At 38.2% G+C, this 64,564-nt stretch overlaps 3 protein-coding genes across 5 annotated transcripts; 1 reads left to right on the plus strand and 2 right to left on the minus strand.

The window, feature by feature from the left end:
• Positions 1 to 17,896: 17,896 nt before the first annotated feature.
• Positions 17,897 to 28,456, minus strand: hdgfl3 (HDGF like 3). 2 transcript variants are annotated; one of them, XM_023332937.1, is made up of 6 exons: positions 28,131 to 28,456; positions 26,907 to 26,983; positions 23,530 to 23,668; positions 23,199 to 23,360; positions 19,771 to 19,908; positions 17,897 to 18,198 (listed from the first exon to the last, which is right to left on the minus strand). In XM_023332937.1, the coding sequence occupies exons 1-6, from the start codon at positions 28,212 to 28,214 to the stop codon at positions 18,172 to 18,174; spliced, it is 627 nt and encodes a 208-aa protein (XP_023188705.1). In that variant the 5' UTR covers positions 28,215 to 28,456; the 3' UTR covers positions 17,897 to 18,171. The 2 variants fall into 2 exon arrangements, with proteins under 2 accessions (XP_023188705.1, XP_005813036.1); XM_005812979.2 differs by having other exon boundaries at positions 19,771 to 19,905; positions 28,131 to 28,454.
• Positions 28,457 to 32,797: 4,341 nt separating this feature from the next.
• Positions 32,798 to 41,751, plus strand: LOC102224277 (histone-binding protein RBBP7). 2 transcript variants are annotated; one of them, XM_023332052.1, is made up of 12 exons: positions 32,798 to 32,925; positions 37,052 to 37,196; positions 38,061 to 38,206; positions 38,829 to 39,005; positions 39,127 to 39,242; positions 39,487 to 39,647; positions 39,760 to 39,886; positions 39,978 to 40,055; positions 40,515 to 40,591; positions 40,708 to 40,765; positions 40,914 to 41,024; positions 41,163 to 41,751. In XM_023332052.1, exons 1-12 carry the CDS (start codon positions 32,910 to 32,912, stop codon positions 41,229 to 41,231), a joined length of 1,281 nt encoding a protein of 426 aa, XP_023187820.1. In that variant the 5' UTR covers positions 32,798 to 32,909; the 3' UTR covers positions 41,232 to 41,751. The 2 variants fall into 2 exon arrangements, with proteins under 2 accessions (XP_023187820.1, XP_005813037.1); XM_005812980.3 differs by having other exon boundaries at positions 38,832 to 39,005.
• Positions 41,752 to 43,492: 1,741 nt separating this feature from the next.
• On the minus strand, positions 43,493 to 60,621 carry LOC102225312 (gamma-taxilin-like). Its single transcript, XM_005812984.2, has 11 exons — positions 60,560 to 60,621; positions 59,106 to 59,214; positions 57,807 to 57,954; positions 55,256 to 55,347; positions 51,058 to 51,228; positions 50,369 to 50,563; positions 48,121 to 48,240; positions 46,663 to 46,737; positions 46,420 to 46,512; positions 44,305 to 44,400; positions 43,493 to 43,941 (listed from the first exon to the last, which is right to left on the minus strand). Exons 2-11 carry the CDS (start codon positions 59,196 to 59,198, stop codon positions 43,621 to 43,623), a joined length of 1,404 nt encoding a protein of 467 aa, XP_005813041.1. The 5' UTR covers positions 59,199 to 59,214; positions 60,560 to 60,621; the 3' UTR covers positions 43,493 to 43,620.
• Between the last annotated feature and the right edge of the window lie 3,943 nt (positions 60,622 to 64,564).

Here is a 64,564-nt window from a genome sequence, read left to right on the forward strand (position 1 = left end):
TATTCTTGTCTTTCTCCCTATTTTAAGGAAATCAGTCAAGTCGATGGCCTACTTTGAATGAGTTGATGAAGCCAGGGAGGAATGAGCAGAGTGAGGTTAGCTGTTGCTGGGTGTCAGACTCCAGTCCTCAAGGGCCAGTGTCCTGCAGTTTTTAGATGTGCCACAGCTACAAAACACTGGAATGAAATGACTTAATTGCCTCCTCCTTGTGCAGATCAGTTCTCCAGAGCCTTAATGACCTAACTATTCTGTTCAGGTGTGGTGCAGCAGAGGCACATCTAAAAGTTGCAGGGCAGTGGCCCTCCAGGACTGGAGTTTGACACCTGTGCTGTAGATGGAAGTGTGGATGGAGGTTGAACAGGTTGGGTTGGTGGTTGGAATTGTTGATGACAATGATAATCAGGATGAAAATGATAGAAAGAGCCTGGTGTTGGAGGGTTGCAGATGGTTGGTCCAGTAACCATAGGCATAAATCCCGGGGGGGTCAGGAGAGGCCGTACCCCCCAAATCTTGGAAAAATCTAGAATTGTCTCCCACCCCCCAAAAAATAATAATTGAAGAAACATTTGCATTTAAATAATATCAATATGAAAATGCAAAATAAAATAAGATAAATCCTCCATTTATCTCAAAAAAAAAAAAGAATTAATTTTTAGTTCCCCTCCTACCATTATGAGAACAATATTCAGTCCAAAGTGCAGGAGGAGGAGGAGCAACAGCAGCACTGCAAAAAGCACAGGCTGGTCAGAGCCGCTGAAGTGAGGAGCCAGTTGTTGCTGTGGCTCTGCAGCACAACTAAAAACCGCTCCAGTAAGTAAATACTTAAAGCAAAAAACATTTTATTTACTTTCACTGCTCAGTGGGAAGAAACACATTAACAATAAAGATCAGACTACAGTTTCTTATTTCATTACTTTGACTGAATCATGATAAGCTGCCTTATTAGCAAATCTGCTACACTGCTTTCATAGACTTAAGCTTTTTTGTTAAAGGTAGCAAACATCTCATTCATATTTAACTCTTTAACTTTTAGTTAAAAAAATTAGACAAGTTTAAAACGGGAGAGAGGGAGCTGAGCAAGTGGACCCAGCTCTGTGTGTGGGAGCCGAGAATAGATAGAAATTGACAAAAAGTTATACCTTTATTTCTCACTGTCTTCAATGTATAGCCTTTAAGAGCACAAAATAAAATCTGAATATTTTTCTATATAAACTCTTGTGCTTTAAGTGCTACCTTTAAATTATGATATTCCCCAGATATTCATTTCTATCTAATTATTTGTTCTCAGTCACCCAGGACATGCCAAAACTGAAAAAGGCTTAAAAAATAAAGCTACTTAACAAGTTATAATTTAAATGGGCCTCAGCTTGTATTGGGAGTCATTTCAATAAATCAATGTTTATTAGGAATTTTATTAAGAGCAGTTACTCGTTAAAGCTTTTGTATTTAGAGCCTTCAATTTTTGTAAATATGTAGCAGAGATTAGATCAGTCAGACTGAACAAAACTCGTATCGAAGCAAAATTTGAATTTTAGTTTTATTTCTCTGCAGGCTGTTTACTGAGAATAAAACATGTTTGATGTGCTTTGCTAGTCATTTTTGGTCCTGCAGCATATGGTTTAAAAGCTTTTTAAACCATATGTTACACTTCAATGGTACCTCACCGACACCCCCAAAATTGCTCTTAAGAAATGTTCCTGTTTATGGTTCCCCTCCGCCCCCCAATAATGAGATTGGGGGGGATTTACACCCTTGCCAGTAACTACTGCAAGGAAATTGTGAACATGAAACTCTGGAGGTAACCTTTGATGAAGAAATTAGTGAAACGCTTAAGCATAAGACACAAAAACACAAGGAGAACAAGAGGTACCGCAGAGGCTAACACCCAGGCAATGAAGGCGCAGCACGGTTAATGAGGGTTGATGATCTGCAGGTGTGTCAGAGCCCCTTAGTGGGAACTGCAGCTCAAGGCTCAGCTCCGCCCTCTGGTGGAAGCTTGCGGCTCAGCAACGGTCACTTGAACGCCACATTTCACCGACTGATTAAAGATGAAATGTATCAGATCGTATAAATACTGCATCAAGTCTACTTGGAGCAAAACTGCTTAAATATTTTTTTCATCCCACACCTAATAAAGTTTAACATGAGAACATGTATCTGGAGGTGTTTAATGACAACTGCAGCATAAATATGGATCCCAATGTGTTTATTAAGCAAAAAAAATGTCTCCCACACACAGCAAAATCAATTTACATTAAATTACAAATTTTCATAATGCATGTATGTTCCAAACACAAGCATAGAAATATAAAAAAAACATACAGGAGGTGAATTACCTTATTATTTAAAAATAAATAGTCTAAAAGCTGCAGGATTTAGTCAAGAACTTATGGGTTTAGAGATTTCAGTATAAATGATGTCATTGCATGTTCGTAATGTTTTAGAGAAAAAGCATCTTTAAAGTCTGGACTGTGATCGAGGTTAGTAACAGCTTTAGATACTGTAGGAAATCTTCATTTCCCTCTTTGAGAGCAGCAGACTAAAAATGAATAGATGTTTAGTACAACAGCATGCCACTACAGAATGCTTTGAAATATCATGTGACCTATTTTGTAGACACTGGGCAACACATACAGTATTACTTTTTCCTTAAAAAGATGTAGTATAGCTTTTCAAATAAAATGCTAGGCCTATATTCTACATCAAAGGTAAAATATACAGACACTGTTAATAAAGGCTTACAATATGTAGCCCAGTTGTGAACTCCATATTGTTTATCTATTTTTCTCGTTCATCTTTTTCTGATTATATAGCAAGAAGTTTGACTTATGATGTCAGATGGTTACAGAATACAATCACACATAAGGATTCTTACCAACAATTCTGTCAAGCTCAATACATCAACACAAACACTATTCTGCCAAAAATACTGGGTCACTACTCCAAATCATTGAATTCAAGTGTTCCCATTACTTTTGTTGCAACAGATGTATAGAATCCATGACACAGGCCTAGTGACTACTTCACCAAACGTTTTTGCCCTCAGGAGCTCAGTTAACCAGGCCCTTGTTAGGGGGTGTCACTTTGTCCAGAGGGTCTGGACCTTCTGCTGTTGAGAAACGATTTCTATTGAAGGTGCGGACTCTATTTGGACTCTTAACACTAGAAATGTGTTCTCTGTAGTGATAAGTCATACCTTTATCTGGCAATCTAGTTAGCAAGTCTGTTGTTAGGAGAAAGGTATTTGCCTGTCTGGACTGAGTGAAGAGTAATAGAGGGGATCGTTGCTTGGCAGACCTGACCTTAAAACCTTTGGGATGAATTAAAGAGACACTTTGACACAGTTCTTCTCGCTCAGCGTCGGTTTCTGACCTAACAAACGTCCCTCTGGAAGAATAGTCAAAAACTCCCATAACACGTTGAAGAGACATTTGGAACAACATCATAGCAAATTCTGTGAATTAAGACTGGAATGTCCCTCAAGCTGACATGTATGTGGGGGACAGGAGCAAGTACTTTTGGCAATATGGTGTGTCATTGGACTTTAGAATATATATGTGTGTATATATATATATATGTGTGTGTGTTTTTGTATGCGTGTGGGTGCGTGTGTGTGTGCGTGTGTGTGTGTGTGTGCGTGGGTGTGTGTGTGTGTGTGTGTGTGTGTGTGTGTGTGTGTGTGTGTGTGTGTGTGTGTGTGTGTGTGTGTGGGTGTGGGTGTGTGCGTGTGTGTGTGTGTGTTCTTGTTTTTATCACCTCATGGGGACTTCAGTCTGTTTACACAGTCACGTCATGGGGACCTACTCCCTCATGGGGACCTAAAACCAGGTCCCCATAAGGATTATGGTTCTAAATGACTGTATAAGCCATTTTGAAGGTGCTGGTGAAGTTTTAGCAATGTCCCATAACACATGTTTTTCCGTCACGTTTGTGTGTGTGTGTGTGACCCAATACTGCCCCATAAGGTTTCAGAGTGGTACTGCACCTAATTGGAATTCACACACTTTTCCAAATATGGTCGGGTACCACCTTCTTCCTGGTCCCCATAAAGAAGGTTATTGCAAGAACTTGAAATTATTTGGTTTAAAAGACAATACCAACTTAAAAGATAAAATTAACAACTCTAAATGAAAATGGAAATTTTTCTACAAAGATTGTCTCCACTGATTCAGTGTTTAGACTTTTGATTCTGTGGAAATACCCACCACCAAGAATTGTTCAAATGTATATATATTGTCTGTCTACTGATCTTTAATAAAGTTATAAAAAGACAACAATTGGGTTAACTGTTCGAATTTATTAATAACAGATTATGAAACAAAATGCATGAAAGACTCTGAAGGTGTAAACATTTGTGCACATATTTAGTAAATATTCAACACTATAGTTTTGGAACAGTTTTAAGAAAGCTCTCTATATTTGTTTATGCAACTTTTTCAACTACAGTTATTTTTTAGTGAAGAACAGGCAAGTGTTTAAGTCTCTGGATCTGCATTGATGTTGAAGCCATAAGGTAAAATGCCAACAGTAAAAGAATTTTACAGCTTATTGACCCAAGTGGACTGTACACAAATGGAGAACCTTTCAGTTTTATTGATAATTAAATTATAAAAATATTCAATATATTTCTTCAACTACAGAATTAAAATTCCTTTGTGTTTACTTTCAAATAAATTGCCCATACATTTAAGCTTGGGGTCATGAAACAAAAAAAAAGTTAAAAGGTTCAAGGGGTTTAAAATGCTCTATTTATGAAAGTGACTTTGTAGCAGTCACCTGTCCTGGATTAATATGTAGTAAATGTCATAATCAAGCACACTGTGTGCTTATGGCCAGTATGTATATTTTCCTGCCATTTATGACATCAATGGGACACAGGTTTTATGTATTTACCCCCAGAGACATTTACTGCCATTGTGGGTTATGTCCGTTTGGGCCTGTCCTTTGTGTTTATCCATATTTCTGCTGGTGAAATGCTTTTTCTGCACCTGTTGATTACATAGTGTAATCAACCGGTGAACACATAACGCTTTGACGTATTTGACTCCTTTGTTGAAACTGCACATGCGGCAAACTGCTTTGGTTACATCCTGTGTTTTATCTCTTTTATCCCATTTAAAGCCAGGGTAATCCCAATTAGACAACTTGTAGTGTAACCACTCAATAACCAAAATAAAAGTTTTATTACCGATGCTCTTCTCTATATACAACAGTAATTTAATCTTCCATATATTTGCTCACGGGTTCGAACTTATTAGTATACACACCAACCGGTATGTGCACGCTTCTTCTTGCCATACCTAAGCAGAAGTAAATGTATTTGTAATAGATCCCTGCTGTTCCATCGCCAATACAACTGACCAATAAAGGCAACAACAAGGTTATAGGAAGCCACAAATTGTTAACTTAAGAAACCATATGGGCGTTTAATCCATTGTTACCTCCCCATTGGTTTTCTTCTGGATTTTCTGTAAAAACTCACATGCAGCCGCTGCTGTTTTGAAAGAATGAGTTCGGTCTTGATAAGTCACCAGCAGCTTGGCTGGGTGAGCCACCCCGTGGCGCAATCCCAGTTTGCGTAGCTCCGTGAGTATTGGGTCAAACTGCTTCTGAAGCTGGAAAAGACCCGCCGCAGTATCTGGGTAGAACCAGATTTGATGATTCTGGTAGCAAATTTCAGTATTAGCTCTTGATGCTAGAGCAATAAGCTGCTTATCCTTGTAGCTGAGAAATCTCATTATTAAAGTGCGAGGCGCTGCGGTGCCGTCTCTCCGGGGTCCAATTTGATGCGCTCTTTCGACAGCCACCGCTCCAACACCAAGGGTCTCTGGCAACCACTTCTCTAGGAACTCACATGGATTCTGCCCTTCAGCTCCCTCCAGGAGTCCGATAAGCCTTAGGTTGTTTTGTCTCTACCTAGCCTCCAGATCCGTAACTTTATCTTCCAAGTCTTTCTTCTTAGACTCTAGCATATCCACCTTAGTTCATAGCATTTCTATCTCACTCTCTGCATCAGAAATACATGTTTCGGATTCTGTGATTTGTTGGGTACAGTCATTTATCTTTTCTTACACTGTCGATGGAGCCCAGAACTTTGCCAAATCTAGAGGAGAAATTCTTCTGGATCGAATTAACAACAGAAAGTATTTCGTCCACCTTTCTGCTTTGAGACTTTGGGTTCTCTTCTCTGTCTACGGCAGCCATCGGAGCTGAGCATGAGCTAGCATTAGCTTTCTGCATTTCACCTCGAAGATGGTATTCTGTTAGCTTATGCTGTTTCGCCTTTTCACTTACTTCTAGGGATGTTTTTGCTGCTTTAGGCATTATTCCGTACTCACACGCTCATTTGTCATTTAGTTCGTTTTCAAAGGAAGGAGTTTTAGGTAAATTCTTTGACTGGAACAGCAGAGCGGTGAAGACACGTCCTCTCACATGGCCGCCATAACCGGAAGTCTGCAATGGCATTTTTACTGGATTATCAAAAAAAGCAATAAGACAGCTCCAGCTTCTCCAAAATGCTGCTGCAAGAGTCCTGACTAAAGCAAAAAGGGATCAGCATTTCAGTCCAGTTCTGAGATCCTTGCACTGGCTGCCAGTTGCTCAACGAATAGAATTTAAAATCTCCTTAATGGTTTTTAAAGCTCTACATAATAAAAATCCAGACTACATTTTTGATCTTCAACCCTATGAACCACTCAGACCTTTAAGATCAACCGATTCAAACCTATTAATTATTCCAAGATTCAGAACTAAACATGGTGAAGCAGCTTTTAGTTTTTTATGCTCAAGCTCTCTGGAATAAGCTTCCTGCTCATTGTAAGTCTAACCCTGCCTTGAGTTAATTTAAAACTGTTGACAGTATGAATGTTTTTGTGCTCTCATTTGTTGTTGTTTTTATCATTATTGGATTATTGTGGGTCACATCACGTGACCTGTCTAATTTAAGACACTTGTGTACAATAAAGGGTGTGTCCTTCATGCAAAGAGGGTTCAACATGAAAGCCACAACCCGTGTGAGTCTCATGCTGTCATGTTGAACGCTGTGCCGAAGAGTGACTCTGCTAACAAAAACAATGTTAAAAACCTTTTTATTTGAAGTTGCCTATTCTTAAATTCTTGTTTTTTTCCATTCATTCACTATATTTAAAATTCTAATGTTTACTGAATCTAATATTAATTTGCTTGATTTTTTTCTTCTTGTATGGTGCTTTTAACCTTTACTTTTTTGTACAAGCACTTTGAATTGTCTCTGACTGAAAGGTGTTATATAAATAAAGTTGCCTTGTCTTGCCTTGCCTATCATCCAGTTCATTATGCACTGGATAATGCAGTGTATGATCCAGTGGATAATGCACTGGACAATGCACTGGGTATTATGCAGTGCATGATCCAGTGAACTGTCCAGTGCATTATGTACTGGGCGATGCACTGCAAATTTCCAGTGGATAGTCCACTGCATAATCCAGTGGAAATCCAGTGCACTTTCCATCCAGTGGAAAGTGCAGTGGATAATCCACTGCACTTATGTAGTGCAGTGCACTGCATAATCCAGTGGTGAATGCACTGCATAACTGCAGTGCACTGCATAATCCACTGCACTTATGCAGTGCACTGTCCACTGCATGTGCATGACGCACTGCAAATTTCCAGTGGATAGTCCACTGCATAATCCAGTGGAAATCCAGTGCACTTTCCACCGAATGGAAAGTGCACTGGATTATGCAGTGGACTATCAACTGGAAATTTGCAGTGCATCATGCACTGGATGATGCACTGCAAATATCCAGTGGACAGTGCACTGGATAGTGCAGCATGCATTACCCAGTGCACTAAGTGACTCCGAAACACTTATTTAATAATATATGTAGGATCAGCATATTTTTAGCTATATATATTAATAGGGATAAGCTACAGTAATTGAAATTTCATTTTTGCATTTATCTTGAAGAATAGATGTCAACTGGCATAATTTGAGCGGTCTACAAAACCTAGGGTTGAGTTCAATTGAATGATGAATTCTTTTAGTTGACCCAATGCTCATCAGCCATCCCCAATTTTACAGCCTTTTGGCTACCAGTTGGCCCACAGTAGCCTCAGGAACCTTTGGGTGACCGTTTGATCCTGAAATTTCATTGCCTTGAGCAATGCAACAGAAAGGTTCTATTTATTTTCTGAATTCCTTTAAATTTAAATTACCAACGGGGGCGTGCCGTGGTGGCGTAGTGGTTAGCACGACCCATATTTGGAAGCCTTCAGTGCTCGAGGCGGCCGTCGCGGGTTCGACTCCCGGACCCGACGACATTTGCCGCATGTCTTCCCCCCTCTCCTTCCCCATTTCCTGTCAGCCTACTGTCATATAAGGGACACTAGAGCCCACAAAAGACCCACTGGAGTGGTAAAAAAAAAATAAATTAATTACCAACTGTTAAATCAGATTTTCTGTAAAACTGCAATATTCGACGTTAACCATTGCAAAAAGCAATGGAATGTCTTGAATGTAATTAAAAACACTTCAGTGTTCAGTCAAAGTTTTATTTCCTTTTAGAGGCTTTTATTTTTGAAACAGCAGGAAGTAGCAACAAAGTGGTAGTAGCTTGATTTCTCACGTGTTCGGAGCGCAGACGACAAAATTACACCCAGGACTTAACTGAGAAAACTGTGACTATCCAAGAAATGCTCAGTAAGTATTAATGTTTTGCAATGTAATGTATTGTATTAACTACATATCATTGTTGTCTGCCATTTGTGATTTGTTTGAGAACATGTGCAGTTTAGCTAGACAATCTCTAGCTAGGAATATAAGTCTCGTCATTTCAGATTTCATATCCGTTTTTGGTTTTAAATTGAAAGTGTCCAGTTTAGGTTTTAGATGCCGTTGAGTTGGACCTAAAGACTGTCATAACAGTACTAATTTAATCAAATGTAACAGTGAGGGTCTGATGTGCGTGTACAATGTGTTGTGTTGACATGCGGTATGGCTGACTGACATTTGATGGCAACAAGTCCTTAAAACTAATACAGCAAACAGTTAAATGTTCTGTATGTCAAAATACAGTTGCAGTGCTACATCTGAGTAAGACTTAATCAAGTGATGTAGTTTCCAAATTTGCTAGCCATTGCTCTCTTTTTGACTTTTACGGAGTCCCCACAACACACATTAACCGGTCTTGCCTAGTGTGTTTAATGCTGGAGCAAAGTTGGTCGCCAGAAGGACATTTAACGGACTGTGTGTTGGGTCCCCATAACTCATGTCTCAGGTGTGTTGGGTCCCCATAACTCATGTCTGAGGTGCTTGTAAAACACTAAATCCAGTAGCAATGCCTGACAATGTCAAAGATTTGGATTATTTGTTTGTCATTGTTTAATATAAGTTAGGGGTTTAGTTCACCACTTCTTTTCATCATTCTTTGAGTTCATTTGAAAAAGGGTGTTTGTTCAAGACATTAGTTTCAATTGAAGCGGTTGGTTGTCCATGTTTGTATACCAACAACTCATTGTTAAATGTTCCAGACATTGACCACTGAAAGCATGGAACCAACAGGAATGGACTATGGACTTCCATCCCTTGGTTCAGGCTCTCAGAGCATTGAGGTTGACAGAGATCCTAAACAGGTAGGTGTCTCAAATTTAGCTTCTTGCTTACCACTGTTTGGCTTGTTATTCTGTTTAATTGATTGCAATGTTGATTTTCAGTGACAGATTTGGTTGATAGGTGAATATTACTAAAGAGTCAGCATTTGGACACCTATCACACTCCTGTTTTAGGTTTTAGATGCCGTTGAGTTGGACCTAAAGACTGTCATAACAGTACTAATTGAATCAAATGTAACAGTGAGGGTCTGATGTGCGTGTACAATGTGTTGTGTTGACATGCGGTATAGCTGACTGACATTTGATGGCAACAAGTCCTTAAAACTAATACAGCAAACAGTTAAATGTTCTGTATGTCAAAATACAGTTGCAGTGCTACATCTGAGTAAGACTTAATCAAGTGATGTAGTTTCCAAATTTGCTAGCCATTGCTCTCTTTTTGACATTTACGGAGTCCCCACAACACACATTAACCGGTCTTGCCTAGTGTGTTTGATGCTGGAGCAAAGTTGGTCCCCAGAAGGACATTTAACTGACTGTGTGTTGGGTCCCCATAACTCATGTCTCAGGTGTGTTGGGTCCCCATAACTCATGTCTGAGGTGCTTGTAAAACACTAAATCCAGTAGCAATACCTGACAATGTCAAAGATTTGGATTATTTGTTTGTCATTGTGTTTAATATAAGTTAGGGGTTTAGTTCACCACTTCTTTTCATCATTCTTTGAGTTCATTTGAAAAAGGGTGTTTGTTCAAGACATTAGTTTCAATTGAAGCGGTTGGTTGTCCATGTTTGTATACCAACAACTCATTGTTAAATGTTCCAGACATTGACCACTGAAAGCATGGAACCAACAGGAATGGACTATGGACTTCCATCCCTTGGTTCAGGCTCTCAGAGCATTGAGGTTGACAGAGATCCTAAACAGGTAGGTGTCTCAAATTTAGCTTCTTGCTTAACACTGTTTGGCTTGTTATTCTGTTTAATTGATTGCAATGTTGATTTTCAGTGACAGATTTGGTTGATAGGTGAATATTACTAAAGAGTCAGCAATTGGACACCTATCACACTCCTGTTTTAGGTTTTAGATGCCGTTGAGTTGGACCTAAAGACTGTCATAACAGTACTAATTGAATCAAATGTAACAGTGAGGGTCTGATGTGCGTGTACAATGTGTTGTGTTGACATGCGGTATAGCTGACTGACATTTGATGGCAACAAGTCATTAAAACTAATACAGCAAACAGTTAAATGTTCTGTATGTCAAAATACAGTTGCAGTGCTACATCTGAGTAAGACTTAATCCAGTGATGTAGTTTCCAAATTTGCTAGCCATTGCTCTCTTTTTGACATTTACGGAGTCCCCACAACACACATTTACCGGTCTTGCCTAGTGTGTTTGATACTGGAGCAAAGTTGGTCCCCAGAAGGACATTTAACGGACTGTGTGTTGGGTCCCCATAACTCATGTCTCAGGTGTGTTGGGTCCCCATAACTCATGTCTGAGGTGCTTGTAAAACACTAAATCCAGTAGCAATGCCTGACAATGTCAAAGATTTGGATTATTTGTTTGTCATTGTGTTTAATATAAGTTAGGGGTTTAGTTCACCACTTCTTTTCATCATTCTTTGAGTTCATTTGAAAAAGGGTGTTTGTTCAAGACATTAGTTTCAATTGAAGCGGTTGGTTGTCCATGTTTGTATACCAACAACTCATTGTTAAATGTTCCAGACATTGACCACTGAAAGCATGGAACCAACAGGAATGGACTATGGACTTCCATCCCTTGGTTCAGGCTCTCAGAGCATTGAGGTTGACAGAGATCCTAAACAGGTAGGTGTCTCAAATTTAGCTTCTTGCTTAACACTGTTTGGCTTGTTATTCTGTTTAATTGATTGCAATGTTGATTTTCAGTGACAGATTTGGTTGATAGGTGAATATTACTAAAGAGTCAGCAATTGGACACCTATCACACTCCTGTTTTAGGTTTTAGATGCCGTTGAGTTGGACCTAAAGACTGTCATAACAGTACTAATTGAATCAAATGTAACAGTGAGGGTCTGATGTGCGTGTACAATGTGTTGTGTTGACATGCGGTATAGCTGACTGACATTTGATGGCAACAAGTCATTAAAACTAATACAGCAAACAGTTAAATGTTCTGTATGTCAAAATACAGTTGCAGTGCTACATCTGAGTAAGACTTAATCCAGTGATGTAGTTTCCAAATTTGCTAGCCATTGCTCTCTTTTTGACATTTACGGAGTCCCCACAACACACATTTACCGGTCTTGCCTAGTGTGTTTGATACTGGAGCAAAGTTGGTCCCCAGAAGGACATTTAACTGACTGTGTGTTGGGTCCCCATAACTCATGTCTCAGGTGTGTTGGGTCCCCATAACTCATGTCTGAGGTGCTTGTAAAACACTAAATCCAGTAGCAATGCCTGACAATGTCAAAGATTTGGATTATTTGTTTGTCATTGTGTTTAATATAAGTTAGGGGTTTAGTTCACCACTTCTTTTCATCATTCTTTGAGTTCATTTGAAAAAGGGTGTTTGTTCAAGACATTAGTTTCAATTGAAGCGGTTGGTTGTCCATGTTTGTATACCAACAACTCATTGTTAAATGTTCCAGACATTGACCACTGAAAGCATGGAACCAACAGGAATGGACTATGGACTTCCATCCCTTGGTTCAGGCTCTCAGAGCATTGAGGTTGACAGAGATCCTAAACAGGTAGGTGTCTCAAATTTAGCTTCTTGCATAACACTGTTTGGCTTGTTATTCTGTTTAATTGATTGCAATGTTGATTTTCAGTGACAGATTTGGTTGATAGGTGAATATTACTAAAGAGTCAGCATTTGGACACCTATCACACTCCTGTTTTAGGTTTTAGATGCCGTTGAGTTTTACCTAAAGACTGTCATAACAGTACTAATTGAATCAAATGTAACAGTGAGGGTCTGATGTCCGTGTACAATGTGTTGTGTTGACATGCGGTATGGCTGACTGACATTTCATGGCAACAAGTCCTTAAAACTAATACAGCAAACAGTTAAATGTTCTGTATGTCAAAATACAGTTGCAGTGCTACATCTGAGTAAGACTTAATCCAGTGATGTAGTTTCCAAATTTGCTAGCCATTGCTCTCTTTTTGACATTTACGGAGTTCCCACAACACACATTAACCGGTCTTGCCTAGTGTGTTTGATGCTGGAGCAAATTTGGTCCCCAGAAGGACATTTAACGGACTGTGTGTTGGGTCCCCATAACTCATGTCTCAGGTGTGTTGGGTCCCCATAACTCATGTCTGAGGTGCTTGTAAAACACTAAATCCAGTTGCAATGCCTGAAAATGTCGAAGATTTGGATTATTTGTTTGTCATTGTGTTTAATATAAGTTAGGGGTTTAGTTCACCACTTCTTTTCATCATTCTTTGAGTTCATTTGAAAAAGGGTGTTTGTTCAAGACATTAGTTTCAATTGAAGCGGTTGGTTGTCCATGTTTGTATACCAACAACTCATTGTTAAATGTTCCAGACATTGACCACTGAAAGCATGGAACCAACAGGAATGGACTATGGACTTCCATCCCTTGGTTCAGTACAAGTCTACATAGTATACATAGTATTGGGATAATGCTGGTCAGTAAAATAACTAAAATGGCTGTCACATTTGAAACATTTTCTGGAAACTATGTTGTTTCATGAGGTGAAGGTATGCTATTGACTATTTTGATTCATTGCCCATCTATATTTTTATAAAAAGTATTTCAATGGTATGGATTAAAAAGTAATTCTAAGTTAAAAATGTATTACTATCAATTAATATAGTATGCCTTGTGCTGTGCTGTTCAAAATTTATTGTCATTGAACAGTATTTAAAAATAAATGTATTTATTGTTAAATGAGCTCTGAGGTTTCTCAGTTTGCTTATCTGTTCTTTTTAAGGCAAAAGACCTGTAAAGAAAACACCGTGGACTGAAGACGAAGTTCAAGCCGTGGAGAAACACCTGGGTGCTTTCATAAAATCTTTCACAGTGCCAGGAAAAAATCACTGTGAAAAATGCTTAAAGGCAGAACCAGTGGCTTTAAAAAATCGAACATGACAAAATGTGAAATTTTTCATTCATAACCGCATTATATCTAACAGGAAGAAGCTTCAGCGTTATTAAATAGGCATGCTTTATATATTTAGTTTTCCTTTTTCAATTTAAGTTCCAAATACTTGTTCAATGTATTTTTTACATACTGCTTCAGTGTTAATTTAGAAGAAGCACAATTTTTCTTTTCATTGTTTTAAATGTTTATTTGAAAAACCTGAAGTGGAGGTTTATCTTTAATACTTTTAAGATAAGATTGTTTCTTTTTTTTCTTTTACAGCCACTGGGCATATTTGTGCCTATAGTTAATTAAAAAGGTGTTTTGCAATGATTTGTTTTTATGTATTAATTTTGTGATGTTAGTGATAAGTTATTGATCATTCTGTTAAAATCTAATAAGGCAGATGGACTATTTTAGGAAATTGAACAAAGGTCCCCACTAGGTAAGTTAGTGTGTGTAACTTATGCAAATAATATGTAAATCTGGTCCCCATCTGACATGTTTTTTCGGAAGTTAATGAGTCCCCATGTAGCATGGCCCAAACAAGTTGATGACCCTACTTTTGAAATTGAGTTATTTCAAGCTGTGTATAGGTTAATACAGCTATAAATAGTGTAAAATATTTTTTTGGAATTTTTAGAACCACTAGAAATTGTGGTCCCCACAAGTGATGATAAAAGTAGTAGTCCCCACAAACCATGGAAACCAGTCTGTGTGTGTGTGTGTGTGTGTGTGTGTGTGTGTGTGTGTGTGCGTGTGTGCGTGTGTGCGTGCAGGCGTGGGTGTGTGTGAGAAACTGTGAGATGTGGGACAAGTTGGCAATCCTGAAAAACAATTTCAGACAGCAGATATAATGAATATAATACAAGTTCGTACGCACACCAGTATAAATAGTTTGATGGCTATATACATAATGTGTGGTTATGAATTATAAGGAAAAAAATATCCACAACTTCATCTGGCTGTTTTGCTTGGTTGAAGTATGAGACATCATTTTATGGTTTCCTCATGTTATTGCAACAATAATGTACTTTTGTTACAAACATTTCACAAACTACCTTCTAATAAGCCACTTTTTAAACATAATTTTCAATCCACAGTCTAGCAATTTTGGTACAAAGTTTCTATGGAAACTAATTTTTCACATTCATAATTTGAAACAGATATACGTATGATACAAGAACACATTGGGGAGTGTGGCAAGATTATGGTTCATTAAAACTTTGGAAGCATATGATGGATGTACATAAACAAAGAATGTATGAAGCTTCAGCATTACAAATGTGTGTTTTTTGAACTGGCTGAAACATCACAGTAACACAAGGTGAAAACCTAACCTGCTGTCTGTACGACATGCAGTCCTTTCACTCATTCTTATTCCAACAATATTTTCTACAAACTAAAACTGAAAGAGAAATTATATTATTCAAACAGAATCATTGATACTTTTGTGGTAGGGTTATTTGACATTAAATAAGTTAAATAAAATACTGACCAACATCAAAAGATTTATTTAAATGCCAACATTTGGACATTTTTTTAGCAGACTTACAACCTCTTAAAAATGTCCAAATGTTGGCTTTTAAATAAATCTTTTCAATCAAGTTCTTTCAGTTTTTATTCTCTGTATCTACAACAGTCAAATGTGGGAGGATGTAAAGGTTTACCACTACTGCTGGTAGTGGTAAGTTTCAAGGAAAGCAAATGTTGAAGGTCGAGGTCAAATGTCTAACTCGCCCATATTTGACTTCAATAGCACTCTGCAGTCTGAGTGTACAGAGTTAAACATTTAATTCATGGTGAAGTCATAGGAATTTGCGAATCTATCAACATTTCCCTACACCCTCAGTAGAATACTGCAGTTAGAGTGGGAGAGGTAAACATTAAGTCTGGGAACGATTTACTTTAGTTTATCTTAAAAATGGGACTAATAGCATGTACGTATGGGAGATTATAGCCAGATGACTAGTTTACATCTTTACTCCAACTGGCTAGTTGGTATGAAAGAGATAAGAGCAACAGCAAGAAAAACAACAAGCAAACAAAGTACAACTTGTAAAATGTATAAAGACAATGAAAACATATGAACTTAAACATGATCATGTTGACATTTCTGGCTTTTCAGGAGCCATATTAGGATGTTTTCCAAAAGAGGTTGGGAGTTGAAGCTCTGGACTTTTTCAGAAATATATTTGAGGTATGAGATAGACAATATGCTTCAAAAGTTGGAATGCTGAGGTTCAGCATCATAATAAGTATTTTAGAAACCAATACAGAATCATTATATTTCATAATGTTGTCCTAAATAGTCACATATATTTTTAAATTATCTGACAATGATGGTATTAATTTGTTTTGAGGTTTTTTTTAAGTAAAATTAATTTAAAATTTGTTTATAAATTGTTTTAGTTAGTTTTAGTGTTTCTGTCAACACACCTTCATCATAAAATTAGGTCTTTAGCAGAACTCTGTAGAAGCTGAGTGTGAGACAAGGTAGTTCAGTCCTTTAAATCCAAAAGGTTAAAGAGTCAAAGCCTCAATCATTGAGCCAAAACAGTCCTCAAACTTCGGCTCCTATGTAAAAGTGGGTACCGCCCAGTGTAGGGGAGAAAAGCATTGACTTGGGTGTAGAGATAAATAATTGTCTATGACCACAATTGCCTCTTTCTTTAACTGCATGCTAGAGTTGGGATGAGAACAGACAAACAGTAAGCCAGGGGATGTGTCTACCTTTGGGCCCAGAACATCTATAGGTTCAACTGAATCTGCCTGGCAAAATTATAAGGCAGAGTCAAACGCCTGGCATGGAGTCCATCTTTATACTGAGCACCCAACTGACCCCACTCTGGACTGAACAGTCTGGAGAACCTAGCTACAAGAAAATAAGCTGCTAATTTCATCAAACATTCATGTACTAGTACATTTTAAGCTTCACACCTGTTCACACTAGAACCAGGGTGCTTCACGTGTTTTAATTTGCTTAACGTGTTTAATTTGAAAGCCTGGCCTAAAGAAGACATAGCGGAATAATCCCAGATTTAAAAACATTTTATCCAGAATGGATAATGAAGAAAGAGAAAATTGGCTGTTCAGAAGCTGGCTAAGTGATTCATTCTCAAACTGAAACCTCCTATTTCTCGTAGTGCTGTCCATTCTCAAATACTATATTTATACATTCTGTTGCTAAATTGAATTTGTTGTGTAGATAAGCAAAGAACAGTCATAACAATCCATCTGCTCATTAAAATCAGCAACACTACACTAGGACTGAATCTAGAAAAGCATTTATGGGCTGCAAAGAGAGGAGTAGAATACATTATTGGGCGGCTCCATTTGGCAAACGTAATGTGTTTATATAATCGCAGTCAATCAGAGACGACAATCAAATGTAAACTGGAAGGTTCCTAAATTGAGACAGAAGTTACGGTGTGTTCACACCAAATGTGTCTGATGCTTCAAGTTCGACATGTGTGCACTTTGAATGGAGACACTTGAAATTTTGGTCTACATCTAGCGTTTTTGCATCTGGTTCAAAGTCCATGTGGAAGCGCATCGAAATTTCTCTACCTGTTGTTTTCCATTGACGGCCTATTTGTCCAACGCACTCGACACTCTTGGCATGTCAAACACTCAAAACACTCCAAACAGTTCAAATAGCGGCACGCTAGACCCGTCAAACGCGCTGCGACGGGCCCTCAATGCACCTCCATTTGCGTTTGATGTGAACGCACCATTACATTTGTACAGTAAGCTATCTGGCTGTTTCCTCACATTGTTTACTGTTTCAGATTGTTTTCATAAAACTGCAAAATCATCCTGGACTCCATTCAACTGCAAGTTAAGCAAAATAATATGAAAATTCAGAATCTTTTAGTCTGGAAGCTTTGGAATGAGGAGGCAGCTGAGCATTGAGGTATCTGATCGTATAACACTTCCCAAAAGACCAAACCCACCCAAAAAAGAATATGACAAAATGTGTCCCAGATGGAACTCTTTAGTGAGTAATGTAAAATCATACTTTGTTCTTAAGATAGTACACTTTATTGATATCTTTTGATTTGTTTTTAATCAGTGGCAGTTCTTCTCTATTCTGTTTTTTTTTTTTTATTTGAAGAAAGGCTTAGTAAACACAAAGACTAGATTAGATGTAATGGTGTAAATATATAAATCAACCATAATAATATAAACAATTGTATTCCAAGATATGTTGAAAAAAATAAAAGCCTTTATTTGAATTCTGACAGTTCTGCCATTAGTGCTGACAAATGGAAAGCTCAGTTTTGCCCTCATTTTCTCCTCAGGTTGGATTCTGGAAGCTTTTATGATGCAACTTTCTCACATACAAAAAATGAGAGTCCAGCACAGAGATGGAGGTGATGATTGCAGTCAGTGATGGCTGAACATGACAAACCAGGTACTTGATTCAATTCTCCAACATCATCGCTACAAAGAGGGATCCTCCTGGCATGTTCTCTCCTTCAGTGCTCTTCCATGAGCAGCTGGTTCTGCATTGACAAAATTAAATATTTAAAATCAATAAAATGACAAAGTTCACTTTAATTCAATTCCATTGACTTGTAATGTTGTTGTTGTCATTGGGAAATTGTGTGTGCCTTAGTGAGTGAAACGGAGAATCTTTGTATGACACTGAGTCCGAAATATTTGGGTCAGTGTCATCAACTTTTAGATGTGTCCCTGGTCCAACACTTAAATCAAATAACTGAATTACTTCCTCAGTATATAGTCAAGTTCTCCAGGGTCCTGCTGATGATCTCATTATTTGACCCAGGTGTTGAAGCAGAGACATCGGCCCTCGAGGCCTGGAGTTGAGGACCCCTGGTTCCCTGGTCTAGTCCAACAGACTTTCAGATCCTAGTTCAGAGATCTAAAACCTTTATAATGCGAGAAGCCATTTCTGTCTTCAGTCTGGCAAAGTAAAACTCATTTGGAGCCACAAACGTTTCATGATATTTTGAAAAAATGGGGGCTGCAAACACTTGAAGCTCAGAGGAGACAGAGCTTTTAGTGTTGTCGCTCCCAAATTATGGGATATTATGGGATACGGTTACATATTAGAAGTGTTCCCTATTGTTCACTCTTAAAACTCCTCTTAACTCACATTTTTATTTTTTGGCTTTTAATGTTGAGACTTTTACTTTTTCCTCTGTTATTGCGTTTTATTGTTTCTATTGTTGTCTTTTTTCCTTTCCGTATTTTGAATGTTTATTTATTTTTATCTGTACAGCATTTTGTTACTGTAGTGTTGTTTTAAAGTGCTTTACAAATAAAGTAGTAGTAGTAGTAGTTAAGGGATGTGGTTAATCTGAAGCACTCAATGCATTAATATTACATAATGCATATTAATTGAATTTCCTATTTTGATGTAAAAGCTTCTCCCCCACAGAGATTTACTTAGTTCAAAACAGTGCATTATAAATTCACTTTTAAAATCACTGCAGTTAGAGCAGGCGTCCTGGATACAGAGGCTGAAGACCTGAAAAAGGCCGTCCTGAGTTTGAATTCCGTCCTTGGTTCCTTTGCCACATGTCTGTTCCTCCTTCTGATGTCACATTACTGTCAAATAAAGGCCAAATAAATTCTTATAAAAAACTGAAAAAAAAAAAATATTGTGATGAACGTTTGGATAAAACCAAGGTAACTGGTCTGGCTGTGCTATCAGAACATGGAGCAGGACTGTGAATCTAATGGAGCTCCTCTTTGCTTCTTACTAGGTAAGCCATGTGCAGTGGTAAGCCACCACTGCTGTCATTGACTTTTATAGAACTGCCTTAAACATTTGTAATCCCAGCTTATCCTGTCACCACATGGACATTACAGTTTTGGGACTATTCCAAAATGAAGCACATACCCACAGTGGACCAGGTTTACTTGCCATTGCGTGTCATCATCATTTTCAGCTAGTTTCCAAGAAGTGGAAAACACATGCAGATCAAAGATTGAAAAGAGCTTTTAAAAAGGGCTACTGGCAGCTCGAATATTTGCGGGTCATTAGATTGACGCTTTGTTTAAAAAAGACTAAAATGTTTTTAAAAAGTGCTAATCATTAGGACCCCCACCTTAGCGTCGATAGTCTTTTGGATAAAGTTGTTGTCATGGTCTCCTCCCTCTGAGTCACTCTTTTGGTCTTCATCTTTGCCATCCCTGTCCTGGTCATCCTCTTCAGATGAGACCCTGGACAGTTTTGAGGATTGCTGCTAAAGACAAGCACATCATGATCTACCCGGCGTGTTTCTCAACATAAAGTCATACTCAGCAGGAATGTCGGCGACTTCAAATCATCTTCCTATATACAAGAAGATGATTCTTATATGCAAGAATCATTCAACCATGTATGTTTGAATTGACTATGTATTTCTATTTCGAATTCTGATCAGTTTGTCTTGTAAATTACATTGACATGATATCTGTCATGAATCAGCTGTTTAATTGATCTGAATAGAAATACTAAATAATTTATTTAATATTGCATGTGCTACAACAGGAGTCTATGTGCTTAAGTAGATTTCAAAGATTTGCTCTTTATTGTCACTGTCATATGGACAAGAGCAATGGTAAAGTTAAGAAAGCAAAGATACATTCATGAATATCAGAGAATTAAACATTCAGTAAAACACCAGCAACTACTGGAACAGTAATTTCATATCAGCTGTCAGCCTGATAGCACCTGAACATAAACAGACCCAATTTTCCATTTTTAACAAGCTTTTTTCTTTTTTACACAGTAATTTGGCTTTATTATCAATGTGTCTGCATATAAAATGCAGAAGACGAATTGCAACTAACTTTATTGTCTACATCCTAGGCCAGTGTTTCTTAGGGACTATGGCCTGATTGTTTTAGGTGTTTCCCAGCTGCCATACAGAGTAATGAAAGTAAAATTCCAGATATTCACGTGTCTGTTTTGAAGATTTCCTTATTGCTTATTTACTGTACATTGCTTAGATCTTGTCATATCAGTGTGGAAATGTGACTTCCCTCTTGTTCAGAAACTTGAGCTAAACTCAAATTTTATGTGAAACATTCTTCATTTTTTCTTGTCATGAAAACTTAAAAACAACAAATGCATTTTCTAAGGTCACAGTTTAGCTCTTACAGCAAAGGACTAACTTAAAATTCATAGGGACATCCCAGTGAATGAAGGCCAAAAACCATGGGGAAAACTGAGAAAGGCAGCCATTTGTAGAACTAAATAATCCCCCCATGCCCCATACATGCTATATTCATGTATAATGTGAGTAAATCCTTTTCAAATTATTTTATCTGTTAAGGGAAAAAAGCTGTACTCAAATTTTATTATATGATGAGAGCAGTGATCCTAAAAAGCATCACATTCCTTCAAATGCACAACATGTGCTCTGCACAATGGAGACCAGTTGCTAGGCAACTGTTGTTGCTAAGTAGGGAGCTGAATGTGAGTGACCGCTTCCATTTACACCAGAAATAGCAGGTTTTTTTACTTTTGGCCCTAAATCCTAACAAAGACAGACTATAATAAAGAAGACAAAATGAATTAAATAATAACTGAGCGCCAATGAAGACAAAAAATGAAGACACCAAAAATAAATACTGTATCATTGCTACATTTTGGAAAATGTAAATAGTAACTTTTTTTTAATGACTGGGTGTGGCGGTGGCACAGAGTTAAACTGTCTTAAATTTTTATAGAACCCTTTGTGCCAAATTAGTATAGTTCTCAGAAATGTACACAGTCAGAGGCTTTCATTGTTCTATACAACTGCCATACAGTACACATGCCATACAGTACACATGCCATTCAGTCATTTGAATTGATGCTCTCAGCACATTTACAATATTTATATTTCTTCACTTGGTGCAGTTCACTTTCCAAACTGTAATAACTGAGGTCAGAGTTTCCTCCAGTGTATTATAGCCCTGGCGGGCCGCCATGCTTTACATGGCTCAACTATATGGACATTTATATGAAAAACCCCTGGGAGGAAGAGGTTGTCTTTGTAGAATTCATCAAGGTAGGAATCAAGTTTAAATCCATCGCGTTTGATTTACTCGCGCCGCTCAATGTGAGCTGTGCTCAGTGTTCACAGGAGCACATCTAGAGGTGCGCCTTGAGCGTGCAGTGAGAATATTTCTTTCTGAACAAAGCATTATATGTGTCATGTGCATTTATATCTCAACATGCTGATTCTGTCTGCAGTGATAAAGTTTGAGTTCCCGGTTAGCCGGTACGTTAGTGGACTGAGGGGTCAGCCTGTAGAGGAGCTTTTGCGCTCACCTACAATGGGCGAAATTTTGTTTTATTTTTTGCGCCGATACAATGCATATCAATTGCTTTGTCTACTTGAAGTCTTACTAAGCTTACTAAGATGCACTAATGAACAGCTAAAACTCAAAGATTGAACTCATAGCATCAAATTGTAGCGATGGTAACAAAACAATCTAACTATGAGGATTGTTCTTTGAACTTTTACAAAGTAAACTTGCCAGCTCCTTAAAATTTTATATTTAAATGTTAAACAATTTATAATCTTTTAATTTATCAATGCTGAAACCATTAAATCAAATTTAGCAGCATTGATATTCTCTTAGTTCATTTATGCCCTAGGCCGGTTTTAAATCTCAGCATTACATTATGTGTTCAGATCCACTAACTGATTACTTAATTTGGATATAACAGAAGTGCAAATAATTGATATTTATTTAAATTGTATTTTATTGATTTGTTTTTAAGATTCTATAGTTGTGGGTTTAAGTACTGTCAGCAATGTCTTCCAGTAATATAATTACCCAGTAATATTTTACGATTCCTGTCAAATTAACATATTTTAATACAAAACCCCTGTAGACCGCCTCAGGGCCCCGACCACTGGGCTTAGCAAGTTTTATGGGGGAAACCTTTGAGGTCATGAAATCACTCTACAGCAGGGATGGTAGCAGTTACCCACTTCACAGATAAAAGTGTCATCTTTCATCTAAACATGTCAGATGTTACAGATTTTGGCAAAGTCAAATGTTGACTTCAAGACAAACATTCGACTCCACACCAAACTGCAGGCTTTTCAATATGTTTAGAAACAAGCCCATGCTTGTAGTTATTGATCTGTAACATTTCATGTTTCAACTAAATAGAAAGTTTGTGAAAATCAAAACCAAACTAGTGGAAAATACAACAGGACTTATTCATTACTAGACTGGGGATTTCTGATCTAGTGTGTTTGTGTCTCTTCACATATTTTATATTATAAATTCCCCAAAATCCTCCTTTGATATTAAACTATGAAGAAAACATCCAGAAGAATTAAGAACACTATAATAACACAATGCAAGTATACTTACTGTACCTGCACAAGCAATGGTATAGTAAATGGTCAATTTTAACATCCAGGCATTCTGTACACTTTTTGAATTATGCCATAAAATAACACAAGTGTTAAATATGATGTCTGATCATAGCTATAAAGTCGACTTCCATTTAATTTACAACCTGCATCTTATTGTCACATCATACCTTAGAAGAGGGTGTTTTTTTCCTTTTGGATCCAGTCTTGTCTTCCTTCAACTTTTTCTTGTTATCTTCTTCCTGAACAGAGTCACCGTCATCACCCTCACTGCTGCCATCGGCAGTGTTTCCTCCCTCTTCTGTTTCTGATGAGCTCTGTTGCTGCATGGCCTGTACGTCAGACAGTATAGGTTAAGACAGGTTTGCCTTTCTTACAAAAATGGGCTCTGCTTTGAACAGTTCTTTATTTGTACCATTAAACAAGCTCTGCTTTGAAATCCCCTTGTGTAGTTGTTCTGTCATTCCTTTGAACCAAAGATGATGCAAGCTCCCAACTGACCTGATAACCTGTGAACTTGACTCCAGGGTTGTTTTCAATCTCCCACAAGCCTTCATTGAAACCTTTTCTCTTGTTTGACTTGCCAAATTTGTCTTTATAGTCTTTGTAGGGCAGAAGATCCTTTGGACCTAAGAATGCACTAAAAGGGAAAATGAATTAAAACATACTTGAAAGCATTCTTTTGCTCTTTATGAGTAATGAGTAAATGTATTTGTATGTACAAGTATTAGAGTTGTGTTCAAATGATTGCCTTAATGGGTAGTATTTAATTTTGGGAGAATGTAAAAATTAGCAATTTATTTAAATAATGAACTTGTACTGAGTGCAGGTCTACTTAGCATCACTAAACAGAAGTGTGTTTATGGTTCAGCTTAAAATATGAACAAAGAAACATTAAGAAAGATCTTTACCTTCTTCATGTACCCTTAAAGGTGCAGTTGCAATGCAGTGTCCCCTGAAACTTTCAGTTCTCGTTTACCTTATGTTATCATAAAGGTATGAAATTTGGTATACTTGTAGAACTTCCGAAGACCTACCCAAATAGGTGGCACGAAGTCTGAAGTCACCACTGTGGCATATGTTTTGTTCTAATTGAATATGAAAGATCTCATCTAATAAAACTCCGAAAAGAGATTCATTCAGTAAAAAATTTGGTGGATGAGCCCTCCACAACTCCTCCTATAAGCATTGAAGCAATTAGCCCAAAGCCCTGCTTTGACTGTGGATTATGAAATCCAGTACTGACAAAAAAAAGCCTCTTGGAGCCACTGTGACAGGCCCGGTGGCATGGGTGGACACTGAGGGAATTGCCCTCCACCTGGACTGGAAGCTATTTTTTTATTTATTTTTACCTCAGAGTGGCCAACTTTCTGTTATTCCTATCTTGATTTGATACAGTAGGAACTCTCGCCCTTCCCATATCTGTGCCCTCTGTCCCCCGCACGTTTTTCAGCGGTGACAACCATAACTGTTTAATTCACTGTTAACATGTTGTAACATGTTGTGTTTTTCCGAAATGGCTTTAAAGGCAACTTGAGCGCTAAGATGCTCAAGGCAGTTTTACACCTGTGCAGCAGCGTTGGAGACCTGCTGCTGCTGCGCATGAACGCAAACCAGCAAAAGGCAAAAAAGTTTGCTAGTTTTTTGCCCCCCAAACTAACATAGTGAATTGATCAATGCTGTTGGATGCAGATAATGTTAACTAAATGATGACTTGATAATACCAATATATCACATTAAGCTTGTTAACAAGTATAGGCTACTGATGTTAGCTATGTTTAAAAGTTGGTAATATGGTTACATTTACTTGAGTAACGTTTTGGGAAAAAAGCTACAAGTAGTACTGCACTGTACTTTTTTCTTTTACTTGCTAATCTTACTTGAGTAAATTATTTTTTGCATTTAAAGGAATAGACTTTAGAAATTGGAAATGTTAGATTTCTGCAACATATGAGCTAATGTTTATGCAATTTTTTTTACCCCTCCAGGGGGTCTTTTGTGGGCTCTAGTGTCCCTTATATGATAGTAGGCTGACAGGAAATGGGGAGGGAGAGGGGGGAAGACATGTGGCAAATATCGTCAGGTCCAGGAGTCGAACGCGACGGCCACGTCGAGGACTCAAGGCCTCCAAATATGGGTCGCGCTAACCCCTACGCCACCACGGCACGCCCCATGTTTATGCAAATTTGAGCATAATTCCTCAACATTTTAAACATGTTATACATATATATACTGTATACATCCTTATTTATTTTGTATTAATAAACACGGTTATTTTATTTGAAAGGTTACATAAAGGCTTGCTTATGTATTTATATCAAAGTAAAAGCTTGTTTACTGTGCTCTCCCAAAATAAACCAATGCTCCCTCTGCTAAACTCCTCTGGAACCGGGGTTGTATTGTGAAAACCCTACAGGCTTTTGTGGAACAAAGTTGCTATTTTGTGTTATTTGCTCAAAACAGAGAATATGGTAGTGGCAAATTTTGTTATCTTGTCATTTGCGTATGGTTAGCTTTAACTGACTTATGCATAATTTTTGTCAATCTATAAACAACTGAACTGGATTATATTGGAATTTAAATCAACAGTGTTGCCTAGAAACTTTCAAACAGCTGTAACTCCCATATGCAGGATCAGATCCACACCAAATTCTGTGAGGATGACTGTGGTAATTGTTGCCCATTGCCCATATGGGCAACAATTATTGCTCTGATAGGATAGAAATGAAGGGGGTGAAGCAAAAAGTAAAACAAACTTGGAAGTCATGAGAGCTGCATTTCTGTTACACTTATTAGTGCTGTTATCATAACTTCAATATTATTGGTACAACTGTTATCAATGGAGGAATGGAACTTAATACACTTACATAGACTTGGTTTGATTGGGGACCAAAATTGCAACATTTGTTACATTTTCAGCTGGTGCAGTTCTCTTTCATGCTTCACTGTGACAAACAGACTAACCCCATTCAGCAATCTGTTCCCTCCCTTGCCCATACTGGAGATGTATCAAGAACCACTGAAGGAAACCACAGAAAAACCTCAGAAAAAGACACTGAGCACAGCTTTCTTCTTCGTGAAATGTAAACACAAACAGATTGGTGTCAGAATTTAGTAATCAAAGGATTTCTCGTTTGTCTAAAGTTGGCAAAAGACCACGAGCCTTTTCTCCCTCTAGTGTTAGACTTGCATGGTTGTTTGGATAGAATACCCAGAATGCCCTGGGTTATAGTCCCCTTCTTGCTTTTGGAGTGTTCTATGGTCCCCTTGGCATTCACATATACCAAACCGCACCATAGTTCACTTCAACCAAACCGTCAGCTGACAAATTATTCCCTCAGGTATAATCACTAAAACATGTTTTAATTAAAATGTACTGGCTTAGATTTGACAACTAAATAATATGAAATATGTGCATGAGAAGAGCTTTTTTCATAGTTTCTCCACATTTAAGTCTTTTTTGAGAGCAAGGAGAATAAAAAATAAATGAACTCAAGGAAATACTTAGTCAGTATGCTAACTGATGCATGATTATTAGGGTTAGGGTTAGGGTTGACTACCCTTATTAAAAACTTTTAATCATATAAAAGATATTAATGAACAAGAACTGCTTCATACTGTGACGGTGAAGTTAATTCAGTCTGCAGTCATTTGTAGGTTAAACACTGAATCATAAATATTAAATTATTGTCTTTGTGTATGCTTCTGAGTGAAAAACAGTACAAAGACAAAAGAATATAAGAAAAACAATATATAGAAATAGCAAATAAGTAGAACGTCAAACTATATATGTGACAACTGGATGAACGTTAAATATAAAGCACATTAAGTATAATAACAGTTTTCCTGTTTGAAAACAAACAAATAAATGTGCATACGTTTCATGGGTCCCAAAGAAGAAGATTGGGTATTTGTTGGCAGGAGGTTTGACCGCTCCTTCTGGAAGCTCATCAATCTGAATGACAGAAGAGAGAAAAAACCCTTAATGTAGATTACACAAATTATAATTTTATTCACAGACTGTGTGCAGTTCAGTTTTACTATATTTTATTATTTAATATGAAAATTAGCTTTACAGTAATTCCGAGCAGCTGTCTTTACCAGGACAACACAAAGTACAACAGAATGGGTTGCAAAGTACACAGCTAGAACAATATGGAAAAGTGTGGAAACTGTACTTTCCACACTTTTACCAGAGTTTCCAGAGTTCAATCGCTAATATCTATTTTAAGAAATACAAATCAGAATGTCTACAGGGGGGAAAAAACTCTAAATATTTTATAGCAATTAAAAAAACCTAAGCATACAAACAATTATTTACAGTACAGTAATTGTATATTTGCTTTCATTAAGTTGTTCAGCAGTAACATTCTGGGTTGTTTTTTGTTTGTTTGATTTTTGTTGTATTCTTTAGTTTTCTACAATTGAGTTGAATTGATAAAGTGTTTTTCTCTTTTACGCTATTTAGATCACATTTTAATAAACATTATACTCTCCTCTAAGATTCCCGAAGAAAGAACGGGAAAGAGAGCAGAGTTACCTGCTATCCATCTTCTGCAGACACGTTGTTCACAAAATGTTTTTTCTTACGTGTTAAAAAAGAGGCAGAGTATGCTAAAAGAAAAAAAGAAAAGAAAGTTGGAAACTACTATTTGAAGGTAACCTTAAAAGTACTCGCTAAAATGACATGACAGACCTGTCCGTGTCTGCAGTACACATGAGGTGCAGGTTTTACCAAAAACGAAGTGCAACGTTTAACATTGTTAAAACAGACCTGCAGTTACCTGTGCTAAGGTAACTACAGGTCAAGTGCCTTATATATTCTGGAATACCGGATACAATTCAAGCACTTTCTCCGCTCGTTTGTTGAAATATCTAAAAATGTTGTCTTCACCAAAATATTCGCAGGGAAAATGGTGCCGACAAATGTTCCGTTTTCCTCTCCAGCCGTCATTAGCATGCCAGGAGACAGACTGACGGCACCAGGAGAACCTGCTCCAGCAACACAGTCCATCCTGCTGAGAACCGTACAGTCAGCCGGCCGTTCTGTGGAAACACCGCCGCCTCTCTGCGCTTTCAGCCCGCCTGCAGCACAGACTCACCCTCGCTGGCCAGTGCGGGTATCCCTTCATCTTTGCGAAAACCAGATCTCCTGCCTTGTATTCCCGCGGTCGTGGTCGAGCCATGTCGCTGAAGAAACGCTGAGGTTTGGGCGGACTTGATAATCCTGATCACATCTAACTGGGCCCTAAACGCTGGTCTAAATTTTCAATCATCAAGTTTTTATATGAAGACTGCAGTTTACATGAAAATAAATAAATAAATACTGCAGAAAATGGGACCCATAACAGACCTTTTCTCTTACGTACAAAGTCAAGAGTAGATGTAATTGAGAATGGCCTAAATTGGAGTACGGATCCAGTAAGAAAAGCAAAATGTGTCATATTAATGACAATTTCATTTCCGGTTAAAATAAATATTTAATTTCCTCTCCTGCTGTTTTTTTTTTTTTTTTTTTTTTTTTTTGTTGTTGTTACAACATTTTTTTTTTTTTTTGCCAAAATATGATGAAATATCTGCAATAATAAATCGCTCTTTTTGTTCCTCAGGGTTATAAATTTCACTCCCTCTTATATCTTTTATTTATTTGTTTATTTACCATGGGGTGATTTAAGAATCAGACACGTAATTTGGCAGCAACCCAGAGAGGACATTGGTTGTTAAAACAAATCTTAAGTTAAATAATTTTGTGTAAAACGTAAGTACGCAATAGTACTTATATGTGCTGGCGTTTGAAAAAAAAAAAAACTTTTTTAGATTGGTGTTATTCTATCTCGATAGCTAATAAATTTGTCTTGGTTTGTGTTATAAAAAGGAGGAACACCTGTAATACTATGAAAGTTACTTAGCACTAGCATTGGCAATGTGGGTTTTAAAAGTCAATTCATATAAAAAATAGCTACTGTGGTGTGTAAATGCTATAGATTGTGAAAACCTTTATGTGTTCTGTATGGCATTTCAAGCCACAGGAGGGGGTTACCACAAGCTTTTCTGTTCATAATTCTGGAGTTTCTACCACTAGACATGAACAGGCAGGCCTAACCTCCTTCTCCTCATCAGACTGCTGGGGAGTAAAAAGAGATGCTGCATCAATCAGCCTTTTTTATGAATACTTCTCATACACTCAGATCAGGACAAACTGATCAAATCAAAAACAGAACTAAAGTGAGGGAAATTGTTTAAATATAAAGGGTGGGAAAGAGTGGAAATGCAAGGATTAGCAAGGATTTGCATAATGTGAAAAATAAATAAATACATGTTTAATTAATAAAACCTCCAAAGTTAAGTTCCTACACAATAAACATAAATAGCAGATGATAAAACCCAAAATAGAAAAGAACAATACGTTTTTAAGTACGATAACATTTTTAAGTTACCAACATTGCCTTTTATTAAGGAAAAAGAAAATGTAAAAGGCAACATGTGATTTTAGGTTCAATTACTGCAGAATTAATTAATGCAGTTACAATTAATGCAGAACATGTTTTTCCACCTTCAAAAGCACAATTAAGTTATTATTTTTACATTTCTTGTAATATTAAATTCTCAAATTACATTAGTTGAGGTAAACAAAGTTTCAACCAAATAATTATTTTACATTATGCAAAAAACTTCCCTCTCATAGTTAAAGATATTTCTGCATTATTTTCTCTTACATTATAAGACGTAGCTAATTATTTTTGAATTAGAATAAAAATTCTTCATTCAACTTTTATGAACTAAATATCTGATGATATATTTTGTTAAATATCACACTGAATTCTACTCAGAAACCTTTACTTTGAACAAAGTTTAAATGTCTAAACAGCCTCCTAAATGTGATGTTATGGATACATAATTTCTATATTATGCTGGGCATCAATTCTCCTGTTGGCAGCTTCACACAGAATTTTAAGATCAGTATTTATCAGACTTAATGGTCTTATGATTCCACATTTGTTTTGATTTTTCCAGTTTTCCTAGGAGCAATGTCATCAGTGCACATGTTAGGAATTTGGGTAAACCTTTTGTTTGAAATGCCTCCACAATGACATTCATGTAAGTAGCTTAGTCTTAAATAATTAAGTTAATTACTATCATCGGCCCCTGGTGCTTTACCTGCCTTCATGCTGTCTACTGCTGTCTACAACAATGGTTGTTATATTCTGTCTTGTGTCCAAGACAAAGCAACTATGAGTTGTTCACACAGTGTAGAATTTCATCAGAATTTCAATGCGGAAATTCGTGCATATAGGGCAATTATAATTTATGACATTCTCAAATGTAACTTTTAAATGTTAAAATATCTTTCCAGTTTTCTGCTTTTAATGCTCTAACTTCAACTGTATTGCTGGGTTACAGATGATATGGTACCGACATCACACAATGTAAATGGGGGTCAGGAAGATAAGATAAGAGATAAGATAAGATAAATCTTTATTGTCATTGTCACAAGGACAACGAAATTCAAATTCATCAGTCAGTGCACATGCCCAAAAACAAAAAATAACTGTCTCACAATTCACACACAACGCAAGAATCAACAAACAACTGGCAAAAAAAAAAAAAGAAAAAAGAAACAAAAAACAAAAAATAAGAACAGCCACATTCTCACATATGTCATTTATGATGATTAATGGTTGTTTTTGATTGCATTTAGTTTTGTTATTGCTATTGGGTAAAAACTGTCTCTGAGACGGTTGGTTCTTGTTCTGATTGCTCTGTATCTTCTGCCTAAAGGCAGCAGTGTGAACAGAGAATGTCCAGGGTGAGAAGTGTCCTTTGTGATGTGTTGTGCTTTTCTTAGACAGCGGTCACTGTGCAGGTCCTCCAGTGAGGGGAGAGGGCAGCCAATGATTTTTTGGGCTGTATTCACAACCCTTTGGAGAGCTTTCCTTTGAGCCGTAGTGCTGCTGTTATACCATACGCAGATACAGTAGGTCAGTATGCTCTCTATGGAGCACTTGTAGAAGGACACCAGCAGCTTCTCCTTGATGTTGTTCTTCCTGAGAACCCTCAGGAAGTACAGTCTTTGCTGGGCCTTTTTTATCAGATCGAAGGTGTTCATGTTCCATGTGAGGCCCTGCTCAATGTGGACCCCCAGGAAACAGAAATCAGCTACCCAAGTAAATGCACAAGCAAAAAAAAACTAGTAAGTAAATACTTAAAGCTACAGACATGTAACATATTTTATTTACTTTCACTGCTCAACAGGATGAAACACATTAACAATAAAAATCAGACCGCAGTTTGTTCATTTTATTACTTTGGCTGAATCATGATAAACTGCCTTGTTATGGCTTGGAAATCAAAACTGGCTGTTCTTGCATTGGTAAAAAGGTAAATGTAAAGATAGTTTTATTTATGTAGCCCATTTTCAGCAACAAGGCAATACAAAGTACTTTACAGGAACTTTGTATTGTTCCTGTAATACAAAGGAACAATGTATTTCCTTTTATCCTTTGTATAAAAGGAAATACAAACAAAATAAACCAAAAGAAAAAGCAAAAGAAGAAAAAGAATCTAATGTTGATCTAAAGCACAGGTGTCAAACTCCAGTCCTGGAGGGCCACTGCCCTGCAACTTTTAGAAGTGCCTCTGCTGCACCACCTGAATAGAATAATTAGGTCATTAGCAGCCTCTGCACAAGGAGGAGGTAATTAAGCCATTTCATTCCAGTGTCTTGTACCTGTAGCACATCTAAAAACTGCAGGACAGTGGCCTTTGAGGACTGGACTTTGACACCCCTGCTTTATTTGTTTTAAACTATTATAATGTATTGAGTTCTGCTCCAGGACAAGGGATTTTACAGACACCATCCACCTACTACAGAGTTTAAAATAAAAAATATTCAGCCAACACCAGGAAAACATTTATATTTATATTAACCATTTATAATGGCATTATGAAAATCACACTGATCTTTGTGATCAGTGATCACACATGAAGATCAGTGTGTTGATCTTCAACTCAACACACTGATCAACTCAACACAACTGAGCCGAGATCTTCGGCTCAGTGTGTTGGAGCAGAGAGAAGCTGACGGTAGATAGAAAAACAGAAAGTATGTCTATTTCTTACAATCTTCAACACAGAGCCTTTAAAAATTACGTAATAAAATCTTTTAGATTTTTTCCATAAAAGCCCTGGTGCTTTGAGCAATAAGTTTAAGTTATGATACTTCCCAGATATTCATTATTTCTATTATTGGTTGTCAGTCATCTCAGGCATGGCAAAACTAAAAAAGGTTTAAAAATAAAGCAACTTAACAAGTTATAATTTAAATAACACATAACTTGTATTGTGAGCCACTACAATAAATCAATGTCTATGAAGAATTGTATTAAAACTTATAATTTAGAGCCTTAAATGTTTTCTACAGATGTAGCAGATAGAAATTAATTATTTGACACTGAACCAAATTCATATCTAAACTAAATTTTTATTTTATTTTGACTTTGAGTCTCAACAGTTTGTTTACTGAGAAATACACACATTTGATGTGCATTGCCACCTTCTAGTATTTTTTTATCCTGGAGTTTGAACAGGTTACAAACTTTTTAAACCACACTTTACGTTACATATCATTGTAACGTTGCCGACCTTTGCAAAATTGCTCTTAAGAAATTTTGCTGTGCCACGGCAAGTCTTTTTATTTAGCACTATGGCCACCCCTGCTGGATCTGCGCAGGAAATCCGGCGGCAAACATAAAGCCCCGCCCACTCGGCGTGCAGACCCATTGATGACGTTCAGCTCTGACAACTAGCCACGGATCTGCTAAGAAGTAGCAGTTTGCGACTTCCTTTGTTTTTGTCCATTGTGTCATTGCGACGTTTGGGACATGGCTGAAAAGGAGGGTAGGTTGAATACAACTCTGTAGCATGTGGGCAAAGGTTTAGTTTTCCTTTATCTATCGCTTTGTGTGGATTTGTCGGGGTTTATGGTTAGCATCTTGTGCTAGCTCAGTGAAGCGCAGTTATGCTTTCTGGTCTTAGACTGCGTGCTGGTGGAGCTTATGTTATGTTCAAGGACTTCTGTCAAGATTTCCACAAAAGGCCTTCTGCATTCCAGGTGATTAAGCATGGTGAAGAAAACCCTGAAACTCGAGTAGATTGTACAAAGTTTGTAGCAATATTGCAACTAAAAAGTGAAAAATAAGGTGTCCATGTCGAAGTGACTAAAATAAAAACCTTACAACGAAACTTGCCGTATCAGATAGCTGCGTGGGACAAAAGAGTCCAATAATATGGAAATCTTGGACACTTATTGGTTTTAAAACTCTTGCGAGCACTTTGTTTGGAATTACGAGCCAGATATTTGTGTTAAATCAGACAAACTCACTTTAGATGCATTATCTTACAACAGACCATGGTCACCTTTTTTCCCCATATTGTTTAATGGGATACATAAACTCTTCTTTTTCAACTGACAAGCTTCCGCATTCTATGTACGTCACTGGGAAACGTCACAGTTGTAAGCTAGTTGAAGATCTCCCTGCATCGTTTTTGCAATATAGGCACATGTATACGTTGCTTGTACTTGTGACAGTGCAATGACAATAAAGTTGAATTCTATTCTATTCTAATTACTAAATGCAAATGGTTAGAGGAGACAAACTTTAGACAAGAACTTAGAAAAGAAAAAAACACAAACAGAAAATAAATTTAATAGTGTGTAGAAAATCATCACTTATCTGTTTATAGGCCTGTCGCGATAAACGATAAATCAATTAATCGTACGATAAATTAAAACTATCGACGTCATTTCAATTATCGCCATTATCGTCTCTTCCGGCCTTTTTCTCTTTCTGTTAATGACACTGAATGAAAAAGGGCTCTGCTCCGGTGTTCTCCACTGACTCCTCCCTTCCTAGTTTCCTTAGTGTAAAGCCCAGCGCACACTACAGGATCTTAGAGCTGTCGGCGGATTGTCGGCCCATTTTCAAAACCTGAGACCACATATTAGCCGACAGAAATCCTAGGTATAAAGGTTCGATCGGGTTCGGTCCTGCCGTGTGGTGTCCAACAATGGGCACAAAATAATGGCTACAAGTCCAGTGAACTAATTTTAAAACCAGGCATTAATCAATGCTTTACTACAATCTACCTGCAATGCATGTGGCTAGTGTCAGTGTAAAGTCCTGACTGAATGAAAATCATTATAACCTATTTACGTCACGTTAACGAAGAACAGCTGAAAAGTTACCGGGTTTATCAACTGCGGTAGGAATTTCGCTCCAACTCCTCCCCTTGTCATTTCTATATTCTTTGCATGTTCAATAAACATTAATGTTGTTTCCACATATCATCTCCAATGTCCGCTGGACTTCGGGTTGCGCCGTGTCAGCTGTTTGGGATTCCCCGACGTAATTTCCCCTCAGAAAGCACTGAGGGAATCCGCGCTTTCTGATTGGCTACCTGTCACATTCAACAGGCTGCGTTAACGATCCCAGTCGGGGAAAAAAACCCTGATTTGGATCGGAGCAGCAACAACGATCTACCATAACACACCACACAATCTTAGAAAGACCAGCTTTCTAAGATTGTTGTTAGTGTGAACTATTGCATCAGGTAGTCGATGTGCCCATCTTTTCCATTTAAATCGAATTATTACTGAAGGGCAACATAATATACAGACTTCATAATCTGCAGTCTTTAGGTTGAATGCAGTATTTATTTCCACTTTGGCTTTATGTTGTTTAGTTTTTATCAAGTACATTTTTTGTTAATGGAGACTGAGAATCCATTTTGTTTTTGGTTGTTTTGTTTATTTTGTTTATCAGTTCCAGTGTTTAGTGTTCTTTTGAAAATAAAGTGTATCTATCTTTGGCAGGAAATCACATGCATTATTACGTCATTTCCATTACATCAGTGTAAAAAGGTCTTCAAACAATATTATCGTTTATCGCAATAATTTTTTGAGACAATTAATCGCTCAGCAAAATTTGCTATCGTGACAGGCCTATCTGTTTATTATATTTAAGAATATAACTGGTTCCTAAAGAATATGCTTTATTTATCCCCAAGGGGAAAGTGCTTGTGGTTTTCTTGTTCCCAAGTCTTTTACCTGTGATGCTGTGTTGCAACAGCTCATTGCTAAAGTGGTGGACATTTGGTGTAGTCTGTCCATCTCACATTGTGAAAGAGAAAAAAGTTTAAAGAAACTGAAGTTTGGCAAAAAAAAAAAACCCACTGTATTTATTATTCACAGGATCTAATGCAGTGTCTCAAATTGCTGTCCCGAAGGGCCAGTTTATAAATTAACCTTTATGCCAATCAAGATAAATGGCATCTAATGAGTACCTAAAAACATGAAATATAACTATAATAATAAAAAAAATCTATTGATCTTTGTCATAAAGACGAATCAGATCTGTTTCTTTACTTTCATATAGCTTAGGAAGAACAGTTGAACACAAAACTATAAATACACATTCAGATGTCATTCCATGATATTGAGTAATAATGTGCAATATATTTTTTAATTAATAAAGGCAAATTTATGACTTATGTTTATGTGCATAACCTTTCCATTATAAATTGGTTGTAATTTTCTAAGCATTTCTTGCACCATGATTCACAAATTCAAGTTTTGAGAGAAAACTAGATTCTCTGTATTTCAAACATGTGGGAGGACATGAAAACATTGGTATTTGGTTGAGCTGCTGACAAATTTTTGATGTCATTGTGGTTGTCACAATACTAAAATTTCTATCTCTAAAATATTCTATACCATTTCTATAGTGCAACATTTTGTGAAGCCTGCGGGTTTCATCCAGTTGAGAGCAAAAATGTAATTAATTACAATGTCAGTATTTGAATTTTCTATGACTGGAAAAAAGTAGGGGGAAAACTCGGCCTTTGTTTAGAAAAATACCTACGATAATTTAAAAAATGTCACTTCCCTGTTTGGCAAAACAGTAGACAGTGGTTCTGCTTTGTGGGAGCAGATGTGGTTCTGCTGGAGGTTACTTCCTGTTAAAGGAGTTTTTCCTCTGCACTGTCACTATATCCATACTCTGTATGAGGAATTGTTGTAAAGTCAATAACACAAATGATTGTCTGCTGTTGCTTGTGCTAAAGCTGGGTGATTATGGCTTTAAAACAAAATCTCCAATTTTAATTTTTTTTTCTCACTTTCTCAACAATAAATTACAAATGACAGAAAATATTTTAAATGCAAATTAAATGTAATATAAAATATATTTAAATGTTAAATATAGTTTCAAAAACTGACTTTTTAAAATCCTGCTTTCTGTGAGTTGTCATGAAGTAGAAATAAATGGAAGCTGTCAAACAAGATTGAAAAGCATGGTTGGCTAACATAACTGAATTATGGAAACACAAGTAGTACATTTTTGAGAATAAAACCCTGGTTTTCAAAAGTTCCATTTTAAAAAACAGAAAATTTGACAAACTGATTTATTGGCCAGCCCTAGTACATGCCACTCCAAGTCAAATGCAAAATACCAGATTGTAAATAAAAATATTGAATCATACCATGGAGGAGCTGACAGATCCTAAACATTAAATGGGTTTAAGACTGAAGGCTTAAAGAAGCTATAGCTACTGACAACATACCAAACTAAGATCATTTAAATAGTAAAAGACCAATCATATCAATCAAAATGCTACTTATTAAAATACTCAATAAATATTCAATAAATAGTTACAAATTCTTGCGCGCAAATAGTTATTGATATGTAAAGCTACAGTTAAAGTGCAGTGCTGAATAAAATGCTAGTTAAGGTGATTTTAATAAAGTGCAAAGTGGTGATGTGCAAGATACTTGAGTAGAAACAGTCCCAGTAATGAAGACATCTCAATTCAAGTCAGTTTATATTATTTACCATAGAAATAAAAGCTTCTGATCATGATAAACTAAGTCTGTGAGAAAATATAAATTAAGGAGGAAAAGGCAAGACAAATATCTCTGATTACTTGTGTTAATACATTTAACTGATCCCTTACTGCCCCACTTCAGTGTACGATGATGCAGTGGAAGAAAGGGTCATCAATGAAGAATACAAGATCTGGAAGAGGAACACTCCATTTCTGTACGACCTGGTCATGACCCATGCCCTGGAGTGGCCCAGTCTGACTGTGCAGTGGCTTCCAGATGTCAACAGGTAATTACAATTGTTTCTGTCATAGAGCATAATAAAGTCTCAGTAATGCTGACCTGGAAAAATCAACCAGTTTGCATGTCTGTCTGGTAATGATGCAGCTGCTCTCTATGTGGTAAGCACAAAATTGTCCTAATGGAGACTGACTGGTAATGACATTTTATTCTCTTAGATTATTGTTGATGGTTTTCCCTATGTGACATTTCACAAGCCAGTTATCCCCGGACCCAAAAGTCTATAAAAAGCACAACACAGAGACAATACGGTACATGCTTTTTCTAGTTACTGTCATCCCAGAACAACACAGAGAAACCTATTGGCAGGTAATTGTCTGGAACTTAATGGCCAAGTGAAACACCTCCACACCTTCAAAGAACTTTGGGCATGAATCTGGTGATCTTACAACTACAACAGCAAGAAGGGAGACCTGGACCCAGAGTTTTGAAGGAGAAACCCTGTGCCTTTCTCCCATTGATATACAGTTTCCCTGCTGCCCTAGCCTGGCCCACTGCCTTCCTCCACAATTCTGCTTGAAAAAGCACAGTCTGGACTTTCTGCCCTGTACTTGGTCATCTCTGGTAGAATTTTAAACAGGTTAATGAGCGAGCAGAAGGAGAAGTTGTGAATGATGACTTTACTACAGGAAGTCCAGTCTCTCCTGGGCCTTCATCTGAACAGTGTCTGTGTGTGAGGTTCATCTCAGGTCTTAGAGTGATTCTGAAGAATCAAAGTCAGGATATATTTACTTTATGTTCATCTCTAACTTCTTTATAAAATACTGTTTTTCTTTTACAAGCGCTTTTTCTGGGATGTTTGAAACTAGCATTGATTCTCCTTATCTTTTCTTTGTGAAAAATGCATGCTTAGGCCAGAGGGGAAGGACTACACAGTCCACCGGCTGGTTCTGGGGACCCACACATCAGATGAGCAAAACCATCTTGTAATAGCCAGTGTCCAGGTACCAAACGACGACGCCCAATTTGATGCATCACACTACGATAGTGAAAAAGGAGGTTAGTACACAGATCATCTCGCAGTTTCATAGCCACTAAACTATTTTCTATTAACAAAATCAAAATTTTAGTGACTAAAATTTCTAACTGTATCCATGGCCAAAGTATTCATACCACTTCAATCTTTACCACATTTTGTGACATTCTAACCACAAAGCTCAATACATTTGATCTGATTTTCATTGGTTCATTTTCATTTTAAGTTATTTCTGTAACCATTCTGTGGTTTTTGGTCATTAACCAACAATTTTGTCTGTGTATGTAGATCTTACACACATAGATTTAGCATTATGAATGCCATTCTAAACCACATACATAAATCATATTCACTTAGTATGTTGAAACTTAGGGGTTTTTTTGTGGGTTTTTTTTTATCTTCCAGCAGGTATGTTGTTGGAGGTTCTGCTGTGTGTAGATGTGGTGTGTTCATGGCCTCTGAGTAAATGACAGGTACAGTATGTATGATGAGAAGCAAATATCTAGTGATGCTACTGGCTGCAGCCAGGGATGGAGTACTGTAGTTCTTCTATCACACTGTAACTGGCCACAGGTGATGTTTTATATGCAGCTGTGCGATGTTTTATCAGATTCTAGTGCTTTCAATGTCGGGCCTGTGTGTTGTCAGAGTTTGGTGGGTTTGGCTCAGTGAGTGGGAAAATAGAGATTGAGATCAAGATTAACCATGAAGGAGAGGTGAACCGAGCACGCTACATGCCCCAGAATCCCTGCATTATTGCCACCAAAACTCCCACATCTGACGTTCTGGTCTTTGACTACACCAAGCACCCATCAAAGCCAGGTGAGTCAAGATGGAGCTTTTGCCTATTGACTGTTCCTAAATAGTCAATAGGCATTTAGCCTATTGACTATTTAGGAACGGGAGTGATCATAAATTATGAATATTAATATTATTATTTCAGATCCCAGTGGGGAGTGCAGTCCTGACCTGAGGCTCAAAGGTCACCAGAAAGAAGGTTACGGCCTTTCCTGGAATCCAAACCTCAGTGGCAACCTGCTCAGTGCCTCTGATGACCATGTAAGTGGCAGAAGGAACACTTAATAATGCTCTGCTCTCTCCTTTCCTAAAATCTACATTTGAGTATTTGCTTATATCGACATTCATAAAATGGATATGATCATGTTGGGTTAGGGGATTTGGGTTATGTCCAGTTGGACATGGGGGGGTTTGATCAGAAATCAGAACCTTCCTGCCTATAAGAGATCTGAAGAACTGAACAATTGCAAGAATAATGTGCGATGTTTTCCTTTTTCCTTCACAGACCATCTGTCTGTGGGACATCGGCACCGGCCCAAAGGAAGGAAAAATTGTCGACGCTAAGACCATCTTCACTGGTCACACCGCAGTTGTGGAAGACGTGTCGTGGCATTTACTCCATGAATCCTTGTTTGGCTCTGTTGCTGATGATCAGAAGCTAATGATGTCAGTAGCTGATGTCAAAGCAGAAACTTTCCATGAAACGCTACTCCTCCATGTTGTGTTTCTAGTAACTCACATGTTCCTGTTGCTTCCTTTGGGGTTTGTGCTGCTTCAGATGGGACACTCGTTCCAACAACACTTCTAAAGCCAGCCACTCGGTTGATGCTCACACTGCTGAGGTCAACTGTCTGAGCTTCAATCCCTACAGCGAGTTCATTCTTGCTACAGGTTCTGCAGATAAGGTGGAAACCATGCTAACATGTGCAAATGCAAGCTTAACTGTTACTCCCAACTGATTAAAGACAGATGTCTTTTTCTGTTTGGTCCTCCCAGACTGTTGCATTGTGGGATCTAAGGAATCTCAAACTGAAGCTCCACTCTTTTGAGTCCCACAAGGATGAAATTTTCCAAGTAAGAATTTTAGTTGTTTTGTCAAGAACTTGTTGGGTCCTCATATCCAACTTATAATGCATTATAAACAGTAATAGTAATATGCTGACCAGAAATAAACCAGTCATCTAAAACTGCAGTCATCTAAAACTTTCAGATCAGCTAGCAGTGTGACTGGGAAAGATCCAATAACCTCCTCACTTCCTGCTTCAAACGGACATTTCTCTTATATCCCTTGGGAGTTTAAATCCTTCAGAAGTTCAGTGGGTAGAGTTGTGAAGCTGAGATGATTCGTGTGACGCAGCTTTCAGACACCAGACTTGCATATTCTGTGTGAGAACAGTCATTTTTATGGCATCTTCAAGGCAGACAGCTGTTTACAAGCTGCATGGAAACAGGTCAGGGAGGGTTTGATACTTTGGGTTGTTGGACTCTGCATCCAGTTTGATCTTACTAGGGATTATCTGTCCTGTTCATTAGGTCCAGTGGTCGCCTCACAATGAAACCATCCTGGCCTCCAGCGGTACCGACCGACGTCTCAACGTCTGGGATCTCAGGTAGAATCTTGCAGTGTTCGGTGATGATTGCTGATCATGAACTTTCCTGCTCGCATGTTCAGGTGTTGACAGGTGGAGCTGCTGTACAGTGTGATAATGATGGATTCTGTTTTCAGCAAAATTGGGGAGGAGCAGTCTTCAGAGGACGCTGAGGACGGTCCACCAGAGCTTCTGGTAGGTGATGTTAGCAGAAGCCTCAGTGGTGGACAGTATGACATGAAACCTTCCATCTGGACAACCAGATGGGTTGTCCAGATGGAACCTTTTAGTGGTCTTTTGGTTTTTTCATGTTTTCAAGTTTATCTTCTTTCTGCCACTTTAGTTCATTCATGGTGGCCACACGGCCAAGATATCCGACTTCTCCTGGAATCCCAATGAACCCTGGGTCATCTGCTCCGTGTCCGAAGACAACATCATGCAAGTCTGGCAGATGGTGAGAACGGTTCTTATCCAAAGTCTCTCTAGATCCAATTAGAAACTAGATCCCAAGGTTTGGTCACTTTCAGGCTGGACAGACACAGAGATGTTCCATCAGTCTGAAGGGACATTTTGTGTTTCCTTTGTCTTCCAGGCAGAGAATATCTACAATGATGAGGAGCCAGACAACACACCCGCATCAGAGCTGGAAGCTCAAGGATAATGAACACTCTCTGCCCAGACCAACTCCTCCTCCACCCCCTGGACCTTGGCTGTCTCCTGATCCAATAATTTGTGAAATGTCAGAGCAGCCTGCGCCCTCTCTAGTTCACACTTGAATTTGGTGTCATTCCACTGGCCCTTAACAGGGGCCAGGGCTCTGAACAGAAGCACAGATTGGCACTGTTCCCCTTCAAGTGTTTTCTCTTCAGTATTATAAAAAGCATTTTGTGGTAAAGGGCATTAGAAAATATTGTTCATAAAGTTATTTTTTCAGACTCACTAAGCTCACAGGAAAACATAATTAATGCCACAATATTAAGATGAATGTTTGCAGCTCTTGTTGGTGGTTTTCTATCGCCACTATGCAAATGTACATTCCCAACTGTGAGCTCGCTACTTTCTAAGGTACAAAACACTTGGCAGTTTGGGATTACTCATCATTGCATAATGTGTTACATTATCAGTGATATTTCTGGCTCCAAACTGCAATAAAGCTTTTTGTAAATGTTGCTTTTCAAAAGCAGAAGTTTTGAGATTTGTGTGAAGTGGCTAGGGAAAATTAATCCAGACATTGGAAATCCTACAAAATGTTTATTGAAAAGCATGACAGCCTTAGAACATTTTACATTTACAAGGTGGTAAAAATAAAAGCAGTCAGTTTGCTGACTCATGGCCCCGCCCAGAGAGGTAGATTCTGATATGACCCGAGTCATTCTGGGGCAATGCTAAGGTCAAGTTGTCTGCAGCTCAGCCAGGGGTGGAAACCCTCACCGCCTGCTGGTCAACATTTAGTTTCCTCTGATTTCAACTCAGCACGAAGAGTGGCTTAGAAAGGTGGGCGAAGGTCAAAGTGCACAGACTGCCATCTTACACATTCACTGCTATGCAACACTTACAATCTTAATTATGTCGCCTGGACTACATCCATATCTGTCCCGCTACTTTTTTATGCCAAAAATAGAAGCCAGGCAGATCTGGGGTCAGCCTGGAGCTAGAGGACTACAACATGTGAAGTAAGTGCTACAGTAAAACAGGACAGGGCACATTGCATGGTAACAGCTGCTTTCTCGCTGCTGAAGCTTATGGAAAAGAATGATTACCGTAAGATGTGCAAATAATGAGATGAAGTGACAAATCTAATTTTCAAGTGAAGAAAACCCAGAAGGGTCAGTAGTACAATCCTCCCCAATGACTGCAGTCAAGCTGGCACCTGCTGCTACTTCCTACATTCACTTAAGGTGTAGACTCACTGAAGAGGCCAGACCCCCATCAGAGCCCTTAATTGTTCCCAACGGTGCAGCTGTATTCAAACTCTCCAAAAAAGAAAATCCCATCTTCTCTTCCAAGATCAAATCTGACATGGTTGGATGTCAACGTTTCAAACATAATTCACACCAATGACCTGTTAAAACTGGCCTCTATGCACTCTAAAGAATCTGCAGGTCAGGTGGGAGAGGAACCGTTCACATCATCTCACTTTGGTCTCAGATATTTCAAAATTTATCTTGTAAAATGTGGAAATATCTGCCTGAGTGACAGCAGTGCTGTTTATTCAGGCATCCTGGGAGTGCTTTAAAGGCCAAGTTTGATGAAGACAGACAGACAGAGATGGTCACAATGAATAATACTGGTTATCTAGCCGGTAGAAAAACTTAGGATAAGTTTCACTGGAGATGGTTCCTAAATGCTGCGATAGACTGGCAACCTGTCCAGGGTGTACCCCGCCTCTCGCCCGGAACGTAGCTGGAGATAGGCACCGGCAACCCTCCTGACCCCATTAGGGACAAGGGTGAACAGAAAATGGATGGATGGATGGATGGTTCCTAAATGACCCACTGGGGGCAGCAGACAGCAGATGGCCAGGTTAAAGCCAGGAAGACTAAAGCAGACAGACCACATCATGATACATTCACACCAACTACAACTGACTGGTTGGAACCAAAAGAAACCCTAAACACCTGTTAGAACTCCATATGATGGATTTTAAAGGAACTTTCCTTGAAAAATACAAATGAGAATGTGACTTAGAAAAATAGCTCAACAATTTGATGCTCCTCAAACATCTAGTGGCCCTTATCTGCTAGTCATATTTTCAGGGAGCAGAAGCTTTGAGGAAAATATGTTGTGATTAAACAGAAAGGCAGTCAACCCCCACCCCGTACTGCAGTCTGCTGGAATGATATGCTCCAGGACCAACTCAGCCTGACTGGTGGAGGAAAGGGCTTTGCTCACAGCTCACTGCACAGCGCCTTAGAAATGTGGCAATTCTTCATACAATAATTTTATTGAGCAAAGTGTAAAAACACAGAAAGATCAAAAAGATATAGTTTACAATTGTGAAAGGGTAAATCTTTAGTAATGGTAATGTTTCAAACTGCCCCATAGCAGCTTCAGTCCAGCAGCCTGGTCGGTGTTGTTGCTGCAGTAGTAGTGGTTTTATCAGCAGCATGCTGCGGGGGCTCCTCGCCCGCCTCCAGCGCTTCATCGTGCGCCAAATCTTCAGAATCTTCCTCTTTGTCTTCCTTGTTCTCCATGGCCAAGGCCTCGTGCTGATCGGAGCCAGGTGGCACCGGCCCCTTGTCCCTCTGCTCCTGAAGGAGGCTCAGCTGGTTGCTCAGGTCGTTCCTCTCCTTCTGCAGAGCTCTGCACAGGCGCTCCAGCAGCTCCAGCTTCCCCTGCAGAGCCTTGAAGTGCCCATCACGCAGCGTTTTCTGCAACAGAGGAGTGTTCCAGACACAGCGACTGTGTAGAGCAGTACTATCAGTTGATTTAAAAAAATAAAAAAGTTCCCATAACCTATCCAACTATAAATATGCACAGTTTTTCTCACAGAAATGATACTCTTGGTAAAACCCCTCCTTCTGCAATGCTATTTTTCTTGCAGCCTAGCGATGCAAGAAAGCTATAATTGGCCCTCCACAAGAGATTATTTCAGTAATCATGATACAGATTACTGAAATAGATAGTATCAGTAGTCTGTATCATGTAATATTAGTGTGCTAAAATGTTCAAATTAATGTCATGATTTAACGTTGTCAGCCCTAGTTTAAAGAGTTTGTGGGTAAGGGGCTCACCTCCTCGGCCATCTGCAGCAGCGCCTGGTTGTTACTCTCCCACTTGGTCCTCCACTGCGTTGTCTCCTTTTCCAGCTTCTTGATCTTCTTTGTCATCTGGAAGTAAATCCACACCAATCATGGGGCTGGTGGTATCTTACCGATCTACTTAGAACTTATGTCTCACGGTACTATAAATATTTATTCAGATTGAAATTAGTGTGAAACTGCTATAAATGGAACATTTTGATAATTTTGGCTAGAAGTTTCCTTGAAATGTTGCTTCTAGCTTAGATAAAATGTTGGTAGGTTTATATTGCTCTGAAGGGACTCAAACTCCTTCAATGACTAGACTGTTGTGAGACACCAACATCCCATAATAATCTTACCAAAGCTACAGGCTGATAACCAAGCTCCTCCTCCAAAATAAAACTTGGCAGCTTCCTCTAACTCTCAGTCTCGAAGCTTCCTCAGACTAAAAGTAACTCCTAATATAGGAAAATTGTTAAAATTTCTCAAATTCTGACAAGATTATTCTCCGAATTTTCCCTCAGCAAGATAAAAGTTATTCACAAACACTTTAGCCCAGTGTTTCTCAAACTTTTTCAGGGTGAGGACCACTTAACTCTTTTAACAGTTAGGGACCACCTAACCTGAAATCACGATAACACATCTGAACATATGAGGAAACCTGAAATGCTAATATCAGTCTCTTAACTTACGTATTGATGTTCTATTTCGTATAGGCTTCGCCCTTTAAGGCTTGGCTGGAGTTCATGCGAACCACAAGCACCTCACATGAATGCACGCCCGCTTTCAGAACATTATTCAGAGTGGCGGCGTGCATGTTCCCTGGACAGGTGGATGGATCGGCTAATCAGCAGGGGTTACACGCTGCAGTTTGGAGGCAGGCCTCCCCCTTTCAAGGGGATCGTGGAGACACTTCTACCATCTCCGGAGCAGAACCCACTAGCGATAGCCTTAAAGGGCGAAGCCTATACAAAATAGAACGTTGGTTACGAACTGTAACCCCAGATTCTATGAGCATAGAAGCAGCCCTTTAAGCTGTGGGCCTCAATGGTTCCTGAATAGCTGAAGAAAAACGCTGTTAGGGAGTCGTTTGTCCGGTCCCTAACTGTTGGGGAGTCGTTTGTCCGGTCTGACTGTTATTTATAGAGACCAGGGAGGGGCCCACCCAGTAGGTGGGCGTGGACTAAGCTTTTTTCAGTGCTGCGCTGAGCGCGAGGGATAAATCCACTAGCGATAGCCTTAAAGGGCGAAGCCTATACTCATAGAATCTGAGGTTACAATACATAACCAACGTTTTCTTTGTTCATCATAATGCGAAGAGTGGTGGTGTTTGGTAAATGTGACAGGCCACAACTAAGCCATGAACAGGTCTTCTTGGGTATTTTGATTTATTTACAGATTCTGAAAGTATGGAGTCTAAGCTTACCAATGATGTCAAACACATGGAAATAATAATAATAAAAAAGTTGTTCTTTACTACCAAGTGCTATGTACATTAATAACATTTAGGGCCATTTGTGATTTGGAAGCAAAATTAAAGAAAAATAGACTTGAGTTGCTTACAAAGGGACAAACGAGGAGATTTAATTTATGTGGCTTTAGTAGCTCTTCCATTTCGTTTCTATTGAGTGTTTAATGAGAGCCACAGAAACTGTTTTGGTTGCCCGAGTTTTCTGATCTCCGTGCACGCAACTCCTTCTCCTCCACACATCCTCAATAAGATCAAAATTTATGTTGTGTTGGTGCTTGGAGTGGCTCTAAGCAGTGTATGAATCATTCTGAAGCTGCAACTCCTAGCAGGAATCTCCAGGCAGAGATGGGAGCTCTCAGGGAGGACGTCATGATCTTTCCAAGTCAAGCATCAAGTCTTCAGGACACAAGTCTAATTTGAGTCTGATTTACTTTTTGAACTCGAGTTTCTGGTTCCATCTGAAGTCTTCATTTGATGGAACTTCTCTGAATGGGTTTCAATTTTGCTGTGAACTTTTTAGACAGGTCACAGCTGTGAGACAGAATGTTCTTCTCTGGTTAAATGATGTCAAAGTCGTAGACCTGAGGCTGCTGTCTAACATTTAAGACACAAAGAGGTGAAGATCCATAGCTCACCTTCTCCATTTCTTGTCTGAAGGTGGTGAAGACTTCATTACTTTTCGCCAAAGTGCTTTGAAACTCTTCAAACTTGTCCATGTACAGGGAGAGCTGAGAGGAGAGAACATTATACCAGAGCTCATGTGTACAACACTATGTTTACTTTATTACAGCACATTGTGTTGCATTGTGCTATACAGTCAAAGGCAGATGAGATAAAAAAAACATGCAGAAGCATCCATCCTGACTGGACCAGCTCACCTGTTGTTTCAACTGAGATTCTTGCTCTTTCATCAGCTCACATTTGCGCCTGGACTCTGTGGCGTCCTTCAGCAGCTGAAACACCAACACAGACAGGTGTTTAACCCTGAACTAAGCTTCAACCCTTAATTTTCCCTCTGTAGTCTTGCTAAAAGTTTAAGTGCTTATGTTCCATTCTACACGGCTGACGCTACTACAAAGTTCACAGAGTTCTTCAACCTCCCCAGTGTTCAGAATGAAGAGCCACCATGGAGAGGGAAGAAAGTAGCAGCAGAGAGCCATCTCATCCTGGTGTAGAGGGGTGATTACTAACCCAGAGTGGTCAATAGTCCAATCCAAGCACATAACTGCTTGGATTGGACTATTGACTGTTGTATTTGATATATATAGCATATTTATAACAACTGAAGGAAACAGTTACTTGATTGTGATATAAAATGGCACTATGTGCAAAGAAAATACATAATACTGCCTGTTTGAGTGTGAGATAGCAGCCTGAGTGGGACTAGAACTGAAACTCATTTGTGTCACACAGCTTTTTAAAGTGTACTTAAAAAAGAAAACTGTGTAAAACTCATTAGTATTAAACATCAGAACCATTATTCTAAAGGCCAAAGCACAACGCTCGCGTCCGATTGTTAAAGCTTTAATCCCTTTATTTTTTTTTTTTTGACATGCCAGCTCCGACTTGAGTCAGTACCATCGGACTGAGATCAAGTATTCAAAGAGGGATTCATGAGAGTTGGTACAAGAAGTCATGGCAGCATGAATGCAAGCTGGTCTAGCAGGAAGCTCAGAGCTGCTATCTCCTTTCATCTTCCTGTACTTCTTGGGTCCTACACAGAGTAAGAACTCTACTCTTTTTGTGTGTAGAAGATTCAAGTTTATATTTTCTACCAAAGCAGGTGTACTATACTAGGCCAATGCATCTAACTGACATTCTAGTTTAAAGGCACAGTCCGCACCACCTTGGCCAGATTCATTTTCCAGATCTGCCCCGGCTTTACCTGGCTGTTCCCAGATTTTCATACCTACCTCAGGGGTAAAACTAGCAGGACCAATCGAGACACCAAAACCATTTGAGTGACAGTTGACCGTTGAAAAGCTCACTACCTGAGGTAAAACTGAGCCACACATTAACCGATTAGAGCACGACTTGTCAGTGTAAAAACACCTTATACTGCATGTGTTGTGTAGCTCTGACCCCAGGTTGTTCACGTATTGACTGGAGGTCCAACTTGGTCAGAGTCACAAGAATCACTAGCTGTCAGCTAGGCCCCGTTGACTACAATGTGTTCTATTTACTGCTTACATCTTCCAACCCAATTCTCAGTTGGATCGGATGCAAAAACAGATATGGTGCGTTTTGGCCACAATATTCTGATGAATAATCTGCCAAGGTGTTCTAATGACCACACACATATCAGACAGATAGTTAAAAAGAAGAAATTATCTTACAAACTCTCTCTCCCGCTGCTGCTTCTCCTCCACTTCTTTCATCATCTCAGTGATTCTTTGCAGCTTGGCATCCATTAGCTGCTGCTGCAGTTCCTTGTGTTTGAACACCTTGTCTATGTGCTGCAGAAGAAAACAATGTCAGAACGCAAGATGAACAAAGGAACACAAACGTCTTCATTTTCATTAATTGTATCCATACAATTAGAAAACCTTCCTAGCTATGACAGGTTCCACTCCAGTCGCAAGTACTGGAACAGGCTGCAGATCACAGCATTTATGGAAGGATCATAATCGGAGTAGCTGACGATATTTTCGCACTACAGTTTATAACTTTATATTATCTGTCCTATAAAAAGTCATCAACGGTTCTCTGATCACATATGAAAGATGTCGCAGTCAATGTTGGATAAATGCGAACTATTATTCAACATCTTCTATACACTATAATTACATTATATATACATTGTATATACAATATTGTATATTGTATATATTATATATACAATATACAATTGTATATATACTGTATATTATATATATTATATATACAATATACAATATTCCAAAGAAAATGCAGCTTGATAAACTGAAACACGAAGGACCAATGCTACATGAAATTGTATCATTGGCTAATCCGAGAGGGCCATTCATTTTCCATGGCACTGATTGGCTGAATCCTGAAAAGTCGAAATACGGAAGATGTTAGCTATTCACGTGGTATAGATCAGTGGTCCCCAATCTTTTTATCACTGCGGACCGGTGAATACTTGACAATTTTACTGCCGCCCAGGGTGTGTGTGTGTGTGTGTGTGTGTGTGTGTGTGTGTGTGTGTGTGTGTGTGTGTGTGTGTGTGTGTGTGTGTGTGTGTGTGTGTGTGTGAACCGTCCAACGAGGTTTCTGCATGTTGGTGTGTCCGCTAAAGCCTAGTTCACATGGCACAATTTTAAATTTTTTCCCTTGATTTTCCCCTTATGACAATCTTAAAATGTTCCGAGTTCGATAAACAGCGCGGCTGGCAAAGCTGATGCCAGTGATGTCGGAAACGACCTAAATCTTTGTTTCCCCATAGTGTCATTGGTGGCAACTTTACTGGCTCAGAATATATCCATGGTTTACATACCAGAGATCAAATCTGCAGATGCATTTGGGAAAAACTAGTTGATGGTACTTAATATCAACTTCGCTCCGTGGCGCAGATGTTTCTCATTTACCAGCGGAAAACAGAAAAAGGGTGGCAGATTCACCAAGAAATGGTAAATGACCTGCTTTATACAGTGTTGGAGTTGTCTGGGGACTCTTGAGCTACATTCAGTCATTCACCCATTCATGCACAGAATCACAGAGATGTGAAAGTTAAACTGAAGATATACAGATGAAGTGTGATGCGAAGCCTAGCTGTATGGAGGGCTGATCCTACCGAAATTTACAATAACTATAAAAATAAACAAGTGACTTGATAACGTAATTAATGTGGCAAATATTGCAACCAAAAAAAAAGAACTTTCCAAACTTCTTTGATTACACAATGTGACAAAGTAATATTTGTTTAGAATTTTTAAACAGAATTAATGCAAATATCATAACTATTAATTAATTTGTAATATCATAACTATTCTTTAATTTTCATTTTCCTCAATCTTAAGTTTTCTTTTCAATATTTTTTTCTCTGTTCATATTCAGTATTTAATGCAATATTTTTATTTACTGCGACAATTCTTTGAAGAATTTGTGTGTAGTTTTTTTATGTACTGTCACTTTTGTGAACTATGCATTAATTTATTTTCTCTTTTACAATTTCTTGTTACATTGCAATGCTCTGGAGAACTTAAAACCCTTCCGCAGTTTTAAATTGACATTTGTCAATAACATTTGTTACATTGTGTTTTTATCATGTAAACAGAGGTAGAAAAAGCAATACTGGCTTCAAGAATCACCCCTCCTCACACCCCCAAAAAACTAAACAAACAAAAAGAGACTGACATTAGTCAGCACGTATCTGAGATCTGTTAGTCTGATGTCAAAATAATTTCTGCCGGTCAATTTCTAGTTTGAACTGACCTGGTGGCAGGAGGAAGGTTAAGTGTGACTTGGCAGATTAAATGTTCGTGTGAAGCAGACTGGACGCATAAACCAGAAGATGGGAAGCTGTTACAGTAGAAACCACTTTTAGAACCTGACTCACAGCAACCTGAAGTTGCCCATGGTGCTGAGTGAAACTGCAACATGACTGCTACATTTGGTTCTGACCTCCTCTCTGAGCTCGTACTGCTCAATGAGCTTCTTGAGCTTGTCGGCCAGCTCCATGTTCTCCTGCCTCAGCTTGGCGTTGTGGGAGCTGTGCTGCTCCATCTGCACCTCAATGTCACCCAGAGTCATCTGGAAGTGCAGCATGGCCTCCTTCCGCTGCTCCTCATACTCTCTGGACCGCTGGCCGTTCTCCTCCTGGCAGTGAACACAGAGCCAATCTGCTTCAACATTATTACAGTAGCTCACAAAAGTAAGTGCACCCCTCACAGTTATGTAAATGTTTAGTTTCATCTTCTCATGGGCCTAACCTGAAGATATAACACTTTGTTATACAAACTGTAAACTGACTACTTGACATTGTATCAGAGTAGAGTTGCTTCAGCAAGGCAGTGGTTGTCTTAGAGACATGTTTGTGGCCCAGTTTCTGATGGGGAGTCCTGGTCTGCTTCAGAGCATGCTAGAAAAATTCTCTCTGACCAACCTATGAACTGCCTCTCCACTACCTGGGGGCATTGTGTTGCTTAGCATCACTGAAGATCAACGGTCAAATCTGTTAGAAATAAATTTAAAATAGAAAACATCTTAGCTGTATAAAGGGCTTTGTAAATTAAAACATGCACAATGAAATGGAATATATGCAAAGTTTTGCGGACTTTAAGGAGCTTAATGGTTGTGAACAGAGCCATTACCTTCAGTGTCTTGTTGTGTCTCTGGAGCTCTCTGCAGAGACTCTCCAGCTTGCTGCGGGCCAGGATGGCTTTGCTGTGTTCTCCCTGCAGGTGGATCTTCTCCTTGACAATCTGAGACTGCTTCTTCTGCAGGGCTTTCAGCTGTTTCTGCATGCAGCGGCTCTCCTCCAGCTGAACCAACCACAAAGCCACAAACACATGAAAATAAAAGGTAAATAAAAGCTACATAATCTTGTAGGGATGCACCAATAAATCAGCCCTGATTTCCTTAATTTTAGGAGATCAGTGATTTGTCTATACCTAAATGTGAGGTTGATCTTATCCACCGATCTTATCTACCTCAGAAAAGGTTTAAAAAAAAAAAAAATCAACCTGTCCTCTTTTACTCTGCCATGAGAGGTTTGACTAATACACCCAGCATGAACTGCAAATATGCATATAATGTCTACATATTTTGTTTGTTTTTCTTCAGGCAGACAAAAAAAAAAGTATTGGCAGGTCAGGAGGGTTCTTCAAGATTGTTAATTGGTCAGAAAACTGCATCGGGTGTTCAGTCACAGTGCTGGTCTGTGTGTGAACATGGTCCCAAATCAAGCTTTAGAAAACTAATGTCAGTCTCTCTCACATAGTCATTCAATGATTTTGTGCTTTCAAAAATAAAGTTGGCATCACAACACAGAACATGTGGCTCAGAAGGTTCCCTGTTCTAAAGGAAAGAACACATCAACAGCATTCCTGAGACCTTAAGCTCAAGGATGTGTTCATTCTCTGCACTTAATGTAATTTAATGACAAATATTAAAGCAGATCAAACTACTTCCACCTTAATCCTGCAGCTGGCTGGCCCCACAAACATATCATGCAGGGTTTCCAGCAGTGTATCACAGGCCTGGCGGCCCGCCATGCTTTACAAGCCCCCCATCCCCATCAGGCTATGCGTTGATGGTTTTTGCTTTTAGGATTTTTTTTTAGTTACTCTGAGCGTTTCACTGGCAGATCAGATTTATTCCTTAAAGATAAGTTTATAGTCGATTAATTTAAATGGTAACAAAGCAGGGAGCGCGGACCAATCACACTGCTGGCGCCTCTGTGCGTTGACGCTGCTCGATCACTGAAGTTTACCTCAGAAAGGATCGCGCAAGCCTCCTTTCACTCAAACTGGACAGGCTGACCTGTATGGATATTTACATCGACCCCCTGTGAGGAATTATGTTTCTTTGGAGAACTTTATATCATGGTAAGGGTTTAAACCCCACCGCGTTAGTGCTGGTTGGGCAGGTCTACGTGAACCGCAGGAATAACTTGTAGTCGCACTTTCAGGGGTGCGGATTGAGGGAGTGGTGAGAATGATTTATCTCACCATTCTCACCAGAGCCGCACATAACAGACTTATGTGCGGCATTTACATCTCAACACGCTTTCACACTCGCCTTGTAGTCACCCATCATGCTGGTTTTATATTATATTATTATCTTTAGTATTATTTTTCCGGTTACAAGATGCGTCAAACCATATCAATGCAAATGCTTTGTCCACTTAGTCAGGCAGAATTAATGCATGCAGCCGCACAAAGATCTGTAAAACTCGTCTCATAAACGCGAGCAATCAAAACAGTCTCTGTGGCGATTATTAAAACTTCATCAGACACGAAATGGAAGAGTTACCAAAGCCACATTAGCAGCATTAAATTAAATCTGCTGCTTTGTTGTGCATTTCTGAACGCAGTGCAGTGGATTTAACTCATCATGCATTACCAGTCCAAGGCTGTATGAGGACTTGAGCAGAATTTGACTTATAGGCCCCACTTGCTGCTAAAAACATCAGCACCTTTAACAGCTTCTTTGTTAGATTTAGTGAAATCTGGGAGGGGGAGTAGTTTAATTAGCCAACCTAAACACAATGAGTTATAATTACAGTTTACCAATTTGTATTTGTGAACAAACATAGCTTAAACTCAAAGATTAAACTCTTAGCATCAGATTGTAGTTATGGCAACAAAACAATGTAACTATGAATGTTGTTCTTTGAACTTTTACAAAGTAAACTTGCCAGCTCCTTAAAAATCTTACATTTAAATGTTTAACAATTTAAACTTTATTTATCTGTGGTCTGTGTTAAAATATAAACATTTATGGGGCCCCTGAATCCCTGGGGGCGTTACGGAGCCACTGACTTAATTTGGATTAAACAGAAGTGCAAATAATTGATATTAATTTTAATTGTATTTTTTGATTTGATGTTTTTAAGACTAGTTGTGGATTTAAATAGTGTTTCATTGGTGACCTTTTCCCATAGCATACAATTACCCAGTAATATTTTTACATTTAATGTCTACTTAACATAGGGCTATTGTAAACAAATATTTTAGTAATCGAGTAATCTATCAATTATTTTTTACGAGTAATTGGATGAAAAAATTAATAAAATAAAATATTGGTAAATCTAGCATAACACCAATGTTACTATTGGATATCAACATCAGTCTAATTTAACATTTCAAATGTTAAATTAACTTCTAACAGTTACTTCTCCATAGTTTAGAAAATTAACCTGTAACAATAATAGCTCACTTTTTAGGTTAACCTGAAGGTGTAAAATAATCTGAAATTATATTCAAGTTAATAATAAAGAGGCAGGCTCACAAATACGCTTATAAAAATGTCTGTGCTCCAGCTTTTAGTTTATGTATTCATCTTCAGTCAATTTAATAGATTAACTCTCTCGTTGCCCATTCATAGCTTTTGTGTTTACTATATGTTAGCGACGGGATTTGACACCTTCTTTTGTCACACACATTTACCAGCTATCTGCCGCCACGATGCGCTCTGTCACCCATTTGTTGAAACCGGGATAATATGACATTTATTGTGCGGTTTGTCCGTAAAGCTACACTTGCATTACAAGCATCAATTACTCAGCCACCCACCGTCTTCCGTCTATCTGCTTACCTGTATAAACTTAACATCTTTAATACAAAAACACGGTGGACCGCCGGTGGATCACCTTGGCGCCCCGACCAACAGGCTTAGCAAATTTTCTGGGGGCAACCCTGATCATGGCTCAACATGTCGGGCTGATCCTTCTAGACATGTTCTGCAACCTTAAAGGCGCTTTTCCACCAGTAAATATGCAGTTTGGTTTTACACCAGGTAGTGAGATTTTCAATTATACCCTCTGTTCCTCACTATTGTGGGAAGAACGTGGTACTGATGGACTCAAATAAATTATTAAAAATTAATTTCTGGCCTAACCAATATGGAAGAGGATTAGGGCCACTGGGAAAAAAATAAAACAGTTTTGACTTTAATCTCAGAATTCTTAGAAAAATGTCAAAATTCTGAGATTAAAGTCAGAATTAACTTTTGCTTTAACTATTTTTAATTAATGTTTGAAAAGACAAATAAATAGCTTTTTGTCATGTGACTGAGTTCATTTGTGGCAGTTCCTTGAATTCTGTTTCCATCATTTTCATATCTCTGAATACTTTACCTTGTGGTTAAATATTATCTTGTAAAATGAAATATTTTTCTCAATTAAATTAGCAGATCAGTCTTATTTAATCACTGCAAAACAAGGCACATGAAAATATTGAATTTACAGCAAAATACATATTGGAGGCAAGATATAAAGCTATAGACTTGCAAAGATTAAACATTTTATTGTTAATTTGATCATGGTGATTAAAATGACCCAACTTTCAAAGCATTCTTTTAGGTCCTGTGTTACAAATCAGTTACTCAATATAAAAAACAATACTATTCACAGTTCTCACAGGTGTAGAGAAAATAAGCACTAACTGTTGAGAGAATACCCACATACAAAAACAAAACTGAATTCTGATTTTAATCTCAGAATTGACTTTTTTCTCAGAATTCTGAGATTAATGTCAGAACTGCTTGTTTTTTTTCCAGTGGCCCTTAGCCTCTTCCATACTCTTCCTTATAAACAAAGATAAAGACTCAAATCAGCCAATTATTTTGCGATACATATACATACAATTACATTCTGGCATTTAATTTTTTTGAATTTGAATTTTTGAATTTGAATTTGTTTGGATTTATGTAATACTGTCAAAAAAGTTGTAAACAAATAGCCAGTTTAAAAAATAAGAAAAAACTCTACCGGTTAGAGGCGGTCTAGTGGTCTACTGTCTTATGTAACCCTACATAAAAAGACATTCAACATTCCAACATTCCTACCAGATCTGCATATTTTTTGCACAGTGCTGCCAGTTTCTCTTCAGGCGTGGCAAGAGAATTCAGCGCCTGCATCAGCAGTACAACCTCCTTTCCTGCAGGAAAAATGACAAGACAGCCAAAGAAACACATTAAAAATAGTTTATAAACAGATCATAACACTAAAAACTCCAGTACAAAAACTCAACACATTACTTTTAGATTTAGGCCATCTTGGCAAATTATTTATCATACAGAGGGAATTTTGCAAAAATTAGAGAATGGATATTAGAAGGAAACTAGTAAAAAAGAACAAAACTGTGATTAATGATATATTTAAACTGTTTTGAAGCCAAAGATCAAACAGAAATAATTTTTAGTCAATTTTATATAAAACAGCTACTTCAAACATCAGCAGACCTAAATGTAGCTTACCAAACCATTACTAGTATGCAGGCTGTTGCAGTTACTCCTCTCTCCTTTTCATGTTTTCTATTTATTTATTTACAACTAGGCCTGTCGCGATAAACGATAAATCGATTAATCGTACGATAAATTAAAACTATCGACATCATTTTAATTATCGGCATTATCGTCTCTTCCGGCCTTTTTCTCTTTCTGTTAATGACACTGAATGAAAAAAAAGGCTCAACTCCAGTGCTCTCCACTGACCCTCCCTTCCTCATTTCCTTAGTGAAATGCCCAGCGCACACGACACGATCTTAGAGCTGTCGGCCGATTGTCGGCCCATTTTCAAAACCTGAGACCACATATTAGCCGACAGAAATCCTAGGTACAACGGTTCGATTGGGTTCGGTCCTGCCGTGTGGTGTCCAACAATGGGCACAAAATAATGGCTACAAGTTCAGTTAACTAATTTTAAAACCAGGCATTAATCAATGCTTTACTACAATCTACCTGCAATGCATGTGGCTAGTGTCAGCGTAAAGTCCTGACTGAATGAAAATCATTATAACCTATTTACGTCACGTTAACGAAGAACAGCTGAAAAGAAACCGGGTTTATCAACTGCAGTAGCAATTTCGCTCCAACTCCTCCCCTTGTCATTTCTATATTCTTTGCATGTTGAATAAACATTAATGTTGTTTCCACATATCATCTCCAATGTCCGCTGGACTTCGGGTTGCGCCGTGTCAGCTGTTTGGGATTCCCCGACGTAATTTCCCCTCAGAAAACACGGAGGAGAATCCAGGCTTTCTGATTGGCTACCTGTCACATTCAACAGGCTGCGTTACGATCCCAGTTGGGAAAAAACCCTGATTTAGATCGGAGCGGCAACGATGATCTACCATAACACACCACACAATCTTAGGAAGACCAATGTTCTAAGATTGTTGTAAGGGGAAAAATAGGAGCAAAAAATCATGTAGTGTGAACTATTGCATCAGGTAGTCGATGTGCCCATCTTCTCTATTTAAATCTAAATATTACAGAAGGGCAACATAATATACAGACTTCATAATCTGCAGTCTTTTGGTTGAATGCAGTATTTATTTCCACTTTGGCTTTATGTTTAGTTTTTTTTTCAAGTGGGTTTTTTGTTAATGGAGACCGTTTTATTTTCGTTTTTGGTTGTTTTGTTTATTTTGTTTATCAGTTCCAGTGTCTTTTGAAAATAAAGTGTATCTATCTTTGGCAGGAAATCACATGCATTATTACGTCATTTCCATTAAATCAGTGTAAAAAGGTCTTCAAACAATATTATCGTTTATCGCAATAATTTTTGAGACAATTAATCGCTCAGCAAAATTTGCTATCGTGACAGGCCTATTTACAACATGAATTGCTTTTTGCACTTTACTAGAAGCTTATCTTTAACAATGTTGACTAAGAGAGTCTAAATCTTTTTTCTTTGCTGCAGAGACAAATTTTTTTACTCTGCCAAGTACAACAACTTGGCCACATTGTTTACACCAGGGACCAGCTGATTGTGCTGAAGCCAGCATGGTGTTCAGATCTGGAGAAGGACACATCGGGGTTGCAAAGAAGGAAACAAACAGCTGAGGAGAGCAACAAGCAAGAAACAACAGAGGCTTATGGAGAAGAGGAGCAACAACCTGTTTCCCCTCCGTTACCATGGGCAACATTAGATCGATGGCTAACAAGAATTGATGAATTAACAGCACTGGCCAGGAGCCAGAGGGAGTACCAGGAATGTAGTTTATTGTGTTTTACGGAGACATGGCTGAACTTGGACATTCCTAATGCCAATGTCTCCATCAAGGGCTATCAGACTGTTCAGGCTGGCAGGAATTGCACCAAGAACATAAAGCAGAATTGAGGGGGGGGTTGCTGTTCTACTAAGACTAATGTGGACTGAATTGATCTTTGACCCCCACCATCAAAATATATTATGACTCCACCTACATATCACATAAACAAAGCAGGCCAAGTGTCCTGAGTGTGATCAAACATTTAACCTTTGCTCACATTTTGTTCCATCAAAATAACCAAACCATATTTTAACTTTTAAAAAAACGCCATAACATTATGAAAACTCAGAATTGTTGAGAGGAAACTGATAAAGGAAATGGAGATGAGCAAGCTTTCCTACCAAAAGCCTTGTCGTCTCCAGCCTTGGAGTCTCCTCCAGGATCAAGCTCCGCCTCCCCCAGGTCACTGGGACTGTCCTCTCTGCCCGGGGTTTCCCCTCTCTCTTCCTCAGGCCCACACAGACCTAAATGAAACCCTGGAACCTCCTCCTATAAACACACACAAGATTATGACAACACATCAGCTCTAATCTCTCATTAAACAGCACTGTGAGCTGGAGATTTCATTAAAAACTCCAGAAAAGGTCAGGGCTTAAATCTTCAGTTGTATTTCAAAAGTTATGCTGCAGGAGTAAACCTTAACTTTGTTGCCTCAGCACAGTGATTCCCAAAGTGAGGGACACAGTAGCCGTGTCTGAATCCAGGGTCTGCATCCTTCAAAGGACCCGGTCTACATAGGACGACTGACAGATGTTAACAGAATAATCAGTCCCCTAAGATATTATGTTTTCAGGCTTGATGTTATTTTTTGTTATTAATAAGTTGTCACTTGAACGCAGCAGTGGTTGATTAGCTAACTTCAACACTAATAGTGATCTGTCAGTGTGTTCATCTGTGGGTCGCCTTTGATTTTTGTTAACCAAACAGCACCATAATAAAGTAATAATTACTGTGATTATTATTATTTTATTGATTCAACAATTTGAACATGTTTGTTGAGGGGTTTTTTGTCTTTAATAAAGGTTTAAACTTTTTGGAGCTTAGTGTATATTTTTCATATGTCAAAACCAGAGAAACAAGCTTGTCTCAGCTGGAGGCGTTCAGTTTGTCTCCTGGACCCTACAGACCAGATCGACTGGTTGGGCACACCTGCTCCAGTGCAACCTGCAACATATCGGTATCTGATGCTACATGTTACTCAGCTGTCACAGAAATGTTCTTATTAACCAAAGAGGAACCCAGCAGAAAACATTTTGGAAGCCACTGTCCTAACCATAACTTGATGCAAGTAGCTCTCCTGTCTACTCTCTTAACCAGCAACTAAGCCTCTTCCTAAAACAATGCTGATCTTGTAGTATGAGTAGCCCATAACAACAGGACATGCTGAAAACATCCTAACTGGAAACTGAAAATCTTGATCACTTATAAAATTTACTTTCTGACAGATCCTACTATCACAAATTACATTTTTACCTAAAACTCTGAGCATTTTTCCATTTTTGTGATAAATATATCTATAGAAAATGAAGTCAGTGATCTTCGAAAACCGTTTGTAAATATTAATTTAAAAGGTGCAAAATAATCTAGGAAATTAAACCTGAGCATAGCCAGCACATAAGAATGGTCACATTGTCATGTACCTGACATGGACTATCCAGATCAGTTGGGGATTCACTGCCGCTCACTATTCTTCTGTTGGGCAGCTCAATCTCACAAACTCCTGGCGTCTCCATCGGTTTTGATCCAACCCTAGAAATATATACAAAAGAATGATTAGAATTTAGACTCACTATAGTGAACTGTATAGTAAACATTTTGCCACACTGTGTGACCTTAAACCCCATTTGTGTCCTCCAGGTTAATTTAGAAAATTAAAGAAGCGTGAATTTGCCATGACTGTGTGGGAAGGCAACTAGCTGCCAGATACTGGGCCAAGCTGGATCTTCATGGCAGGGACCATTCTTGAGTCTTGGATCAAAACATGCCCATATAAAATTCAAATAAAAACTTCTTCCAGACAAAGATCTTAAATGGTTGATCGACTATGATAAATTAACACTTAGAAGATGATCCAATGTCTAAGTGTGTCTGCAGCAACACAGCTTCAGACCGAATGATCAAGTCTCAACAAAATAAAAACTAGAAATGTGTAAAAAGACAACGGTAACATCTGTTGAATAAAAAAGAATACATTGTGGGTAAGTTCACTATTCTATAAATGGTCCTGGATGCATCTTTGGGAACAGAAAAACAGTACAAAACTGGAAGGGTCAGAATTCTGGTTGCAAGAAACTCTTTTATTCAGCTGTAGCTAGTTGGACGCCAGAGGAAGTCTCTAGCAACTCGTTGTCGCTGGCTGCGTTCATTCAGAGTTGTTAGAATTAGCAGGTGTTTAGCTTGACCCTAACATCACCACCAGCCTCACTGGATCCTTTAGTGTGAAAACGAAACCAAAAAGACCGGAAAATAATTTTTTAAATATACAATAAAACAAATACATATTCTAACAACTTTAAAAAGTTGGAAAAATGCTGGTAATTACTATATAAAAATATTTAAGCCTAAGCTAAATTTGAAACGGCACATCGTTTCGTTTCACGTATGACACGGTGACGAGAAACCCCAGATTGAGTGACAAACGTGATTTTCCAGATAAACAAGTTTCTGGAACCCTCAGAGGGCAGACTTGAGCTAAACGCATGTGTTCCCACTCTGTTCCGGTTCGTTTTAGCAACATGGCTTCATTCTGCTCCGTGTGAACGGAGTCCCGCTGAAACACAAAGTGTCTCTTTCCCAGAAACTTCTCAAATATTATTCAGAATAGCAAAGAGTACAGCTGTCGAGATCAAACCCCCAAACCTTAAAAACATTTACGTTACACGGTGTTACGTAGCTACTGCTAGCGGGCTAATAGTTAGCTTAAAGCTAACTGACGCTAGCCTTGTTGGCGAACTTACTTCAAAATGTTGAACAAGTGAAAACAATCACTGCGCTGTAAACCTCTTTACAGAACTTCGTTTAGTGCCTTCAGGTAGCGTAAAGTCTGCATGCCACAATACCAAACACTCCAATAAACAGTCCTAAAAGCACTCACCTGAATATTTTCACTGTACTGCTCGAAGGAGGACGTCAGAAGCTAGTTAGTGTGAAGTTAACGCATACAACATCCGGGTATCACCTCTCAAACTATAACCACTGATGGGTTTCCAAAAAACCGAAACATCTTCTTTGTAGTTTATTGTTCTAATCTTAATCTTGTTTAGCTTAGTATGTGTTTTTTTTAAATATTAGCCGATCCTCCTCTATAGTTAAATTAAAGAGTAGAGCAATCTGAATTCAAATTGTAATATTTTAACTTGAAGGTGAAACTCTTCATATCCGTCAGCATCGTAAGCTTCTTAAAGGGCAAAAACGACCATTTACCTGTGCCCTCCAAACAAGACTTGTATCTTTTTTAGAAATAAAAAAATATTTTTATTTAAAGGCTAGCACAAAATACAAATAAAACAAGAGCTTTAATAAAACAACATGAAACAGTTTAAAAAGTAACTGTAAATATGAGGCCTACTTAAGAAATCTGCTAAATTGCAACGCAAACTATCCTGAATTTGTAAGTATATATTAAAATATACTTAAAAATATATTTTTTAAATATACATAAAAATTCAGTTAAATTGCAACACAAGCTATCCAAGATTTCCCTTCTTAAGTTTCTGACAGTTTCTGAATTTGATGAAGCAGGTGTATGATGGCGTCTTCAATCCCACAGTGACTAACTCCAAGGGATCCTAAAAAATACTTGTTTGCCACTCAGGCCAACAAGAGTCTCTCAAGGACTCTCATGGTGTGGAATGTCAGGAATGAGCTAAGTCACAGTCATTGATACACATAAAAGACTGGAACAATCGTCCAGCAACACTTTCTATGTTAAAAATGTAGTGTCTAGTGACAGTGGTAACTTTCTTATCTTCATTTAGAAGAGAAACAGCTAACAAAAATTTCGAGCCTGTAATATATATACAGTGAATAACAAAATACATACCCAGTTAGCTGCTGCAAGAGTCTCTTCAATTCTTAGTCTGATAGAGACATGACTGAACACATAGATGGGGTCAGGTGGACCAGTTGTAGCAACAGAACATCAATAACTGTAGACAATGCATCATTGGAGAGTAGAATAATAAAGTAGTGTAGAGAGGAGAAGTGTTCAGTTTGTCTTCCAGGAGCCTATTGCAGCCTAACTACAGAGAAAGCTCAGGGTAACCTAACCCAGTCTAACTATAAATTTCATGGCAAGGAAAGTTTTAAACATCTTCCTAAAAGTAGACAATGTGTCTGCTAATTCAATAGACCAAATTAATGGGAATTTTAAATAACTACTAGAATAAAATGGTGTAGCCACTCAGCCAGTAAGAGGTGTTATTTTCAAGTCTAAAACAACAATAAGGGTACAGCTGGGCACCAATGGAAACATAACTTTGTTGATGATTTAACTGTTTGTAAAGATAATGCATCTTTATGATGTAAAATCCAAGATTTCTCACATGACTCCAAGTGAGGGCTTTTTTATAACATGTTTACAGTCCCGTGTAAATGAACAGGACATATAAAACATAAAGTAGGCTAACTCTGAAATATAATAATGTCTTTGGTGCTAGTCTGTGAAAAAATGATTATTTGATTACCATTAGAGGGCGCCAATGTTGTATTTATTGTAGCAAACAACGTTAAATGGTTTTAATTTTTCATCTTTTCTTCCTGGATTACTTACTTACGTAACATGAAAGGGGACACGGAGGAAGAAAAAGCGAATTTACTTTCTCGAGATTCTGAGAAACTTTCTCGCTCGGCGAAATGTTTGTAAAATTCACGAAATTGAAGTTGGTTTCCGATTGCAGCTTCCGATTAGGAAAATGACTAAAGGTCGGTTCCACCTAATTTTTCACCACCTTCACCATCTTTCAAATAGTCTTGTTAAAAAAATAATAATAATAAAAAAAAACTACCACATCTGCAGTCCTCAAATCCGGACCAGATTACTCTGCTCTAATAGCAAGATATTTAAAACCACGTTTGTGATTTGTTAAACGTTTTTCTGATTTGTGAAACATCAATAAAGGACTATTTCAGCACTTTTTATGCATCTGGGTCACACTAACACTGCTCCAGCTCCTAACTACAACATCACTTCAAAGGTGGACAAGATTATACTATCACACTGATTTTAGAGATTTGAACATGTTTCTATTTCTGCTCAGTTGCATGAAAATACCTTCTCTCACTACAAAAAAGACATTCAGTTATGAATCACTTGACTTATTTTTCTGTTTTCTATACATGATTATTTTTGGATGCTCATATTGCTTCAGTCACTTTAATTCTCTTACCTCTACTCCATTTGGCAACTTTGTCCCACTGCCTCAGCCCTTAGTGCTTTTGTGTTTTCCAGTGCATTTATGGATGCCTGCGTTATATCCAAAATTGTTAAAGACTGTTTCCTAAAAATACAAATATTTACTATTCATTTTAGTAAGGATTATTTACAAACATTTCCTTTTTCTTTACGCTAACATGTTTAATTATTTTAGACCCTGCTTTTCCTCACCTATTTATACCATTTTTTCTGACCAGTGGACTTTTAAACAACAGATGTCTTTTGAAAAATGTTTAGATTGCACTAATGGTCTTTTTTTATAAGTGAATGACTTGATGCAATCTGCTGAATTTCCTTAGAAAGAAACTTTTTAAGGAAGGTACCAGAGATAAAAAGAACACACTAAAGATAATAAAAATATATAAGCGAAAACAGAAAGCTACAAGTGGGAAAACACCAAAATAATGTACATTTTAGAGAAGGTGGAGCTCAGTTCTCATGTGGTAGAGATGCAAAAAGTGCTGAAATTGCCCTTATTTGAAGTTTAACAAATCAAATATAGGTTTCACAAAGCCTACACTTGGTTTTAAATATTTTGTTTTTAGTTGAGAAGAATAGTTTCAGCAGTATGGATGTTGTAATTTTATAACAAGAGTAGACGAAAGATGCTGTAGGGAGTAAAAAATTAGGCGGAATCGCCCTTCAGCCATTTCCTAAATCTGAAGCTGCAACCGGAAACCAACTGTGGCTTTGTATCTCATTGCATGTGTATTCTATCCTCATCTGAAACATCTCTACACCAAAGAAAACATTGTACGTTGTCCTTCATGTCTCCCGGTTAGACTCCACCACCACTACTATTGAAGAAACTGTATAAATGCGTCTTTTCACCCAAAGAAGGAACTCACAGTTTTTCAGGCATTTCCAAGGATCTTGAGAAAGCAAATAGGGATCGCTTTATTTTGTTCTCCATGCCCCCTTACAGGCTTTGTAGATTACAGCTGGTACACACTGACCCAATAATAAAATGAGCAGCTTCACCATCTTTTCTGAGACTAGGATCATCCCAATCCAGGATTTTTTTGACAGTAGAGATCAGCTGTGGTGTTCAGCAGCTGCATGGTGGTATGCCAAGGTTCAATCCTGGAACGCCTCCTTTGTAATATTTACATGCTCCTACCAATCAGGTTATAATAAGAAAAAAAGATTAGTTACTATGCAGATGATACACAGATCTACATCACAATGCCACCAGGAATGCCACAATGCCACATTGAACAAATGCTTAGAACAAATGAGGTGCCATAACTTCAGCTGAACGTCATAATTGACAATTATGTATGTTTTTCATGATGTAAAGTAGGGGAGAAATGTGTTACACAAACAAATTTGACTTGACTTCAGAGGACAGCAAGGGGAGCTGAGAAGGTCAGGATTGTTCCTGTTCCTGCTCTGGATCAGTTTTAGAGCTAAAGGAACAATAATCTGAGCAGATTCCACTCTTCATATCCAGAAAACTTTCTAAGTGTAACATTTATGGAACTAGAACCACTGGATCATACTGCACATCTTTCTGGCTTTGACTGTTAAGATTATAGACTTGTTATTAAAAATACTTCATTGATCACAAGGGGAAATTAAATATGATTAAATAGTATTATTTTTGACGTTACCTGGGAGTTTTATGTCTTTAATCCCACATCAGCTTTTACAATTAATTGATTG

This window comes from Xiphophorus maculatus, chromosome 4 (genome assembly GCF_002775205.1).
Source record: "Xiphophorus maculatus strain JP 163 A chromosome 4, X_maculatus-5.0-male, whole genome shotgun sequence".
In the NCBI taxonomy this organism is placed as follows: domain Eukaryota; kingdom Metazoa; phylum Chordata; class Actinopteri; order Cyprinodontiformes; family Poeciliidae; genus Xiphophorus; species Xiphophorus maculatus.

Excerpts from the sequence above, each read along its gene's own strand:
- hdgfl3 (XM_023332937.1), bottom strand. The coding sequence starts at position 28,214 with ATGGCTCGACCACGACCGCGGGAATACAAGGCAGGAGATCTGGTTTTC. Across the intron at positions 26,984-28,130 it reads ACCCGCACTGGCCAGCGAGG|ATTGATGAGCTTCCAGAAGG; the intron begins GTGAGTCTGTGC and ends TCTGTCATTCAG. Across the intron at positions 23,361-23,529 it reads TCAAGTTCACAGGTTATCAG|GCCATGCAGCAACAGAGCTC; the intron begins GTCAGTTGGGAG and ends TCTGACGTACAG.
- LOC102224277 (XM_023332052.1), top strand. Across the intron at positions 37,197-38,060 it reads TGGCTTCCAGATGTCAACAG|GCCAGAGGGGAAGGACTACA; the intron begins GTAATTACAATT and ends ATGCATGCTTAG. Across the intron at positions 39,243-39,486 it reads TCAGTGCCTCTGATGACCAT|ACCATCTGTCTGTGGGACAT; the intron begins GTAAGTGGCAGA and ends TTTCCTTCACAG.
- LOC102225312 (XM_005812984.2), bottom strand. The coding sequence starts at position 59,198 with ATGGAGACGCCAGGAGTTTGTGAGATTGAGCTGCCCAACAGAAGAATA. Across the intron at positions 46,738-48,120 it reads AGCAGCGGGAGAGAGAGTTT|CTGCTGAAGGACGCCACAGA; the intron begins GTAAGATAATTT and ends TTGGTGTTTCAG. Across the intron at positions 43,942-44,304 it reads TGCTGCAGATGGCCGAGGAG|AAAACGCTGCGTGATGGGCA; the intron begins GTGAGCCCCTTA and ends CCTCTGTTGCAG.